The sequence below is a fragment of the Harmonia axyridis genome, chromosome 1 (genome assembly GCF_914767665.1).
Source record: "Harmonia axyridis chromosome 1, icHarAxyr1.1, whole genome shotgun sequence".
Taxonomy (NCBI): Eukaryota; Metazoa; Arthropoda; class Insecta; order Coleoptera; family Coccinellidae; genus Harmonia; species Harmonia axyridis.
This window is the reverse complement of record NC_059501.1, coordinates 37,116,554-37,177,501: the sequence shown is the minus strand read 5'-3', so window position 1 is coordinate 37,177,501 and position 60,948 is coordinate 37,116,554. Positions and strand designations below refer to the sequence as shown.

Sequence of the window (60,948 nt, the reverse complement as noted above, 5' to 3'; positions counted from 1 at the left end):
AAGTGAACCATATTATCAACTGAAAATACTCTGATATCTGACTAAATTTATAATCTTGGAGCGAATATTTCAGAAATAAATTTAGAACAAGTAATAAGTGATCCCTATCAATTGTTGAGCAGTGTATATCCTTTGTTCAGTTTGTCGAGAAGTACCTGAGTCTTTATGATCACACTTTAAAGGCATACAGCAACAGAAGTGAACAAAATAAGGTTTGGAACCAAATAGCTGTGATATATTTGTCTACAGGTAAGTTTGTTAATAACATTTTATTAAATATACTGGAAATTGTTGTATCTGATATCTAGGTAAAACTACTATTTTCATTTATTGTTTACCAAAGTGGAGATATAATGATAAATGAAGTCGCACTATGCGACTTTGGTATGAAAATAAACTAGAGAGTCGCAGTTTGTGACGTGTTTCCTGCTTCCTGGCATCAGCAGGTCGCACGTCGCATGCTACTTTGGTGTGAAAGCCTACTAAGTAGATCATTCATCATATTATGCAAGATCCTGTCGGGGATTAACTTGGAAGCTATCTTAAGAGTTTTCACGGTGAGACCGTTTGGTTCCGGGACTTTTTTATTTTCGAAATCCTTTTTTGTGAATTGCTCCGGTTCCGAGATCGGCTGGGTTGATTTTTTGTGCTTTGTTCCACAGCTTGGAAAAAGGTCTTCAAGAATTTGTTTCTTTTTTTTCACTGGTATTGTATGCGCAATTCCTCCCCTCATGATCTGCCTTGTAACGATCCTATATCCTTCTCCCCAGATATCCTCATCGAGTTCCCTCTTAGGATTTCTTATAATTTTCTTCAATTTCTCCTCCTCCTTCATTTTTTCCTGCCCCTATTTAATTCCTTTTTCTCTTTGTATCTCCTGGTTTTTTCTTGTGTATTGTCTTCTTAGGTGAATACATCTTTTTTTACTCTCCTTCACCTCCTCATATCACCAGTATGCGCTCATTCGTGGATTCTGATTATTACTCATAGGACTTTTTGATTTCAGTCCCTCATAGACGCGCACCTCCTCTTCATCCTTCATGACCTCTAATTGCTTAGCAAATTCTTCTGATTTCAAGTAGGGTTTCATTGGTTCCAATTTTTTAGTCCTTTAACTATCTTGATTTCAGAATATATTTCTCCGTGATTGGTATAGGAATTTTAAAATTTTATACGTCAGTTTTTTAAGCATTTCGCTATTTTTTTCTGAGCTAAGCGTCACGTTTATGGCAAGAGTTTTTGAAGCTGAGAGTCGGCTCCCAATGAGATGCTTTTTTATGTATAAGAAGCCTGGAGCGAGCTTGCATGAAATTTCTGATGATCTAATCTAGTAATTTTCGTTGTCAAAGGAAGCTTTGGGCGATTCGTTGGTGGATGAAAAACCTATACACTCCCAGGAAGATTTATCTCCACGAGCCGACTATGTTTCTGTCGATGGATTCGTGATATACGGATGGGGTTTTTAGATAGAGGAGAAATAAGTGATAAGAATGCGGACACGGAAACAGAACAGTTGGCATATCCGCAGAAAAGAATGGTTCAACGTGTTCAATTGAGGAAATTATTAGTGGGAAAGTCCCTAATGATATTTTCAGACAAAAAGATTGTTGTAGCATATCTGAATAACCAAAGGGCAATAAATTCCCCCAAAAGCATTTCCCGATCAGCCTCGTACCTGAGGAAACCACGTCGCTTGACCCATTAGGATGAAATAGCTGAAAAAATGTGTGTGACTCTTTTATTTCCCTTATTTGTCTTTCGCTGTGCACAAATTTTACACAAACGAATTTGAGGTTTTGGGGCAAAGGAAAAGGGCGAAACAACCATAAGAAGAGTAGAGGAATTAAGGAAACTATGATGACCAGACCACAGGCTGACGTGTGACAGAAACAAACAAGGAGGTATTGTTTTGGTAGAGACAACCGTTGTTACGAAAATAGTTCATTCACCGACATTTACTAACCTCAATGAAACTATGATTGTTTCATTATTTTTCTCAAAGAGAAAAAACTTTGATTTATCTTTTATTAACACATGTTGATTGAAGACTTCATGAGAATTGAAGTTTTCAAATTGATATTTTTTTTGTTTTTATCTACAGTTGTGGAATGATTATATAATTGGAAAACAAATTTAGCTTCAGAATGGATGAATTTCTTTTTAGGAGCTCTCAAAAATTAGATTCATTGCAAGTGAGTCATTGATACATAACGATTGTAATTCACCATCAACAATTAATTCCGTAATTATGTAGATTCAACTAGGGCTAGTAGCCTCTCATAGTAAAGATGTATTCCACCATTATTCTGAACAAAGTAAATTAATAATATCTGAATGTTGGAATAGTTCAAAAACTTTGGAATTCAAAGAGGCGTTTCGAGAGATCTGGTTTTACTTAATTGACGTTGGAGAACATATTCGATATAAAGTTCAATTCTATGGCGATCCTAGAAGAATATATTTCAGTGTATTGGGAATTTTTGGAAGAAATTGTAAGCTCCTAAGTTCTGCTCTTATTCAGACATTCAAAGGAATCAATTTTAGGGACAAGAAGGGAAATTTCTTTTGGCTTGGCTGGTTTTGTTGTAGGGGGTATTTTAGGTATAGTAATTGGACAAGCCTTTAACAGGAAAGAATCTATTATTCGATATATGCAAGCTGTGCAATGCCGGTGCTATGCAGGAGTAGAGGTATTTCTTATGATAAATCTTGAGAAAAGTCTTTACATTTAAATTTTTACTGTTAGTCTATTTTAGTAGCTGAAGATGCTGTAGCTCCCTATGAATGTGGTGAAAATGATGTGCTTATTGATGTTAAAGCATCTTCAGTACAGGTTCTTGATAAATTTATTTGTGATGGTTATGGAAGAACACTAAGAAAAATTCTAAGGAAATATTATGAGGTGATGAATATTTGATATAGGATGTACAATTGAGGATTAAGAATTTTCTCTTATTTTCATTGGCCTTTTTAGGTCAATCACATTTTGATAAGATTAATACTTGAATCTTTCAGAGCAAGTTTTAAATTTAAAAAACAGTGAAACCCTAATAATTAGGCCATGATTCATTCATTAACATTTATTTCTAAAGAAAGTGTTGTTAAGAGTTTACATTATATGCAGATCCTCAAAGAAAATTAGCAAAAATTAAGAGAAATTATATTTGTTGAGCGTTCCTTAGCTTTCTTATGAAGCTATAAGACCTTTTTATAAAATCTGTTGTTATTTGAATTGAAATTATATTCAGTAGATCTAATATAATTTGATTTGAATTGTTAACAGAATTCATCAGATCTACCTGTTACACTTGGTAGAGATTGTACTGGAATAGTTACAGATATTGGAAAAAATGTAAAGAGAATAGATATAGGTGATGAAGTATGGTTAACAGTACCATTTTGGGCTCAAGGTACTATGTCTCAAACCATTGTCGTTCCAGAAATAAGGGTTAGCAAAAAACCTAGTAATGTTGGCTTTGAAGGGGCCTGTAGTGTACCATACTCTGGCTGTATTGCCCTAGATGCATTGGAAAAATGTGATATTAGTTTTGAGAATGCCCAAGAAAAGAGGTGAGTTATGTAATGCCTATTTCTGAGTTCTCGTTTCGCGAACAGAGCGCATTATCATTTCATTATTATTTTTTTGTATTTGTATTTTTAAAACTATGAGATAGGAATTATCTCAAATGTTAAGGTTTAACTTATTGATGACAATAAGATGATCTTTTATTCTGATACCTTACTCAATCGGTCCTACTATCACATCATGACACACCTGCTAGGTGTGTGGTACTTATACCAACCAGTTCTGGACATGGCTGATTTCTGACAGGCCCATTCGGCACAAATGACTGTTCCGACAGTGCTCTGTCAATAGCCCCACAATGACCTGAAACTCAGCTCATGGAAGCTGCAGAAGCTTTTTAATGTAGGAAATTTAACTAATCTTTTTGGTTGCACAAGTCTGGGTGTGTTCGTCCAGAGGCTGTGTAGTGTTTCTTCTTTATTGATGACAAATCCGGAGTGAAATTTAATTTGAAGTCATATAAACGCTTTGTTTTCGACATATAGGGTGTTTCTTAGTCCCACTTTTTCGTGATTATTCTACAAGTTTATCAAATCTACTTTTGTTCCATTGTCTATTATCTTGCATACGAATTTAAAAATTGAATAGGGGAGAAAACATCATGTCTCTAATGGATCTTCGTTTATTATTCACAACTTAGCATCATTTATTGCTTCAATCGTCAACTTCAACAGATATAGAAAGAATTCTTGGGGGTTGCTTCTCAAAGATAACCATAAATTTTTATTGCCATAAGGTAGTAGTTCAGTAGTTTAACACCATCATACAAAGAAAAACTATTATTTCTTGAATAATATACTTCCTAAAGTGGACAAACTTGCTGGGATTGCTCGATCAAAAAATAGAATAGCAATAGAAACATCTGGCTTCAAAATTTCCGTTTGAGTAATGAATCTCTCAAACATAAAGCCGTGTTATCATCATTCACGTGTTTGATTGAGCAGAGAATGACTGATTTCAAACAATTTACAAAATTATATGAAATATTGTACCCTCAAGAGACTGATGAAAAGGTATTTGAGAAGCACAATGGGAAGTTAGAGATTGATTGGCTCACTCTGTTGAATATTTATTATGATTTTGAATTCGATAATGAGAATGTATTAGATAATACATAATAAATAATTTCTAATGCATATTAACAGTTTTTCACTATTTTATATTATTAGTTAATATTATAATAGAAATAAACAACTATCTTTTCTATAGCTAATGTTAAAAGGTTGTTATAGCAACTCTTTTGAGTACATAAAGTATCACTTTAACCGTAAGGGTAGATAACGTATCACTTCAGCACTTCAACTTTTTTTATTCGATTAAATTTACAAATTAAAACACATCAATTCGAAGTATTAACAATAACTGTTATTTAACAATTATCATCATTAGAAAAATTTTCATAGAAATTCTATTTTTCACCTGAATTTGAATTTTTGTTAAAGAAAAAAAATTTTGTATTGCACACGACGATAAAATCGCATTATCTTCTCGAGTATAATTAGCTAAAAGACACTCTGAAAGATTAAGTACAAATTTATCATCTTGTACAATGAATAAATATTATTCCAAATGTTTGAAGGATTTTACCTTCAATTTATTTTCATTTACAATAATTTTATAAGTTTCATATGGTCATGTATATGTTCTAGAGTATTGATTCATAAAGGCTGTACACCTGTTGGTTGTATTTTAATTCAAATTCTAAAATACTGGGGTGCTGAAGTTTCTTCAACCTGCAATAAACGAGCCATACCTGTTGTTAGAGCTTTGGGGGCCGACGATATCATAATTCTAAGTGAGGAACTCGAGAAAAATGAAAGAAATGATTATAAAGAATTACTTCAGGAAATTGAAATGAGAAAAAAATTTGATGCAATAATTATAACTTCGGATTATTGTTCTACTGATGAAAAATTATTCAAATCAAGCAACTGTATTGTTACAACACCGAAAAAACTACCCTCAGATTCCTATGGATTCTTAAGGAAATTCTTATTTCAGTGGTACATTTGGCTCCAGTGGCGTTTTGAAGTGAGTTTTTTATTTATTTATTCACAAAATATATGAGTGAATAATTTTAACCCATCAACATTTTCCATGAGGTGTCGATACATCAGTTAATGATGTCTACATTTCTGTACTGTATTTTTTAATAAGCATTTTTCCATGCAGATTTTTACTGGATCTTCTTCAAACCAATTCGATGAAGTTCATATGTGCCACTCAACTTTAGACCAATTGGCAGCATTGGTCAAAAACGGACATTTACAAACTGTTGTAGACAAAGTTTACCTACCTCAAGATATTGATTTAGCCTTTTCTCATCTAGAATCATCAAGATCCATTGGAAGTACAATAATTACCTTTAGATAACATTTGTTTGCTAAATGACTAATATCTTAATAGTACGAATCACTATTTATATAATTGCCTCTAATATTCATAATACAGAACAGTGCCAAATTTTTCACAATGTTTCTGAAAATATTCCTAATATAAAGGTGAATCAAACTCAAAAAATATTTTTTTCTAAAATAAAAATATATACCTAGAAGCAAAGAATTTTCCCCAAAACATTGATCCAGTTGTTAGGGTGGTATCCATAAAATTTTGTTGGCTAATTGATAACTGAGTGCCTTTCAACTGCCATAAATTATGAACAATGAAATAAAGTGTTAATTATTTATCAACCGAAACTCAACCATTTTATACTCTTATGATTTTCAAAAAATTTGTAGCTCAGTACAAAGTTTTGGTAGAATTATAATACAAATATATTTGCTTGTATTGTGAGGTAAAACTGTATTTTGATGTTATTTCATGTTTTCTGTTTTTATTCAAAAAGCATGGTTGTATTTTATTATGAGTATGAAAAAATATATTTATTAAAATGCATTTTTTTTTGTATAACACAAATTACGAAAAAAGTCATTGATATGTATGATTATTTGTAAAGATTGTAATAATTGATTTTTTTTAAATGCCACAAAAACTGACTATACCGTAGCATTTTATAAACAATAATATTCTTCATACAATGATTATGAGTATGACTACAGGGAGGTGTTTCATTAGGAGACGCAAAAAAAGTCAAAAAAAGGTGTTTCCAAATATACCATAATTTATTGGCTTTCGCTTTATTGTTGACATACAAGGAGTTTTATATATTTTATACTAATTTCTTCCTGGGGGTCTTAGCAAGCAAGCTACCTTTTATATTCTCTTCATCTTTAGCACAAAAGTTTTTTATTCAACTTGAGTCCGGGTTAACAAAAAGTTATGAACGATTATATACTTGAAACGACACCTTATATCGTTGTTGCCGTAAAAAATACTACTATGTGCATTCATACTAATTTCACAGGAGACGCCAAAAGCCTTTTAAAACTATCTATATTGTATTACTTCGGAGTTTATATATAAAAATAAAATTATACAAAGGTATAATTCTATTTTATATTTAAAAAGTTTTTGGTGTCTCCTGCAAAATTAGCATAAAGGTATATAGGAGTATTTTTTACGGAAACGACGGTATGTTGAAATTTAGAAAATCCATTTGCATTTTTAAAAATGAAACTAAGTTTTTAGTTTATTCGTTTACAGATGGCGCAACCAATCCTTGAATCGCTGATATGAAAAATATTTTATTTGTAACGTCTACTTCTATGCCAGAGATATCTCTGTTCTATGCTCTCATTCACGATTTTCCGATGACGTGTATATTTTTTAGGTTATGAAAACAACTTGTCTGAAAACTTAATTTCTAAATTAAATTTTTGCAAACTGTATTGTAAATTCTAGATGAAATTTTTCATAATTCATTAGGACTTTATTGAATTTTTGAAATGGGGATTGCTATTAGTAAAGATTTGGATTTTCATCAAAATGATTACCTCCAAAAATTTGTTAGTAAAGAAATTTTGAATTTGAATGACCCATTTTGGAATAGACTTCTAACATTTAATTTATCAATACCTACTAACAGGTATAAAGAATTCTCAAATCATTATCATTTTATTTCATGTAACTGAATTTTAGAAATGACCAGCTTGCTTTCGAATCGAGAATAGAGCCTTGTTGTCAAGAATTGCTGAAATATAATGCAATTTCTGGAAACTTCGGTACGCTTATTGATCTATTTCTTTTAAGATCTTCAGAGTTATTGGCAGCTAGTAATTCTGATGCGTAAGTGTTCTGGAGTTCAGCAAAGTAGACAATTTGAATTAAATCCTATTCATTGCAGTGATCTTTTTAATTGGCAATTATTCAATGCACTTTTCATTTTGAGATGTGTTCTTAAATTCTTCATGGAAATTCTGTCAGAAGAAGAAATTATCAAACAAATAGAAATAAATGGAGATAATACTAGACTGGAATCATTAATAGGAGCCCTAGTTGGAATTTTGGTAGATGTACCTATCAAAGATTCTACATATGCTATACACTTGGAAGCTACTACAACACTTCTTATACTTTTATCAGTTCCTATTCATTCTGGCAAGAGACCAGATGATTGTTTTGTCTATCGATTAATCATGAAAGGGAAACATATTATTCATGCTCCTTTATTAGTTAAAAAATTACTAACAAATTTTATGAAGCAAGAGAGAAATTCATATAGGTTTGGATCTGGACAAGGAAATAGTTTAGTTTTAGGTAAGATAATTTAAATGGACTGTTTAGCAATAGGTTTGCTTCAGCAAAGGTACTGACTAGTTTGGAACCATACAAAAAATTATCAATAAGTCAATTGTATGCTGTTAGTGCAGGATTCTATGCCAGTCAGAATGCGCATACAATTATTGTCTTTCAAGCTCAAATGAAACCAAGCCTGATAGTTCACTCCTTAAGCATCTTTTTATGCCAGTCAGAATCCTGCTTTTTGATGGTCAAATTCATAATCTGACATCGATATTTGAGGTTGATGTTTGAATTTTAGTCTTAATAGTATATTCTAAAACAAGTTGCAGAATGAGCTCCTATTCCAACACGAATGCGAAATTCGAAAACGAGCGACGAAGGAGCGAGTTTTCGAACGCAAGAGTGTTGGAATTGCCTTCTGCAACGAGTATTAGACGATATTTTCTCTATTTCAGTCAAGCTTTGTGAAATATTGTCGAAATTCAATGAAAAATTCTAAATATACATCCTAGTGACTTTTGTATTGTATCTTGGCAGTTGGTGTGACTGTTACTAAAATTGACAGATTACGGAATTCCAATTTGAATCTTACGTTTCGAATTTTCAAATAATTTGAAATTACGAATTAAATTCATGAATTATGTCTGACAAAATCGATTTAACACAATTAGAATAAAGCTAAATTGCGAATAATGTTGCAAATCATTTCACTATATCCAAATTATACATTATATTGACAATTATTGACATTTGTTGAAATTTGATAGGATTGGAAGTTGGAAGGCAGTAGAGACAACCACAAAACGAAAAATATAACTGAAAACGATGCTGTAATGAGTTCATTACAGCATCGTTTTTAGAACTGTAATGAACTCATTACGATACTGAAATAGAGAAAATTATTTTTTGTATTTCATGTTCATAACTGATTTTCAGTTGACTGAAAAAGAATATTTCAATTCATAATAGGTGTAACATTAATTTGTGATCTAGCTGCTTGTTTTTCAGATAATATCCCACATCTGTTACAGGTTTTTCATTTCTAAACTGCCAATTCACTGAAATTAACTTCATGAACAATAAAAACCTTTTTAAATTTGAATGAATTGAAACCAGATTTTTTAAAGAGATGTTGAACTTGCTGACAAAGAAAGAATATGTTCAAGCAAATCAAATTACTTTACGACCACATTTTAAAACTAATCTTCCACATTTAGTAGTCTAAAAGTTGGTTTCAGATTGTCTAAAAAAAAAACAACGCTGAAACAACCCTATTATATATTCTATAAAATAATTTATATAATATCTCAATAAAATAATTTGTTTTTTAAATGACCATGAAAATTTAATAAGATATTTATGTATCCATAACCCAATTTTCATATTAAGACTCTGCAAACATAATACGATATGTTATATATGAATTTTGTATTTTTCAATTTAATTTCAGGTATTGCTTCTGGATTATGGTCCATACTTACCTTCAATAGCAAAACTTCTGTTGAAAGTGATAATTTGGAAAAAGCTGATTTTTATGAAGTTCCTCTTGCGTCACAGAGTTTACTTTTAGTTTTGGTGTTGGTTCATCACTGGACAACTCGAACAAATCCATACCGTAACAGTTTATTTTCTTGCGCTAATTATGAAGGTGAGATAATTTAATTTACTAACATTTATTATTTTTGAGCGCTCGATGGGAATGGTCCCGAATGACTCAATGATGGAGAATCTGTGATCAAATTCAATACTGTCCGAACGGAAAAACTTATACAGGGTGTTTCTAAATTCGACGTGAACTTTGGAGGAGGTGTTAGTATCACTCATTTGCTATCGTTTGAGCCATATTTATTGATATCCGAAAATCAACAGATTCCGAGATATTTGAGTTCTTGTGTTTTTTAAAAGATTTTCCACCTTACTTCGTTTTTCGTCAATTTTTTCTACGTTGGCCAAATTTGATTTGAATTTTCGATTATTTTCATCAGAAAAGGTTATGATATGTATGAAAAAAGCAAAACTATGCTTTATTTCCTGTTGAATAAGAATTTGTATGGTTTGAAAGTTGGCAAATGAAGAGAAGAAAAATCAATTTCTAAGATTAATTTACCTACTACTTTCGAAATACACTATTTATGTATGGAAAAATTATTTAAAAAACCTGCCAAATTCCTTCTTTATTACCTAAAAAAGTATTCGTTAAAATGCAGTCACTAGTTTCGTTTCAGCAGAATTTTTTTTGAATAACCTTCTGAATGTTTGGTATAAAAATAGTGAATATGTGTAATCAAAAGGAATCAAGATCCCAATATCCTATTACTTAGAAAGTATTCTATTATTTTGTACAAGATTATCCTTTTCTGATGAAAATAATCCAGAATTATAATCAAACTTGGTCATCGTAGAATAAAATTGACGAAAAACGAAGTAAGGTGGGAAAGTACTAGTAGTAGTAACTGTTATTTATTGTTAAACAAATGGCCACCGACCTAGGGTCTTTCAGCATTTTAATTTACATTTTTTTTTATACTTAAATATATACTTTATAACATAAAATAATTATTCAATTGGTATTCAAAAGAGTTTGTGTTGGGTGTTTTCTTGTTGACTTATTTATTCCATCGTCATAGTATTGTTCAATTATATTCTGATGTTCAATGAGTTTAGAATGAAACTTCTTGTTGGGTCTCTTGATTTTTTCATTTATTTGTTCAATTCCTGTCTTTTCATATAAAAGTTGATTAGGGGGATTATGTAAAACATTATTTGGATGTCGCATTCTCGTTATTTTTTTCAGAGCTACTGTTTCTGCTACTTGTAGATTTTTCATTGCTCTGGATTTGCAGTTGGCATACATATTCAATCAAGGGCCTGCAAATTGTTTTATATATTTTTGCTGTGGTATGGATGTTGATTCCTTGTGTCTTATATGTTAATTTGGCAATTTTGCCAAATTAACATTAATTAATTTGCCAGAGCCACATATTTATGTGGCTCTGGAAATAGTCTTTTTCTTTATCATCTATTTGTCTATTTGAACTCCTAAATATTTTATAGTTGGTGAAGGTTTTATATTTATTCCAATGATAATTATAGATGGTGAATTTGGGCTGATTAAGTGATCAAAGATGATAAACTGAGACTTATTTGGACTTGGTTTCAACCTCCATTTGTGGAACCATGTTGTGATCGTATTTACTTGTTCTTGTAGGTTTAAGGTGGGAAATTTTTCAAAAATCACAAGAACTCAAATATCACGGAAACTGTTGATTTTCGGATATCAATAAATGTACTCAAACGACAGCAAATGAGTCATACTAACCCGTCCTCAAAGGTTCATTTCGAATTTGGAAATACCCTGCATATGGCCGTTATTTTCAAAACAACGAATTCGATGGAGTTGAAATTTGGCATTTAGATGTAAAATCACAATTTGAAGCCTTATGCGGAACTTTTTATTTATCACATCACCAGAACCAAAAGTGTTGACACCAAGTCAGTGTTTCTCTCGAATTTTTCAATATTCAAAATGGTCAAATAATTTGATTATTTCGAAATTTCAGATAACACACCTATTCTTCCTACGAGCAATGGCACATTATTCAAATTGGATTTCAGTTCCCTTTATCAAACATTATGTAAGCGAGCATCTGGGGAAGCAGAAACGTTATTGCTCTATTTACTGTTACATCGAAATCCCAATTTCAAAAAATTTCTTATGTTCAGGATTGATATAGAACAATTGGTATGTAAAAATAATAATAATAAAGTTCCTGTATTTTCTGCTGTTATATACTACACAACAAAGTATCAAGGGGAAGTCTAACTTACACAACTACACTTAACCTTGGAAACAAAAAAATGATCATTCTAAAAAAACAAAAGAAAATGATAAATATGTAAATCTGATTTCATTGTATTTCAGGTGATCCCCATTCTAAGAACTTTGTACAATGCCCCCACTAGTAATTCCCATCATATTTATATGTCTTTAATAATATTGCTGATTCTAAGTGAAGATGACAATTTCAATAAGACTATTCATGAAACGGTAAGAATTAGCTTTCATTTTGCTTGGACTATTCATTGTTCTTTTTTTTTACAGAAATTGAAAAGTATTTTATGGTATACAGAAAGAGCCTTAAATGAAATATCTTTAGGTGGTCTTCTAATCTTAGTTGTGATCCGAACTATACAGTACAACATGCTTAAAATGAGAGATAAATATCTTCACACAAATTGTTTAGCTGCGTTAGCAAACATGTCTGCAGAATTTCGCAATTTACATCCATATGTCAGCCAGCGTTTGGTTTCGTTATTTGAAACTTTAGCAAAAAAGTACCAAAGATTAGTACAAACTTTAGATAAAATTAAGAAAGGAGAAGAAACCAGTATTGCAGTGAATGATGATACAGATTTGGAACAAGACATTTCTGTTCTTGAAGAAGTCTTAAGGATGCTCTTGGAGATTTTGAATTCTGGACTTTCAAATCAGTTGATTCAAAATCCGAATTTAGTCTACACCTTATTATACAAAAAACAAGTATTTGAAATGTTCAAGAATAATATTGTGTTCCAAGATATCATCCATAATATTGAGATAATAATGCAATATTTTTCACAATTACTCACTGATAAATCTCAACAGTATGAAGTTGATGCAACCCAAGTTCTACTGACCATTCAGCAGGGTGCAAAAAGTTGGCCAAAGGATAAATTAACTGTAAGTATTTGAAAAACAAAACTATTATGTGGTGGGCTGAATTTATTTATTAATTATAAAAAGGCTAATACTAATTTGATTATAACTGGAAACACAAATGAATAATTGACTCCCTTGGCTTGATAATTAGATTAATTTTTAAGGTTAAATATTAAGGAATCAAACCATTTCATTGGAGACCATTCAGGCCCAAAATTGAAAAATTACAGACATTGTGGAGAAATGATGTAGCGCTTTGTATGGGGAACGAGCCAACGAGCGCTAAAAAAAATCATTACATTTCAGTACTTTTCGAGGTTGATATAATGAGTAAAGCGGTCATGCAATTTTTCGATATCATTTTTATAATACCATTTATCTTAAGCTTCAAAATAGGCCTCCGTTTTGGCGATTACCTTTTCATCGGTGCTAAATTTCTTTCCAGTGAGTATTCTCTTGAGAACTGAGAACAGGAAAAAGTTCTGGAGAATATTGAGGTTACGGAAACAATACACTTTATGTATATAGGGTGATTCACAGCAATGGCCAATTAGACGTTTATAGAAAACTAATCATAATTTTTTTCACACTAGGGTTTGAGACAAGTATCTTCCTAAAATGTTTTCAGACCTCTACAGTTTTCGATAATACGGGAAACAGACTACTACTTTCTCATTTCAAAAGGCACACCCAGTATATTATTGCATCATTAGCCATACAACATTGAAGAATTTTATTGTTCAAGTAAGGAAAATGTAGTCAATATTTGAAATATTTTTTTTCTTTTTTGGATGACCTGTTTTCCTTTCTACTTTGGGGAAATCAATAAAATATTGTTATTGATAGCTTACTTCATGAAAATTTCAGCAATGTGCCATATCTTGGGTATAAACTCCAAGTTTCATGAGTTAGTGAGACTCTAATGATAAAAATGGTTGCGAAGAGGTCTCACATTTTGTTCAATATTTCTGCAGAAAATGTTTTTTTCGAAAAACCCTCTTCCATTTTCGATTGTGCCAATATGTAGTATTATATTAGTTTTCGGTTTGGACCAAAAATGTACAGGGTGTTTATGAGAAGATCATAAACTTGGACAACTCAAATTCATCAAAACTTAAGATTTTCAAGTCAGAACCAATATTTTTATGCTTTTAGTCAATTCTACATATAAAAAGAGGTGTTTCTTAACCAAACCCTATAGCTAAAATGAAAACTTTAAGGGTAAGAGTAAGCGTTCTGACTAAGAGTAGTCTAAGACTTCCGGAAAATATAGAAAGGAACTGAAAGTCGATGTCTAAACTTCCGGAAAATATGGAAAGGAACTAAAAGTCGATGTTTCGATAACTAAATTTGACATTTCATGAATTAAACGATTTGTCAAATTTAGTTATCGCAGCCATTTTTTCCATTAGAATCCCATTAACTAATGAACTGTTGAGTGTATACCCAAGGTATGGCATATTGCTGAAATTGTCATCAAGTAAGCTATCTATTGATGCAATAATATACTGGGTGTGCCATTCGAAATAAGAAACTAGTAGTCTGCTTCCGGTATAATAGAAAGTTGTAGAGTTCTGAAAATATTATAGGGATAAAGATCATTGTCTCAAACCCCAAGATGCAAATTTTCAGTACAAAATTATAATTAGTCTAATAGGCCATCGTGGTGAGATCTGTATTCTTTGTGTTACATTTTATTGACTCATCCTATAAAGTTTTGAAGAGAATAAAGAAGTAGAATATGAACTCAAAGCCTAATTCATGCAATTTGGCCATTTTTATTATTTAGTAATACGTTGCATGATGAAAAAACACTTTCTTCTTCAAATTTTCTTTTTTTTTTGAGGTACTGTATGTACTCTCTCTAGTCAACTTTGTTAGGCCAAGAATAACAATCCTTATTATTACACTATGTTTTGAGTGTTCCAATTTGTTGTCTAGTTAGGGAATGTTAGAAACCCTTTGAGCTAAAAAAAAGTGAATGGCTCATTTTCAAGCTCGATTTTTGAGACAATTAATTTGGTGAAAACTGCAAACTTATAAATTCAACTGTTTTCAAGCTATAAGAGAATATTGGAAAATGGCGTGAAATGAAAAGTTCTCATAACTTCTTTACTACTGGTGCTATAAACATGAAACAAAAACATCCTACTGGCACTTTTTTCAGTAGAATTCAATTCCTTTGTCGGAATTCTGATATTTCTATGGCTTTGAAATTATTTTATCAAAAACATATGTAGAAATAGGAAAATATTTTATTAAAGTGAACAAAAATCTGATTGAAGTATCAGTATATTTTTTATATCATTTATTATCTAATATTTGTAGTTATTCTCTCTATTCATAATATAAATTAATATTTTTTCCAGAGATTTCCAGAATTGAAGTTCAAGTATGTAGAAGAGGAATCACCTGAGGAATTTTTCATACCATATGTTTGGGAATTGGTGAATCAACAATCATTTTTGCACATAAATAATGAAAATAATACAATAACTGCAACTTGCTAGCATTAAAATACATAGTATAAAACCAAAAAAATGGAGATCATTTCCTTGTGCATATAAGTATTACCTGAAATGATTTTCGACATTGTAAATAATTAGTTTACATAATTTGTATTTATGTTCATATGTAAAGAACTAATAAATCTTAATATATTTGTAAATAAATTATTTATCATATATCCATTTTTTCCAACGGGACCAACGAAAGTTTTATCAGATTAAACAAAACTTTCAATATAATGAAAGTACACCCAGTAAATTTCATTAAAGTAGTTGAAGATATTTTTTTCGCTCATGTGAAGAGCAAAATTTAACTTTGAAATTGCTATAACAATATTTTATATGCAAAAATAATTAAAATCATTTTTTTCACCTTTCTGTTGCTTTGGTTTCTTATTACTTCTCGGTTTATTTTGAAGCATTGCGAACACTTTTGTGATGAAAAAACTTTTTGGTCTCCAATTTCCAAATTTTTACTGAATAAATGCATTTCATCATGCTATCTGCTTTTTGGATCTTCATAGTTAACTTGAATTCCCGACACCAGTCTGCGACCTTACACAAAATGAGCCTGGCAAACCTCATCAACTCATCCACATCCGCAGATCCAACCACAAAATTTTTATCATCAACATATGTAACTGGTTTACACGGTATTCCAAGTTCCAATATCATGCAATATAAGTTGTTAAGATAGACTATAAAAAGGGGAGGGGACCCAGAATGCTGCCCTGAGGTATCCCAAGCACCGTATTAATCTCATCTGAAGTGTAAGAGACTCCATCAATATTAATTGTGACCTTTTGTTTTCTGCTCTGCAGATAGCTTCTAATCAGTTGGAGTTGATTGTCTCTTATTCCACAGCACTCCAACATGTCCAGCAATATCCTGTGATCCACAGAGTCAAAAGCTTTAGATAGATCGACAAATAGAGCTAATGGAACATTATCCATTCTCTAAATTGTGCTTAAGAGTGCAGAATAAACCGTTTGGGACACTATTTGCTGGTCTCAAGAAGATGCTAGATGTATGGGTACCATACGAGTTAACGCAAAAAACCGCATGGACCGAATTTCCACTGTGAATCACTGCTGAATAGTGTTTAGTGGGATTGGCAGGGGATTATCTACGAAGAGCTGCTCCCCTAAGACACAACTGTTAATTCGGAACTGTAGTTAGAAAAAAAAAACAGCAAATATTTGACCTGAATTGGATCATTCTAACTATCGTAATTGAAGCTTTGTTCTTTATGCAAATATGATGGATTTCTTTTTACTATGCCTGAGTTTTCATATCAAATAAATCTACACATATTTATGAAATATGTTGAATTTTTTGAACTTGTTTTTGTCCTAAAAAATTTTGTGAGCTCAATATGATATGATTTACTGAAACCCATCTTTCTATAAAAAAAAACACTTGACCCAGTAGGTACCAATAAAAAATTCCGCTATTTTGCTAACCTACATGAGCCGTGAATTTTTATAACCCCCCACTCCCCTCAAACATCGCCTGGATCAACCCCTGGCAGAAGATAGCCGAGAGCACTTTCCTGATTCTCAACCTAGACGCTTGTCCCAACTCACTACCTGAGAAGTGGTTGAGTGAGAAGACTGTCCAAACAACAAAAAGATAGAACCAATGTTAAAAACTGTCAACTATTTTCACTCACTTACATATTGCCACAAATGGATGATCACAAAGGTCCAGGCATCGTAAGAGTTTTTGGAACTCTGACGTTGTGTTGTCCTGAAATTATCCTTATATAGTTCAAGTAAGCTACCCCGCATTTGACCATTTCAGATTCTATTGTTGACAAATCACTACTCAGCAACGGTTGCTAGGTAGTGAAGCAAGGTCCAACCCAGAATATTGACGGACGATATTGAGTGGGCAGCAGTATAGATATAATTTTGTGTATACTACTGCAGACTATACATTGATTTGGCTAATAAGAACAGTATTTTTCATGAGCTTTTCAAATAGTTCATCAAGTTTTGATGTAATTTTTACTCATTGGTCTTTTATTTCCTTCTATCTAAAACAATATTTCAAATCCAAAAATTATCCATATTAAATAAAATGAAAAAAAAAAAAACACGAATTCACTTTTTTGGAACCAAATCTATGACTACAAGACTACTCATTGAAAATAATAAACCAAAATTGAATATTATCAGGGATATAAATCCAAGAAGCTTGAAATCCTCTAGTTTTGATACTTCACTAGTTGGAATCTTGAAAATTTCAATAGAGTTAACATTTGATCATTTCTATTTCCCATGTAATCCCACAAAAATATTTGGAAATAAGGGGTTACAAGGGTTTTGACGCCTTTACACTCCAATAACTTTGATCTAGAGGTTTAATATATTTTTGATCAATAAACACAATTATATAAAGAATAGACATCATACATAAATTTTAGTGAATAATCGGTTTATTTATCCGTAATGAACTGAGCCATTCACACAAGCTTTGAGTTTCTGAGAAGTCTCACAGGAGACGAGGGGAGTCTAAAGAAAAAACTTTGATTTGACAAAAAATAACAAATATTTCATTAAAAATGTAACTACAAACATAACTGAAAACTCATAACGCTATTGTTCTCTTACAACATGTTTAATTTCTGCCATGGCTTCACTCGCAGTATCTGTAGATTCATCCATTTGACCATCATCGATATACATTGGACTTTCAATACTATCAGAAATCCTGTCAGAGTCTAATTTGTGGCTATTGTCATAAAAAACATCATTTAAATCATTCTGAGATTGTTGGGTATCCCTGTTCATTTCTATTTGAGGTTGTTCTTCTACTTTAACATTTTCTATTTTATCAATTTCATCAAGATTTTGCTTTGAATCTAATGTATTGTATACTTCAGTAATGGTATCCTTCTCTATATCTTTAGTGTCTTCATCATTGTAATCCATTTCTTCCTCATTGGTGTCATTAGCTGAATCTTCAAATAATATCGAAGGTACTGAATCCATTTTAGGTACCTCTGTTGTAAATTCAGGAAATTCTGATTTCATATTGCTCATAGTAGATAGATCTATTTGACTTTGTTCCAGAAGACTTGGCAAGGTATTGTTTTCAATAGGTTCTTCAAAATCAGATTCTGAATCTTTCTAAAAAAAAAAACTTTTATTGATTATATTTATTTCAGTCAGTACATACACATTCCATCTTAGACAAAAGAAACAAACCACCAACAAACAGTCCATCAAGGATGTATGAAACTTTTTCATGAATAATAGACGTTACAAATAGTTCCTTCATTATGCAAAGTAGCTTATGATCAATAGCATATTCGACTGGCTGCACCAGTGCAAAATGACTAATTATGTCATTTAGCTCTACAAAAATTCGAATTAAATCGAACTGGTGCAGCCAGTCGAACACGCCATAATAATAATAATAATAATAATTTTATTTAATCCTTTAAGACACTACATGGTGTATAGGACAGGTCACAATAAGAAAACTAAACAACTAAGGAGTCACATAAATACTCATTTACAGAATAGAAACCTTTTTTCAAGAGGAGGTTCTTGATTTCTTTTTTGAACAATTTTAAATTCAAAGACTTCACAGATGGTGGCAAATGATTGTATAACTTAATACTTCGGTACAATGGAGAGCATTCAAATTTATGGGTCCTATGTTTAGGTAATAGAAAAATTTGCGTATTTCTGGTTACATAATTATGATGACTTGATAATTTCATCCATTTGTCTTCATTTTCCTTTGCGTATAGTAAGCATTTGAAAATGTATATCGAGGGTAGGGTTAAGATTTCATTCCCAATAAAGACTGGCTTACAAGACGCTAACATATTGAGGTTGAATATTGTACATAATACTCGTTTCTGAGCTACAAAAACTCTGGAGAAGTCAGGGCTACTTCCCCAGAGCAAAATGTTATAAGACAGATGGCTATATACCAGGCTGTAGTATACACTCATTACAGAGGACCTAGGTAAAACATTCCTAATTCTAGCGATTGCAAACACTGAACTGTTTAATTTTTTACATAACACGTCAATATGAGTAGTCCATCTTAAATTTCTGTCCACATGGATTCCAAGAAATTTAGTTGTTTCTGATGTTGTGATAGTGTTATCTCCACATTTCAAACTAAAGGTACTAACTTCATTATTTTTTATAGAGAAGTAAACGCATACAGTTTTATCAACGTTCACCATCAAATTGTTTGAGCGGCACCAGTTTACAAATTCCCACATAATAAATTCACAGGTACTCCGAAGTTCCTCAGGATTCCCGCCAGAAACCGCCACAGATGCATCATCAGCAAATAGCGTTATTAAGAAAGAAGCTAATTTTATAGGCAAATCATTTATAAATAATATAAATAAAAGGGGTCCTAGCACGGATCCCTGAGGAACTCCAAGACCAATATCGTGATTTTCAGAATAAGTAGATCCTACTTTAACAGACATAGTTCTTTCATTTAGGTAACTATGCAACCAGTCCAGGAATACGCCCCTAAAGCCCAAATTATAGCACTTTTCGAGTATGAACTCGAAAGAAAGTGTATCAAAAGCCGAAGATAAGTCAAAAAATAGACCTGCCACGGACAGGTTCCTATCCAAACACTCGTAAACGGATTCGAAGAAATTTACAGCAGCTGATTGGGTTGAATGACCGCTCCTGAAACCGTGCTGAGCAGGATGGATTATGTTAAATCTATTCAGAAAACACATCACTTCTTCTTTTTGCATTGCAACTGGCAACGCATTGAAAAATTTAATACACCTATATTCCACTTGGTCTTGAATGCTAGTTAAACTTATCTTGGGGTATGTATAATTGCAGTTTCTTATGCTGTATTTTGTCTTATTTTTATTGATGTGCTCTCTGAACAGTTCCTTATTTTGTGTAGAAATATGAGGCATTCCTGTATACAGCATATACTGTTAAAATTTTATTTTTTCTGAAGATCCCACGACATGATGTAATTTTTTCCAAATTGAAAACTATTCTTATTGCCTTCTTTTGAAGTATGAAAAGAGAAGACATATTTCCTGATCCAAAGAATATTATTCCAAATCTTAATCTAGATTCTATTGTAGCATGATATTTTCAATGTGTTAGCTTTCAAATATCTGGCAACGACCTTCAATCCATAAACTGCCGATGAAATCTTCTTTGCCACATACTCAATTTGATATTTCCAATTCAAATCACAGTCAATGTAAACTCCAAGAAACTTTACACATTTATCAACATTATATGTTTGGTCATTCAATTTTTTGCTACTAGGGTTCTCTATGCCTGATCTGATGAGGTGAAATATTAAAACATTGGTCTTTTCCTTATTTAGTATCAGATTATTATTGCTGAACCAGGAATTGGCAAGTGCCAGTACTTCTGAAGTTGTTTCCTTTAATTCTGGCCATTGGTTTTCAATAATCAAAATGCTGGTATTATCAGCATAATTGACCATTGTCCCCTTGTAGTTAACTCCTTCTATTTCTTCTCCAAACTCACTGATATATATGATGAAGAAAGTTGCGCCTGATACACTTTCTTGTCCAATTCCTAATTTGATGATCATCTGTGTTGATCTAAATGTTTTTCCATTCTCTTGTACCTCAACCATTTGTGTCCTATTCTCAAAATATGATTTTACCCATTCTAGAGCTTCTCCTCTAAGCCCGCTTCGTTCCAGTTTTTCAAGAAGTTTGTCAGCATGAATGCAGTCAAAAGCTATGGATAAGTCTAGAAATGAACCCATAGACAACTCATCACCCTCAAAAGCATCTAATATTTTTTTGATGAACTGATATACTGCTGTTTGTATTGATCATCCCTTTAGATAACCATGCTGATTTTTGGATATTACATTGTTATCCAGCATAAAGTTCACTAGCTGTCTACAGAAAGCCATCTCAAATATTTTGGAAAAAGATGGCAGTATGCTTATAGGAAGGTAATTTTCATAATTAATTGGGTCTCCTTTTTTTGTAAATGGGTTTTATTATTGCTGTTTTTAATTTATCAGGGAAAATTCCAAGTTTCAATGATTTATTGACTATGTATTCTAATGGAACTTCAATTTCATCTATGGTTTGTTTTATTAGCTCATTTGAGATAGCATCTACACCTACACCCTGTGTTTGCTTATTTTTCATGCATTTCACAATATCCCTTAGTTGCTCCCTAGTTATTTGTTTAAGATACATAGATTTATCCAGTTTTCTTTGACTGGAATAAGCGTTGTTCATTTTTATGTTGGCAGTTAAATTTGAAGCCATTTCGATGAAGTATTCATTCAATTCATTAGCAGTTTGCATAGGATCTTTCTTTATGAGTAATTCTCTATCGGGCTCATTTGCTTTTATGGAATTCACGACTGACCATAATGCTTCATTTTTATTGTCGGATACTGCTATTTTTTGCTCATATATTTGATTTTTTTGTTCAACTAATTCCCTATCATATTGTGACTTTATTTCTTTGTATACATTTTTCAATGATGGATTATACTGAGTAAGAACCAACAGCAGATCTAAGTTTTAGTATGGCTGGATTTTGCTTAAACTTGTCATTAGTTTTATTAATTTTTATTTTCCTCAGGGGAAAAGCTGATATCAAATGTCTAAGATATATTTCATGAAAATTATCGAACCTTTTACCTACATTATCTTCCTTATTGTATATCAGAGTCCAATCTTCTTGTTTTAACAATAAAAATAATAATAATGTAGTTTATTGTATCATAAACATTAATCGCAGAGGATTTAGAGTCTGTACGCAATGTTTTAAGAATGCTTTGAATTTCTCGATATTTCCTCTGGAGTATACTCTTTTCCAAGCATATTGATTTTTGTTTTCTCTTGTTTGAAAAGTTAGTTGTTGAGCCAGATGATCAGATAAATGTGTATCCCAATCAGTTGTTTCATATGGGATATCTAGGTTTGTGTATATTCCATCTATACATGAGGCACTCGTTTCAGTTAATCTTGTAGTGTTAAAAATTGATTGTTTTATGTTGTAACACTTTAGTAAGTTTTGGAGCTGCTGTTTTTTTGTTGAATTTTCCAACATGTTGATGTTGAAATCTCCTGTAATAATAATGGTGCGATTATCAAGTTTGTACAGGATTTTATCTAATTCATTTATCATAATCTCTGTGGTTCTATTATTGTACACAACCATGCAAATGTGTTTTCTTCCATTCAACTTAAACTCAATACCTGCTATTTCAAAAATTCTTTTTTTCGGCAACCGTCCGGGAAGTGCTCACTTCCCAGACGCTTTTTCTCTGAGAAAGTAGCATTTCCCGGCCTAGTCCGGAAAGTACGTACTTCCCGGACTAGTCCGGAAAAGAATCATAGAATCCATAGCAACCGAGATAACGGCTGACAGTTCATATGAAATTAGTTGTCAAAAATTTGCAAGTTTTTTTTATCGCAATCGCAATAAAATATGGAAAGCAGCAGCGATAGTGTTATTTTACATGGTTGCCGAAATAATATTGTACGCAACACGCCCGAAAATGGTTTTTTTGGACTCACAGACTTCCAGGACTCGCTTACGCTCGTCCTGGAATTTTGTCTATTCGTCCAAAAAAAACCTATTTTCCGGACTTGTTACGTAATAGTAATTTACGAATTTTGTTTCTAGAATCTTCACATTAATGTCTTTGATGTCCACTGATGCTTTGCTTGCTATATACGTTTGAATATCAGATTCTTCTACTGTTTCTTTTACTCTAGATATAAAAAGCCATAGTTTTTTATTTTCGTTTTCTGGTTTGATAGATTGAAATTTGTTGTCTATATTATTTTTCTCCAATTGGGCTGTTCCTACATTAGCTTTTTTATGTTTTGATCGTCTTCTATTTTTCAAACAATCTGTATTCTTCATCTTCTTCAACTTCAAAAAATGGTTTCCGTTGGTTTGTTTGTATTCGAAAAAATTTTGATTTCGTGAATTTCCTTATCTAGGTTATGTTGTGATGTCAAAGTTGATGATGAGAAATTAGATTTCAGATTTGTCATGTCATTTTTCTGGACTGTCACAGTCTGTCTTTCATTCGTGGGTAGTTCACTTGCCCGTAGCTTGTTGGTATACAGAGTAGAGGCTTTCTCTAGTTAGTTGTTTGCTATCTTTGTTGTTTATATTCGGTTTATTCTGAATCGCCTGCGAATAACTTTTTATATTTTGATTTTTTTCCGACTCCATTAACCTAATTCTTTCCAATAATAGTTGGTTGTTCATTTTAAGTATCTGATTTTTCTCCTCCGCTGCTTTAAGTAACTCTTTTAGGTACAGTCGCCGCCAAATAAGTTGGCAAGAACTTGGTTGCGCACAAAACTGAAGGAGTACCTAATGAACCGAAGCGTTCCATTCAGTAGCGTACATATAAAGCATAAAATTTAATGTCATACTATCGCACTACCTGTATATCTTATTTTCTCAAATAAAGGTACCTGTTATAAATGTAAACTTTTTCTATCTTTTCTTATAATAAATGGTTCTACTCTCAATGTCAAATATTATCCTCTGATATTTTTTTTCGTTATCTCGAATAATTCATTGCCGATTCAATTTATTTATCACGTCACTGAGTTGAGCAGTCTCGAAATCGGCAACATCCCAGAACCAATGCCGTAATAGTGTGAAGGAGATAACATTATCTCTCTCTGCGCCTTAGATTTGCCATCTTATTTGGCGGCGACTGTATGCATTCTCGACGCTTAGTATTCCATTTTGATATTTCTCTTCATTTTTGTGTTCACTCTGCACTACATGTTTGCAAATGGCTTGCTTCTGATTTGCTGACTGTGTCAGACAACTATTATGGAATATTTCTTCACATTTAGCGCACTTGGCACCTTCCAAAACTTTTCTTTTGCAATAAGCACACTTGTTCCCATAAATTTTCTCAGATTTGCCGGAGCAACTTTCCTTATCCTCTTCACTTTCCGCCATCTTGACTCTCATAATATGATGATATACAAAATTAAATTCATTTGTCAGCATGGTAATTAAATTATTTTATAATCTTCTGTTCATAGTCAATGTTCTGTGAAATAAAAGTCAATCATAATTTTCTTACCCTAGTTTGACTATAAGATTTTATAGTAGGAATATCAACATGCAATCGGCATGTTGCATCATCGAAAATAGCTTCCACAGGTGTTTTACATTCAACATCAGCTCTAACTCGCCCGCAGGACCTAAACAAAATTTGATTAGGATCTTCCAAAATGTGTTTGCGACAATGTCTTGCAAGGGGCAAACTTTTTTCACCACATTTCACTCCCCCTTCAGTATAAAGACATTTTATATAGTTTTGAGTTCGTGGTAGCGATCCTTCAGAGACCTAAAAATTGATATAAATAATTAATATAAGATTTGTCAAAAAAGGCAAAAATTACCTTTGAACGCAATTCTTTAAGCCTTTTGCTGAGAATAGCTTCTATTCCATGTACCTTATGGTAACTATTATAAGCCTTCAGTTTTTTGAACAAACGTTGTTCTTTGGGATTATCCCGAATTTGATTGGAAATATTACCTGAAAACTCAATAAGTAAATTTCATCAGCAAAAATAATCATTGAAACTTACAACATGTCTCCTTTTCCCTTTTTAATGCATGCAGATATTTCCTTCTTTTTTCTTTCAACATGTACTGCAGATGCCTGTATTCCTCAATGTAAAGGGATTGTAATCTTATCAATTTGTCTCGAGTTATAGCTGTTATCTCTTCTGCGGTATAAACATTAGCATGCCTGAAAGGAAATAAAAAATGTACAATGTTTTCAGAATATTGTTACAACTTTTTGCTGAAATTCACTGCATAAACTCAAATTTTTCATCAATTTCATAGCTGTTCATTCAAAATAAACTGAACATTTTATTCCCTCATTATTTTTGTCTGTAGACCTTTCAAAATTTGATTTTGCAATGAAGAAAATTACTGGATATTTGAGTTGCTATAAAAAAATATTGTATTTAACAGATTGATACATAATGAAAGTTTTATTTATTTCATTATTGGAATATTTTTTAGAATTTCATATACATATCAGCATTATCAATATACTGAGCAAATATACAGTGTTGGGACACCAGTTTTATTGTTGTAATAGTTGATTTTAATTTCTGTATTTTAACCAGAAAATGATAACGAAGAGTTCAACTCAATGGTTTTCCTATCAACACCCAAAATTTCAATTCTGTAGGTTTTGTGGTGACGGAAATATTGGATGATATTTTTTAATATTCTTCTTGAATTGGTTCTGGTTATGCGATCCACATAAAATTTTGCATGAAGCATAGAATTGTCATTTTTCATTAAAATGCAAATTTTCATGAAATGTGCAGTTTGGAAATCAACACAAAACAAAATTTTGAATGGCCATATTTCCGAAACTCATAGTTGAATTTTACCCGAACTTGACAATTTGAGGTCCAAACCTAATTTCAAGTTCCTAGGTATCTCCGTTCGAGAGATATTGTGTATACGGACGATCAGTTGGACAGAATCGAATTTGAGGATGGAGTCGTCATCAGTGAGGCAATTTCTACTATTTGAGACCATTTACAGATCAAAATTTAAAAATTTCAGACATTACAATAATATCATAGAACGATCTAGCAGAGGAGACTAAACCAAAATATTTTTAATACAAAGATTAAATTATTGAACTCTGTGATGGCTTTAAATTTTTATATATCTTTTGATATACAGCTACGTTGGTCCAGAAATAAAATCTTTTCAACAATGAAAAGAAAATTGGTATATCAACTGAAAAAAATAATTTGTTCTAAAAAACCTCTCATATTTTTTCATTAATTTGTGTCAATAGCATATTTGAAAATTCATATTGTTAAGTTAAAGTTTATTTGTAAAGTATGTTTTAGAACAGTTAACAATTGGGAATTTTTCTCCAAATGACTTTTTGCATTCTAAATATTCTAATAATTTGCTCATAATTTTAACAATAATTTCAAAATCCTCCATTCTGAAAAAAAAATTTTCCTTACAGATCACTTTATCACTTCGTCACAATGTAATCAATTTTCAAATTTGATTCTGTCCATCTTCTTATTATATATTCTAACTTTCTATATGATAACTTTCGAACAGAACCTAGACATTTGAAATTTGCAAGGTGGGTGCAGATCTTGAAAAATTGTAAGAAGCTTTAAATTTAGTGCCATAAAACTATTCGAGTATAGAAACGTAATATTTCATATGAAATGAACAAATAATCGTTTCAAATACGATATACTTACATTTGATATATGTATAATAAATGGAATAATATAAAAATTAATTTCATAGCTTTTTACAGTTCCATGTTTTTCATAAAATTTAATATTTTTCCCCTTGAGATAATTTTCTTCAGCAAAATATAATAATAATAATCTTTATTGCTGTTACAAAAACTGGCACCAAGGCCAATTATAACTAGATTTATTATTGACTTTAATTAATTACTTTATTCGCATACAATCAATTACCAACATATCACATATAAGAAAAAAAACTAAATCACATGAGGTAATTTTAGATTATGGCTCATTTGATTCATCGAGACCCAAACACCGAAAGATATCATTGGGATTTTGATTATATATGTATTCATCGAGGTGGCATTCAGTAGATGTATCGCTCTTAGGTTATGAGGTAATGCTACTAAAAAGAAATTGTATGGATATATTAGAGAGGGAGTATCTATCAATATAACAAATTGTTTTCATTCTATTGAAGTTGTAATATTTTAAGTTTTTTTTAAGATTCAATTGAGAATATTTCTTTCTTAACTGCTGAACTTTTCAGTCTAGTAAAACATGCACATTGTGCTACCACCACCATCCTATCAAATTATTATACAATCTTATAGGAAAAGTTATAAAATTATTATTATGAAACAAATTTAATTTTCTTACTTCAAATAATCTTCTTGTTCTGAATCATCTGATTCATTATCTGAACTGTCAGCTTGTGCATCATGCCAAATAGTATTTAAGGTAGAAGGCTCTATATCACTTTCTGATTCACTACAGAAACCCAATACTTCATTGCATTGATGATTAAAAAGGCCAGCAGCATCTATTTCACCTGTAATTCAATAAAATAATTTCAGTATTTATTGATGCTGTCGAGTAGTACTCACTGAAAGGATCCAAGCTTTTAGTTACTTTTAATTCAACATTTTCTTCTGTAGATGAGCTAATTCCCCCTTCATCAGACTGTTGTGAATGTGTGCGAACACGAGGCTTTTTTATATAATGGGATAAAGAGCTCAAAATAACCTCAGCAGTATGGGGTCGCTGGTATTTGCAATTTTGTCTGTTCTTTGCAAGAGTAGATTTCAGAGCATGATCATTGCAGTAGCTGAAATATCAAATGATTAGAACAAAAAATAGTAGATGAAGTATGATCATTCATACCCAATTTCCTTCTTATCATTTCGAAGTGCTGGCATATGACACTTCTTACCATTGGTAGGAAACGCATAACTGCACTGTTTAAAAGGTGCATTTTTATCATTCAAAATATGCCTTGCACAATATTTATAACCATTCAAACTTAATTGAGAGCATTCATATGGTTTATAACTACATTGTTTTTTATTATAAAGTTCTAATTGAACAGATTTTTTCAAAGCTGCAGTAGAAGCATCTGCATTTTTTTCATTGGCATTACTAACTTGACAATCCATTTTATCCATTTATAGCTTAAACTATCGCGAAAACAGGACGTATTAGATGCATGTACTCCGATTCTTGTTTTTAAAAACAATGAAATTCACAAAATACAAAAGCAAAAGCATTTCAGAAGTCATCACTCTGTCACCATAGAATATTGAAAAATTAAGTAGTAAATATAGTATGTTCTGTGAATATAAAATCAAAGACAAATTAGTAATCTGTGATAAAATGATGAAAAAATTCATTGATTTCGATTGGATACCAATTTCAATTCCTAGCACTTTTTTTCTTTAGTTTCGTTATCATATGAGTTAAACGGAGTGGATTAGTATGAAAGTACTTCGCGACCGGTGATATTTTTTTTTTATAATTCTGAGATAATTCCAAATAAAAAATAATTTAGATGAATAAGTTTGAATTATTTATAATTTTGAGATAGCAGTAGAAATTATTGAGTCTGAAATCGAAGTCCCATTATAGAAATAGATGACTTTGGTACGATTTATACAGGTTGCGCCATCTGTAACGAAACAAACTTGTAAATGGGTAAAATAAGCTGATCTTCACATAAGTATAAAAATTAAATTGAAAAAAAAAAGTTTTTGAAAAAAACATTTTGTTACTTTGAACTAGTATTTTAGATAATTCAATTCTCATCCAGTAAAAATATATCGGGAGGCGAGTTAATATAATTTCCTCAATATTTCCATCAACCCTTTAAATTTTAGCAGTCTTGAATGTTGGCTTCATAAATATTAGTCGACATGTGTAGAAAAACTGCAGTCGGGTTGTTGAGATATTCGGTTTATATCTCCAATAATGAATCGACTTTAATATCAAAATTTAACTATTGTAGTGAGTCTAGTTCAAGAGGGAAAATCAGACATATTTCAGCCCTTCTATTATATTGTACCAGATTGTAAAATACAATTCAATGTTCGAATTAGGACTTGGCAATTAGACAAATGATAAATATACAATATAATTATTAGTCTTTTATGTTCCTTGTTTTTTTTGAATGAGCTCTTCAAACTGAAAAGTATATCTAGTAAACACTAGGGTTACTTTCCCCGAGTATAATGATTTTTTCTTTGAAACAATTTTTGAGGTAAGGCAAATAATCCAAAAAAAGAATTATAGTTTTGAAGCATTTTAACAAGCTGTAACTAATGTTATATCTTCAATTCATGTATATAAGAAATTTGTGTTTCGTTAAATAAAATTGTTGTGATATATGATATAATAACGAACATAATAATACGATTACGAAAAAATTTCACAAATTTGTTTTTATTAGTTATAATTTTAGCATGTTGAAATTCAAAAAAGAAAAAAGAAAATGTTCTATGATTTATCGATGGTTCGATCCTGTCACGTGTAAATAAATGTCATTCAAGATTGTCAAGAATCTAAGATCAAATACATTGTTGGTGTATTTTCAATTTATGTTAAAATAAGGTTATAAATAAACATGAGTGAGTGTTAAAGTGCCTGAAATATTGAACAAACATTTTCGGGTGCGTTTTTAAAATATTCAATAATTTTTGAAATCGTTGCAACATTGTTTTGCTTGTTGTGGTTTGTCGGCCATCGAACTGTGAACATCAATCTCGACGACTTTCTTGTATGTATTTAATTTTACCTAAGAAAACTATCGTACATTTGCGAAATGCTACTCTGAAACAATCTATGAAGCTGTGAGAATATACGAAAATAAAAGTCAAGAAGAAAAACAAACTTACTGTGATGAAACTAGCTTGTAGGTGCTGTTATATTGTGACTCTTGGAATTCCCAATTTCTAGTGACTCATAAAAACATCAAAAAGTTATTGTTTTGTTCCACACTTGCAATAGTGAATTTTTGAAGTGTAGATATATATTCATCACCTATGGGATATTTGATAAATTTTGAGTATTTAATTCAACTATCATAATCAAATGTACCGGAATATATTAAAGTTGAGTGGCGCCACCTGTAAAGCTTTTCTCGGGTCCTGTTCCCGTGTCGTCGAGTGTCAATGGCTACCAGAGATAAATGGTATTTTTCAAAGGAGGAACTGGAGAACACACCATCTAGGAGATGCGGATATGATTCCCAAAAAGAGCTGTCCTATAGACAGCAAGCAGCCAATTTCATTCAGGACATGGGCCAACGACTCAAAGTGTATCCTTTTTTCTTTTTTGGATTATAAGCCATGTAACGTATGAAGACATGTTTTCTAATTACAGATGATTTTTGAAAACACGATGTAGGGACAGGTGATATCGAAATTAAGTCAACCTGTCTGTATTTTTACGTTTAAGATAAGGTTGAAGTCTATTCAATTTATTACGCGTCATATTTGTTCGCGCTGATTCAACTTTCTAGGAATTGCAATCAATATCTTGATACGGCGCAATTTCCTTGACTACAATATGATTTCGTCACATGACATTGAAATTATAGTCAATGCGATTTATTATTATTAATATTATTATCAATAATTATTAGGTAATTAACAAGTTCACGTGTTTCTGTCAAATTCTTGTCAAGTTTTTTGTTCTTTATAATATATTGGCCTCATAAAAGTAGTATTACTTTGGAAATGTTCTGAAAATGAAAACGTAAAATAAGGAAATACGAAATTATTGGAGTACATAAGTACCTACATACATATATTCATGAATCAGTCTGAAATGATGATGATGAATTGATATTTTAAAGATGCTTGAACAAATTTTCAATTTTTTTAAATTTATATGTTTCTCGTTTTTATAATCTGATTACTATATAGTCAGTTTTCTTTGTTGAGATCAGAATGCACTTCATTCAGAATAGATTGAAAGTACCACTTCAAAAAATGTTCTGGAGGAACAAGTTTGAGTTAATAGGAAATATATTTTTTGGAGTGTTCACTTCATTGTTGACAGAAATCTGTTAGACTATTTACTCGTCCAGGACATCTACAACAAATTATCTCAATTACTTGCCATATTTGAACAGATATAACGAAAGTTTAACACGGATAATTACAAATCAAACATTTTTGGCTCATGTGAACAGAAAAAACTTTGGGTATAGTCGAACTTGAAATATGTATTACCTATATGGAAACCTTTCTCATTGTTGCATGGCTCTTTGTAGAGATTTGTTAAGATTTGTTTGTTAAGATTTCCTTAACTTTTAGCTTAGTACTCAATTATGTATAAACACTGCAATTGTGTATATGCATAGATTCTATGTGTTCCACTCATTCTCTAACTTCTTGTGGCATCACATGGCTGCTGCAGCATTGTTTCTTGCTGCAAAAGTGGAAGAACAACCAAGGAAACTGGAATACGTAATTAGGATAGCAAATGCTTGTAGGAACTCCAAAGACACAGTTTTGGATGTTACATCAGAAAAGTGAGTGGTTAGAGAATATTATCATTGGGCTACAAATTAATTATTAAAATTTCAAATTGTGATAGATACTTCAGAGTTTTTTTATTTCGTATTTACAATCTACTGTGTGATAGGTTATAAGGTATCAGCTAGAGATAATTTCATCATGAAAGATGCCATCAAATTACAAATGAGAATTATTTACCCAAGTTTTCTGCCATCCTTCGGTAATTTTGCAATTAAATAGATTATAAATTTCCTATATTCTTTAAATGGATGATTCGAGAATCATTAGATTAATAATGTTGAGAGGATTTTTATAGTTTTATGACTTATCTGGAATGGGAGCATTGTTCACAAAAAAAAAAAGTGGGATTTCAAGTCTACCATTATTTTGATTGAAATTAATTTCTATCATAGAGTAATAAACATAGATAGAGGGAGTATACGCAATTTTTACATGTCCCTAACATGGTTAGATTACGTTGTCGGATTGTGATATAATTTCAAATCCACAATTTTACTATATCGTTATGATTGTATATTATATTGAATGAAATATATTTATTTGAGTGATTCCAGATTGAATATGCAAATTTTAATATTTGTAATCCGATATTTTTCCTAATTGTCTAATTTATAATAAGCAGAATATTTTCTGTGTATACCTGCTGAAATCCAAGGTTTGGCAACTTTTGTTCTCCTTGTGTCATCGGTTGTTTCACGTCATTTGGCGCGCTTGAAGTTTGTTCAGTAAAGAAAAATGTGGAATACCTGGTTGTACATATCAAAATTTTGTATGGAATTGAATTATTGTTCTTTAAAAAACTATTGTGTGAACTTAGTTTCTGACACAAGCATATTTTGCTGCTTGGGAGACGGGAATGAGCGAAATAAATAAAAAATTAATTAAATAGAGATTGAACATTATACAGAAAATTCAATTAAAAACAGTAAGATAAAATAAACGCTTTCTGGTATTTATTGAAAAAAAAAAACGACGATCTATTAACTTTGCAGAGAGATTAATTTCATTGATTTCAAAAATCCTGACATAAAGATTTATCACAATAGAACCAATGTATTATTAGTTTGAAGCTGCTAGAGATTTAGGTGGACATGAAGTAGATGTCAGAATAAGTTTGAATAGAAATATTTAATAAAAAATTTTCAGTAGTTGGAAATTGATTTGTAGCATGTGACCATCTTCTATTCTATTCATCTATTCAACAGAAACGATTTATTCATGTTAATTGCTTCAGTAATGAATTTTTCCATACATTTTTTTTATTTACTTGTTATTGGATCAATTTATCTCATTTTGAAATAATTTCAGGTACCTGGCCCAATCACAAGATTTAGTTTTTAATGAAAATGTACTCCTCCAAACATTAGGTTTCGATGTAGCTATTGATCACCCCCACACCCATGTTGTAAGATGCTGTCAGCTTGTTAGAGCAAGCAAAGATTTGGCGCAAACGTCGTATTTTATGGCAAGTAACAGGTATGTTGTCTCATTACTATTTATTCAATGGATATAAACTTTTTTTCATTATAAATATTTACGAACAGCTCATTTGTTGAATCGGAGATAGATATTCTCATGCGGCTAAGACTTCTCAACTCTGATATACTAGATTTTACTAATAGATGCAGCTGCTAGTATTACCATAGAAACTTGAGATTGAATAATGCTCTCTTTTTATTTCTGCCTTTTATGCAGTACAAAATCTACTGATATCAAAGTCTCAAAATATAAACTGAAACTTAGTGACCTTAGTTCCCCTTTGAAACCTTTAAAACTGAGTTAACATACATTCGTGTAATAAAGTTCGATGAAAATATATAAATATTGATTGAGTTTGAGGCATCTTCTTAGGTTACGTCCCATAATATTATCATCAATGGTTATATCATCAGGGCGAGTATTGTTGATTCGATCGAGATGAAAATTTGCTTTTGGATGTAGAATGGTAATTTGAAACTTCAACCAAAATGTCCTGTTGGTCGCGTAACCATAATCATAGAAAATTCAAGAAGAATATCCAAACAAAATTATGATTTGCTTAATATTTTCGTGAAAACAAAACCGACAGATTTTAGATTTTGGATGTTTATATGAAAAACAATGTCGAGTTCCGTGCAAAATTTCAAGCCGATCAATTACTTCATAGAAAATTCTGGATGAATAATAATAACTCTTCTTTATTGGCCATCGACCGAAGTCCTTCAGTCTCTAGAGGAATATTTCAAAAGTAGATCCAATCCATAGAGTAATAAACATAGATGGAGGGAGTATACGCAATTTTTACATGTCCCCAACATGGTTAGATTAAGTTGTCGGATTGTGATATATTTTCAAATCCACAATTTTACTATATAGTTATGAATGTATATTATATTGAATGAAATATATTTATTTGAGTGATTCCTGTTTAAATGTATAAATTTGAATATTAGGCATTCGATATATTTCCCAATTGCCGAATTTATAATAAGCAGAATATTTATTATTTTCTGAATCTACCTGCTGAGATATAAAGTTTGGCAACTTTTGCTTCAGGTGTTTTCTGATTTCTGATATATTTAGGTATTTGTTTCAATATATTTTGCGTTAATATGAAACGTTGATTCGCTATGGGACATAAGAAGTGCGTTCTTTGTGGAAAAACTCGCGAATTAAGTGAAATATCATATCTCTGATATGTTTTCATTTCCGCGCGCTTCATGTCAAATTTGATAGTTCATGTTGGGGACAAAATTTGCTTACTGAAAATGACATATTCTCCCTCTAGCTATGTTTATCACTCTGAGATTGAGATTTTACTTATATTAGCGATACAAGTTCATTACCAAGTCACATGCCGGCGGAAACGACATTTTCATGCGTAGGGTTTAAAGCTTTGATGACATGCATTTCTGCATTATTAACGGTTTAGTATTCGGTGAGGTATAAGAGTTCTGTTCCAAAGTTCCAGCTTTTGTTTTATATATATTTGAACATTGTGATTAGTGATTACTGGCCTAAAATGTCGAAATCATGTGTTTTGTCCAATTGCATGTCCCAATCAAGACATCAAATAAATACCATTTTACGAACTGGTGTAAATAGTAGAGCTGAGATATGTTTACATCTTCCTTTTAAACCAGGCTTACAAGAACAGCTAAAAAGCTGATATTGTTCAGAACTTTTATAAATTATTATTTTTCCTCTAATTTCATGAGCATCTTCTAGAGGCGCTTCTGGCATTCAAGACCACTTCTCCTAAAATGTTTGTTTTTGGATTTTAGATGATTATTCATAAATTACAATGAACTCGCCTTCTATTACATTCCTATTATTTGTAGTTGCTTCTAAATATCGGAAGTATTCTGTTAATCTGTGAAAAATACTATTTTCATTATAGTTCATTCTGGAATAAATATCACAGATAAACCTGAAATACTTCTCTTTACAATTATCTTCCCTACATGAGAAAAGGAATGTTGTAGAGGGCGCACCTACCATTAAATCGGAATTATCTCTACCCTCCATATATTTTAAGCTTCGTGGAAAACTTCGTGTTGATAACTTAATCAGAACCATAGAAAAAACGTCCAAAAAAATTACAGATATTTACTATGTGACCAATAGTATTGTGATTTTGGGTGTTCATATTGAATAACAATTTCGAGCTGATCACATCAACAGGACCATAGAAAATTCAAGCAGAATATTGAAAAAAATTACTCAATAATTACATTATAACAGATTCGACCTAGTTAGAATTTTGCAAATAGATATAAAATAACAATTTTAAGCTTAATGCGATATTTCGTGTTGACTGCAGAACTATAAAAAAAGCTTTTGAGCGGTCGTTCATTCAAACGTCAATTTCATCCTTGTAGACCACTTAACTGTATGGACTTATATGTGGTCCCCAAGGGCTCAAATGAAGTAATAATGAAGTGCTTTCTTCATTTTTATTTGTATTATAATAATTTACTCTTCTGAATATATTTTTCGATTAAATACTCGGTAAACACATTATTCCAATTATCTACAGAAGAAGTATTAATTCAGCAATCCAATCATAAAATAATTCTCCCTTCATAGATTTATATAATCCTCATGATCATCACTGTCAAAAGAAAACATCCAGGTAAAAATCTATCAATCCGGCATTCAAAATAGTGCTCCTACTTTTACCCTTGAATACTTGATAAACTTTTTGTTTTATTTTTAGAGTGCACTGTTGAATAAGACTGCCATTTTCAAATAACCAAGTTTCCTCCAGATGAATTAATTTCACATTTTGTTGCAAATTTTCTCTGTATTCACCATAAAATCGTACCCAACTTATTATATTTTTCTGTTCATCAATAAGAATTTTCCTTTTATTAACTGTTTCGAACTTGTAACCAATTAATTTTGTGTAATGTTGTCTTTGATTGATTCAAATCCAGATGCTTTTTGGTCACACTTTATCCAGATTGATATATTGGTTGCTTTTGGTAACAATCAAATCATTCAATGATTCTTTGAAGGTGAAGTCGTATTGCACAGGTTTTCTTTCACTAATAATCCAGGCTGTAATGACTTGCCTTCTTTTTTTTCAAACAGTACTGTGAGAAATACTCAAATAAACTAATCAAAGTGTGTTTGGAATTAATACTTTTTATAGCGTATTCGACTGGCTGCACCAGTGCGAATTAATTCGAATTTTTTTCGTGCTAATTTATGTTCGACTCGTAGTGAACGTAAAAAATACAGTCTAAATCTATGTTCGGCAGGTCATGTACAATTTCAGGGCAGAGCAAATGTCTATTCGACTGGTAATGGCGCTCGCTGTCAATTCGAATTTTTTAGCACTGTACATTTCGACAGTACGGGGTCCTGTCATAATTCATTGGTTGTGTCTAAGATGCATAGAATACCTGGTGTGTTTACTGATTCGATATTGTTTCAGACTTTTTGAGAGACCCACCTGTTGCTTTGGTGGTCTGCTTCACCAGAGTGCTGTAAGGTGGCGCTCTTTAAAATTTTTCGAATTCCCGCATCTGCCCTGGTGCCGTTTAAAAAGGAAATACTGATTTTAGACACTGCAAACATTCACAATAAATTACAATTCAGTTCATATCGAATTTTTACTGAAATGAATGGAATATAATGACAGACCATAGAATATAAAATATTATTGTTCTATACTCAAAGTTCATGACAAGAGCGTAGAAATAGGGGGATTCTGGGGGTAATTACACGGTGCTCCTAAATTGGAGATATAAATGAAAATGACAGATTTCCGGATCATTTCAAGAAAAAAAGTCCTATAAGATGAGTCCCCAAACATTTAGTTTTGAGATACATGTGTTGAAGTTCAAGTTATTTTCTCGTATAACCTTCCCTTCACAAGATATTTAATATGAATTGGCCAAAGATATTCCAGTTTAAAGTTTTCACTATGTGATATGCTAATTTTGAATGCAAATCTACAGGGTGATATATTTTCTGGAAGGATGCCTGCTTCCTTCCACCAAAAATATATTTTGGTGAATGGCTGTTAGTTTAGAAAAATGTAGAAAAAAACTCTGGTCCAGTACTACACTTTTTGGTTTGTTATAGTTTTGTCGTATCTGCTATCGATTTCGAGAAAGAATCTCTAGTAATCCTCAGGATAATCCAAATTATTATAAAGATCCAGCTAGTAAGCTCTAATGAATGCATTAACTTTAAGTTTTGGTAGTTATTTACCTAATCTGTAGCGAAGATTAATAAATATTTGATAAACTGTACGACACACTAGAAACAACCTGTATATTGAAAGCAAAGCGTTTGTGGGCTCATATTCATGAAACTTTTTTTTCTCAAAATTATACAAGTAATTTCTCATTTTCCTTCGTAACTCTTATTTGAGAACAAGGTAAGAACAACCGAATTAGTAACAACAAAAATTATTTCGAGTAATTTGGTTCAAACTTCATTATCAAACTTCTTTTTCTAACATTACAGATATGAATAAAAGTTGTCAAAAATTTTTTTTTCGATTATCCCTCCCCAAGAAAAAAAAGATCTACGCCCTTGGTTCACAAGTATCGAGAATTGAGAGAAATGTCAAATTCAAACGATGTATGCGCCATCTGAAAAGCCCGCGATCCCTCGAAATCAAGTAGGTATAAATCTCCCGTTTTGTCTGAAAGTTTTACAGGTATAAGTAGACACACCAGGTATTCTATGCATCTTAGTTGTGTCTAAGATGTCTAAAATTCAGGTGTATGAACTGATTAGCTTTTGTTTTGCCAATTTTGAGAATATTAGATAAGCTTCGTTATGTCAACTGTAGGTAGCGCTATCAACAAATTAAGATTCTTGTTATTTATTATTTACGATGTTTGTGCCATTATGTACCTACACACATTTTTTTTTTTCATTTTCTCGCAATTTATTATTCTGATCGTAAATGAATTCTTTGAATATAACATTCATAATTAAATAATATTCGTGTTACTTTGAAAAGCAATTCGAATTTCAAATTCAAATCTAGTCGAATGACAGCAAATGACCAGAGAAACAGAACACTTTGCATAAGCATTGTGCCAGTGCAGTGCCACAGAAGTTCGCCATAACCTGCTTGCTCCTAGGTCGAATCAGAGGAGTGCTAAAACGCCCCAGCACCGAGCGAGTGCTGTTCAGTCGAATGCGCTATTAGTTTCAAAATTTCTTGGATCAAAACCAATAACAAACAAACTGAAATCTAACCTCCTGTCAATGACAATTCCAATGCCAACCCGAAATCTGCAATTCAAAATGTTACTGAATGAGCCAGTACCAACTTAATTTCGATTTTTCACAGCCACCAGGAATGTCAATAATTCCTGAATGGACTATAGTTTATTGTAGCATAAACATTACAATCAATTACAAAATAAATTCTTCAACCTTATAGTAACAACTTTCTTATAGAAATTGTTTCAATTTATTCTTGAAAAACTTTATAGTACATAGATCCTTTAAAACCTCGTTTAGATTGTTGAAAATTTTTACTATACTTCAAGTTTTTATTCTTTTAAATAATTTATTTCAGACCTCAAATCAGTTGAACATAACTGGCATAGAGGTCTTTAACTAAACTATAACAAGTATAAAAATATCAAAAAATACACAAATCAATAAATTAGAAAATTAACTTATTTTCTGTTCTTAAAATATACTCTTAAATAACAAAACACAGCCCTTTCATTCCCAATCAACAACGTTGTTAAATGCTTCTTCACTTCGATAGTTTGCAGAGTTTTGTGACTTAAATGTTCTGGAATAGTCATTTCATTTTATCTCTTGTTCTCAGGTTATAATCATAATAGCCATATTGTGCTAACTTGGTGTTGACTTTAATAAATTAATTTTGCATCTAATAGATATATTATTATTATAGATATATTAAAGGTAAGCTTGGACTTTTCAAGCATTTTTAGGCTATTTATCTCCAACATTGGATACTCCCTCACTATACAATGCTTCACTAGCTGTATAATAATAATAATTCATTGATCCTTTTAGACAAAACAAGGTACAGGACAAGTCATATGCAAAAATAACAAAAATTCAGACATTTTCCAAACTATCATTATAGTACTCATTAACACTATAAAAACACTTCTTTAGAAGTAAAGACTTAACAACTTTCTTAAATTTAATTAAATTGAGCGACTTAATGTTACTAGGTAGATGGTTAAATATCTTAATACACTGATACTTAGGTTACATTTCAAATTTTGATGTCCTATGTTTGGGAATTGACAATATTTTCTTATTCCTAGTGTTATGGGAATGAAAGCTTGACAATTTTACAAGACTATCCTCTCATTTTCCTCAACAAAAACCAAACATCTTAATATCAAAATGGAAGCCAGTGTCAATATCCTATTTTCTAAGAAAACAAGAGGATCGTGGAGATACGTTGAATATCATACGCAAAATTCTTTTTTGAATTATAAAGACTCTAACAGTTTCTGTCGAATTACCCCATAACATGATATTGTACGATAGGTGACTAAATACTAAACTATAGTATACATTCATAAGTGAACACAAGGGAAGCAGTTACCTGACTCGACTTCAAGCATAATAAGAACTGTAGTAATCAATTGAAAAAATAGTTTTTATTCCCTTGATCTGCCTGCAGTCTTTGTAATTTAGTCATCACATTTGTCGGAGCATTTCCAAAACATGGCATTGGGTATCTTAAGTGCGGCTCAAATACAGTTATACAGGAGATATTTACTACTGTCATTCAACGTGTGTTTGCACCTCCTTATAGTTCCCAAAATGGAACCACTTTATCCATAATGTCATTCACATGTGCATTCCACGTTAACTTATCAGTGATTGTCAGCCCTAAGTATTTATTCTGTTGCACCCCTTTGATTTCAATATTATTTATGTTTATATATACTTATTGATGGTTTTCCTGTTTGCTGCAACACCATCTCGACAGTTTTTTTATATTAATGCTAAGTCTATTATAGCACAGCCATTCAAAGTATCGTTTTAGGTCACTATTAGCCATCTTCTCAATTTCAACGTTGCCTCAGTGCCAGAGAACACAATTACAGTATCATCACAGAATTTAAAATTCCTAGCTCAGAGTTCAGCATATTTCAGACTATACAGGGTGGCCATTTGAAAACGAAACAGACGAGATTACAGACGAAATAAAGTTTTTCGATAGAAATGCTCGGACAGGTCGATTTCTGTTTCGAGGGGGACAACTTAAGATGTAGGTTACGGACGCATAGCGCTTCAACCCTTGCTGCTACAACCCCCACCCCCAATTTTTGAATAGGGAAGATGGGGTGCGTGATACCTCAATTTAAAGGTATTTTTATACTGATTTCAGCACAGTAATTGTTTTTTCATTTTATGCATTAGTTCTCGAAATATTCATGCGTTAGTTAGTTAGGAAGGAAGCCACAGTCATGGTTGTTTTGAAGCTCAAAATGTCGATTTTTCACAAAACACTACAAGTGCCATGAAAACACCACTTCATTTTCAAATACTCAGTTGAGAATATTTCGAGAACTAATGCATAAAATGAAAAAACAAACTGTGCTGAAATCAGTATAAAAATACCTTTCAAATGAGGTATCACTCACCCCATCTTCCCTATTCAAAATTTGGGGGTGAGGGTTGTAGTAGCAAGGGTTGAAGCGCTATGCGTCCGTAACCTACATCTTAAGTTGTCCCCCTCGAAACAGAAATCGACCTGTCCGAGCATTTCTATCGAAAAACTTCATTTCGTCTGTAATCTCGTCTGTTTCGTTTTCAAATGGCCACCCTGTATATATACATATATAATAAGTATTCCCATTACTGAGCCCTGAGCTACACTTGCACTAACTTCAGTGTCTTCACTGATTTTCTCATTTTCTTCTGTGCGTTGTTTTCTTCCTTTTGTATGATAATAGAAGTTCATGGCATTTTCCGCCAAAACCCATTTTTTTTTTGAGCTTTTTCAGTAATAGGTTGGTATTCACTGTATCGAAAGCCTTCTGTAGATCAATGAACACAGCACAAACATATTTATTTTTGTCTAGCTCAGTTGAAATATGCTCCAAAAGATCCACAGTGGCCCCCAAGCTACTGCTCCTCCTCTGGAATCCCTACTGACTGAAAAAAAAACTTGAAATTTATTAGTCTTGACTTTATAACTTTTTCTAAGATTTTACTGAATGTACTCGGCAGTGAAATTGGGCGGTAATTGTTAACATCATCATGCGCTCATTTTTTATAAACTGGTATGATTTTTTCAGTTCTTCTGGTTATTTGCCACTGTCCAATATGTTATTTATTATCTGCACAAATCTTGATCCAATTTGGTCAAAATGAGTAACGATGCCTTTTTTTTATATATTATCCATATCTAGGGTACAGTTATTTTTCAAATCACTCATTATTTCCTTTATTTCCATTTCATTTGTGTGGTGTAGAATTATGTTATTTTGTTCTTCATTAAATGTTAACTCATTATCCGTTTTTATTCTTTGCGCCAGTACTTACAGAAATAAATTTTTTTTTATAGTTAAGTTGAAGTTGATACAGATGAACAAAATGAAACATTTAAATTGATACATTCAAAATGGCACCTTTGAAAGACTATCAATAAAATAAAACTCGATAAAAAAATGCTTTTAAGTGAAGTTGAACTAGATGTACATATTTTATTTGAATATGTCCTTTCCAAATAATTGATTACATTTCTTTCTTCCAGCTTGCATCTAACCACAATGTGCCTACAGTATAAGCCAACAGTTGTTGCCTGTTTTTGCATACACTTGGCTAGTAAGTGGTCCAGTTGGGAGATACCACTTTCTTCTGAACAAAAGGAGTGGTTCTCGTATGTAGACCCTACTGTCACAGCTGAATTGCTCCAACAGTTAACAGAGGAATTTCTTGTTATATTTGAGTCAAGCCCATCAAGACTCAAAGAAAAAATTATAGCTAGTGAAAATCAATCGAACAACCCGGATCAGGGAAATTTCACAATGGTATGTTACATTTTTTAGCAATTGATTGCTCATTCAAATATACAGGGTGTTCTGATTTGTTTCCGACAAACTGAAATGGGTGAAAGATCACATCATTTTAAGCAAAAAAGTTCCTATGAACATGAGTCCGGAAATGCTTCGTTTCCGAGATACAGGGTGTTGAAGTTGAAAAACTAATTCGCGTTTTCTTTTATGTTTTGACTGCTTCGAAATCCTTTCATGAAATTATTCCTATTCAAATATTTAATTTTAATTCCTTTTGAAAATTTCTAAGACGAAATGCATGCGGATTTTCTATTGCCCACTAATAAGTAGAAGTGGTATGCTATGTAATTGTTGTTTTTAAGTGTTTTGAATATTCTGTTTCCTGAAATATTGAGTTGTTGGGATGCTTTACGAATACTGAGTTTTTTATTTTCTTCGAAGGTCTGTAAAATCCTATTTCTCTTTAGATGATTTCTTATTTGTATGCTTCGTTCGGGCCTTTGGTAACCAATACCATTTTTCTGTATTTGTTGATAAGCTATTAACTTAGTTAACTATAATTATAATTAATGACATCTAAACCTAACACACTTTACATCTGTCATTGTGTATAGCCATTTTAAATCTATTGTGGTTGCCATGGAAAACCAGAATAATCATGTCAGATTTAGATGTCATTAATTATAATTATAGAAGAAAATAAAAAACTCAGTATTCGTAAAGCATCCCAACAACTCAATATTTCAGAAAACAGAATATTCAGAACATATTAAAACAATTACATAGCATACCACTTCTACTTATTAGTGGGCAATAGAAAATCCGCATGCATTTCGTCTTAGAAATTTTCAAAATGAATTTAAGTTAAATATTTGAATAGGAATAATTTCATGAAAGGATTTCGAAGCAGTCAAAATATTTCAAAGAAAACGCGAATTATTTTTTCAACTTTAACACCCTGTATCTCGGAAACGAAGCATTTCCGGACCCATGTTCATAGGAACTTTTTTGCTTAAAATGATGTAATCTATCACCCATTTCAGTTTGTCGGAAACAAATCAGAACACCCTGTATGTATTTGAATATTTGCTTATAAGCAAAAGACCATTGATCTAGATTATATCAACTTGACCCTATTGTGATTATCATAGTTTCTAAATCACAAGATTACCTACGAATTTCTATTAGTAGTAAGTAGGTGATTTTGTAGGGATTTTCAAGATATTCACACAGTGCTTGCCAAGAGGTCTTTGATGCCTCTTGAATAAGAGACGGGTGTTCTGTGGTATCAGAAATGATAGACTGATGGTGTAACCATCAAAAAGCTGGAAATCAATACTATATAAGTTAATTTTAGTTTATATCAGTTATTTCTGAAAAAACTTCAATGCCTGCTGATTCGAAGGACTGAAAGCTATTTATCGCCCATTCAATTCTTTCTGGTGTGAATAGTCTACCAGCTTTCTGAAAATCCCGCCTGGTGGGTTTGTATACCTCCCCAGCGGGGGCTTCATCTTCGGTGGTAAACTGCTTCGAGCCAGGAAAGTGAGTCTCTAGCAGATCTCTTAGGCTCTCTTCAGGATCATTTGCCACATGGCTTCTTTATTTGGCCAATTGGGTTGGAGTGATCCTTACATAGTTCCTTTTGAAATCTGACTGCTGGGGCTGTTTTATCTATTCCCTCGCAGAAACTTCTCCAGGACTGCCTCTTGGCTTTCCTGACCTCTTTGTTGTAATTGGTCAAGACCAGTCGATAAGCATTCCAACTGCCTACCTTGCTTAGCCTTGTTGAAGGCTTTCCTAGCCGTTCTCTTGAGGTTGTTCCTGAATGGACAACTGTTTTTAAATGCTCTCTTCAGACATGATGTGAAGTGAGCATAGGCGTTTTCCAGATCCTCATTGGAGCTGATGTTGTATTTCAGGCCTTCCAGTTCAGACCTTAGATGGGCTCTATAGAGTTCCCAGTCAGTCTTTCTGGGTATCCTGGACTCAACATCAGCTGAAGCAGTTGCTTCAACGTCAAGTTCAATTGCCATATGGTCTGACATGGATGGTTCTTTTGAGACCCTCCAGTTCTTAACCATTTCCACAATAAGTGGTGCCGCCAGCGTAAGGTCGATTACTTCCCTTTTGATCGCATTTATAAAGGTTGGACTATTAACCACGTTCTCTATCTCTATTTTATTAGAAAATCAAGCAAATTCTCACCTCTATGATTTGTGTCTGTGCTACCCAATACTGTGTGGTGTGCGTTCGCATCGCAGCTCAGAATCAGTTGTTTCTTTTCCTTGCTGCACCATTCGATGAGGCGTTGTTCTTCCTCCGGTGGTGGGCTACTGGCGTCTCCTGGAAAATAGCCTGAGGCAATAACCAGCTGCCTCTTGCTGTTCCCAGTTCGCACCTCAACCAGCGCCGCAGTAAGATCTCTCGTCAAGAACTCTGTAAGTGGAAGGCAGGTTAGTACTTTTCTGAGTATTATCATAGCTCTTGGACCTACTGACCTATCGCAGTATTTCATCTGACATGATTTGTTTGGTAGGCCTCTAACTTGGCCTCCATTAATCCAGACCTCTTGTATCAGCCCTTCTAGACCTTCTCCAGCATAATGCACTAGGGGCTGGCTTCGAGTGTTGGAAGTTTATCTGAAGGCATGTCAGACACCTGAGGTTGGATGTCCGTTAGGCTTTTTGGAGGGGGCCGCAGATTTTACCACACTGGGTCCCCCCTTCCCACGCCTTTGCAGAACAGCCCTCCTCCCCAGAGCTAGCGATGGACTTTGAGGCCTTTTTATTGCCCGGAGGCTTCTCCACCATCTCCATTCCTTTCCCTTTGGGCTTTTCCGACACCGGACCAGAAGTTGAGGTTTGGTGTGGCTCTTCCCTTTCCGCCGTTGTCTTAGAACCCTTAAGGCGAATACTTGATTGGCCGACTTTGTAATTAATTCGCCAGTTTAGTGTTCGTAGTGTCGCGACCGACATTCTGTCATCCGAGATGACGATTTCGAGCATGGGTCCTGCTGATCCCTCTTCGAAGGCCCCTTCAGCTGGAGGTTTTAAGTCCTTCATTTTGGTTCTCAACCAGCTTGGAATTTTCTCGCTGGATAGATTCTGTCTTGCTGGGAGGCAGGTGAGGCAGTTCTGCCTCTTCAGGGATCCTCAGATCAGCTCCCTCCCAGGGTTTCAGTTTTGGCTGGTAGCTCCTGAGCCACTCGACTGTGGCTTTATCGCAGAATGTCAGACCAAGCCAGCCTGGCCTCATAAGGGATTGCTGGAACTCAGGCTTTATAGAGTCCTCTTTTCCCAGCACCATAATTTCCTCCAGAATTGCTTCCTTGATGATGATGATGATGGCCTTCAGTTGGTACATTTTTAGGATCAAATCTGGATACTTCTTGTCCATTATGTCCACCTTCAGATCAGCAGCAACCTGACTATAGATGGGCACAATTTGTGCAGGAGCCTTGGAAGCTCCTGAGGACTGTGAGGCTTTCAAAGTTTTATGCTTTGCACGCTTAGGCTCTTTGCTTTTGGGCGTGTTGTCCTCCAACCCGTTTCTCTTTGACGGCTGGCCTATTATCGGCCAGGACTGTGGGGCTTTCGAAGTCTCATCGTTTGCACGCTTAGTCTCTTTGATTTTAGGCGTGCTGTCCTCCAACCTGTTTCTCTTGGTCCCTATTCCAGGCCCTTTACGACCTCTTCATCGCTGCTCCTCAGCAGCATTTCCTCAGTCGTGGGGCCAGGACTTGCACCCTGTTCCCCAGGCTGAATAAGGCTTTGTTATTCCTCACTGATTGGCACAATAGGGCTAGTGCCTGGCCCTTTTTTTTTTATTCACCTAGTTCATATTAGTCCCACGAGTAGCTAGGGAATTTCAGTCACCAGAGGCAGATCCCCGCATGCCCCTGGAAGGCTAATCAAGCCGAAGGTCGCCTGGTATCCGGAGTTCGCATATTCAGGACTAGATATTCCCACTAGCCATGCAGACTTCGGCATATTATGTTCCACCTTATCTTGAGGAAAGTCTTTATTGTGTCTTTCATACACTTGGTTCAGGCGGTTAAGCCAAATCCTCGGGCATGTGTTCTCTGACCACAGACAACAGATTCCACATGTCGGTATCTCAGACATGAGGGTGTTGGCCCCTTACATGCCTGGCATACATGGTTCTGGCCCATTGTTTTTGCAGACAATGACCTAGAAACATGAAATTTTTGGGGTAGCTTCGGATCTAGAATGCTGCGGTTAAATTCCTTAATGGGAAAAACCGACTAAGGGTTCCGTGAACATGGCCGTTCGAAATTTGTTTTCCTATTAATTTTTACAATGCATATTCGATCAAAGAGAGAATTTGTACTTGGATGTAGAAAAGCAATTTCAAGCCTCATGCAAAATGACCCTGGAGGGATTGGATCACTTGAGACAAGCTACCCTATCCAACGGTTATAGTAGACACAAAGTCAACCATAAGAGAATTAGTTTCTAGAATTAATTTCCAACGAGAAAGCATATTTGCTATTCTGTACCATCAGTGACTGACAAAATATGGAAACCTCTCAAAAGGGGCACATACAACACATTTTTACAAACATACACAAAAATTAGGACGATTCTTGAGAAATATACAAACATTCAAATAACATCAATAGAAGATAAGAAACATCAATAGTTCATACTTCACATCGGCTGGTTACCAATTTTAAGAATAATGAATCACCTAAGAACAAACATTAATTTTGATAAAGTACACATTGGAATTCACATAAAGAAATGTGAAATTTTAGAGGGAGGTTTAGAAAAAAAATTCTTTACCGATTCCAAAGGTTTATTATTGAAGATAATTCATAATGTTTATTATTGGAGATAATGACCCAAGAAAACATATAAAGTTCCCCTCAAAAACATAGATCTATGATATCTTAAATAAATTGGCTAAGCCAAATCCTATATCAGATTGTTGTTGATGGATTCAGGCTCTGGAACAATGTAAGAAAAAAAGGCATTTAGAAACCTGGATAACCAGCCTATTTCATTCCAGTTTAGAGCTACATTTATTTAAGTTTATATTTACATAAATTAAATGGGTGGTTGCTAAAGTAGAATCCTCCATTACACCTGATCAGGATAAACAGAATATTGATAAGTGCATTTCAGATTTAGCTGCTATGGCTAAAGCCTAGAATATGCATTAATTATAAGCAAGGGCGGTAAGAAAACTCCTGAAGCTGTCACGAGCGGAGCTTCGGGTGATGGTGGGACTGCTGACGGGGCACTGTCGGTACAAACATCATTTGTACCGTATGGGTAAGTCAGCAGACGAGATTTGCAGGCTCTGTGGATCGGAAGTAGAAACTTCTGAACACTTGATATGCAAGTGTCCAGAGCTGGCTGGCCTAAGAACCATTCACATGGGCAAGCCGGTCCTGGATACCAGAGAGGTAATGGCCAAGGCCCTTAGGGAGGTTGTCAATTTTATTAACGTCGTTGACGACCTCCCTGGGTTTCTATGAATGAGTAGGGTAGTGAACAAAAGATCTGCATGGTCGCAGTTCCCGGAAGGCTCACCGAAGCAAAACGACCCCAGTTCAAATAATAATAATAATAATACATAAATTAAATGGGTGGTTGCTAAAGTAGAATCCTCCATTACACCTGATCAGGATAAACAGAATATTGATAAGTGCATTTCAGATTTAGCTGCTATGGCTAAAGCCTAGAATATGCATTAATTATAAGCAAGGGCGGATTTACGGGGGGGGGTAATGGGGGTAATTACCCCCCCATGAATCTCGAAACCCTAAACAAAATTACTCAACGTGGTGCACATAAAACATTTCATGCAATAATTTCAAATTGGTGGTAATTTTCCAAATTTTGCAAATTATTGGTTTTGAATCGTTACTACCCCCCCATGAAAAAGAGCTATATCTGCCCTTGATTATAAGTGTACAGTACTGTCATATTGAAAATTTGGAAGAATTCCATTTAATTATTATTCTGCTAGCGAACACTGGATAATAACTGTACAAAATAATATTATTCTAGGACGATCTAAGGAAGGGTGAAGCTAAAGATCCACATGGACATAGATCACATGATTCTAAAAATGGTAAGTGTTTTCTCAGTTATTCTGGATGTTGAAATAATTAAAGTAATGTTCAAAAATGATGATCTTGTTGTCGATTTTAGAATGGAACAGGAATATTTTTTGAAATCGAAATTTTAGCAAAACCCCTTTTGATTTTTTGGTTAATATTTAACCTGAACCGCAAAAAAGTATTTGATACAGATAATTTACATAATTGTGAACCAGCTTTTTTATATTTTTTTTTATTAATTTCAGATGATTCTCATAAAGGCAGATCATCTAGGCCACATGATCCTAATAGTTTAAGAGAGAGAGAATATAGGGAGAGAAAAGAAAGAGAAAGACTGGCAGCACAGCAACATGGATCGAAGTTATCATCGTCCAGTAGTGGTCAAAAACTACCACCTCATGGGCATCATAGACACCCAGTCGATCCTAATAAATATAAATCAGCATCGCAATCACACTCAAGGCCACCAAGTTCCAGTACAGCATCAGTTCCTCCGTACCCCGGGCATAGAGTTGAATCTCGCGATGCACATCGAGAAGTTGCTCGTGATTCATCATTTGGTGGTGTACCCCATAGTAGAGACTCCCATCACGGGAAAGAATTAGTGAGAGATCCGCAGCAAGTGCGTGGTGAAAAAGACAAACGGGACTATTTATTGAAACATAATTCTAACGATACAAACAGTTTAGCTAATAAATATATGGCCGGATACGTGCCGGAAAAACATCGATCTTCTAGTGTCGATCCTAATGTGACAGATAAGCATCGGTCATCATCTTCACATGTTGACCCGAATGTTATGGATAAACATCGATCATCATTATCACATATTGAACTGAACATGCCGGATAAGCATAGGTCATTACCCTCGCATGTTGATCTGAATATCTCAGATAAAAATCGCTCGTCGTTATCCCATGTAGATTCCAATGTCACAGATAAAAATCGATCATCAAGTGTTGATCTTAATAGACCGCCTCGTTCAATGGACACTAGTAAAGTTCCTTCAGGTAAACATGATCAAGTGCGCAGAACACGTGAGGAGGTAAAACCTTTACCTAAAAACGAATCAGACCATATAAAGAAACACTTAAATTCCAGTGCTTATTATGTGAAACCCACTCATTCTACCTCGCAGAAAGTTAATTCAGATCCAGTTAAATCTTCCGTCCTTAAACAGTCTTCGAATTCAAGTTCCCATCTTAAATCTGAGAAGCCACATCATCACAATGGAAACAACAGCAATTCTTTTGATTCAATTTATTCAAATTCTAATTTTGTAATGGAGTCTGAAAAAGTAAAAACAGAGGCAAAAGTGGATATTAATGAAAAAATTCCAACACCTCAAGTTGTCAAACGACCAAGTTTGTTTTCACCTACAGACACTCCACCTAAAGAAAATTCTACTTCTTTGAAAACAAATTCCACTAATAAAAAAGAAGATTTGCAGTCTCCTTCAACTGCTCCTATTACCTTTATGCCTTTGGGAGAAAGTTCTATGGGTAGTATACAAAGAAATGCTGAACCAGAACTCAGACCTGTTATGAAAAAAATCGATGAAATAGAAGGTTATGAAAATATATTGACTTCATCATCCATTGGAGTAGGTGGTAATGTGCATCTGGATACCCCTGGCTTGATATCACCTATTAGAGATAAATCATTACCTCCAGGAATTAAAGAAGAGAAAAATGTTGCTACCACACAATTGGTTAATGGCGCAGATACTAATCCTGAAGTAATTAGTAATTTATTGAAAGAAACACCATCAATATTACAATTATCTCAACCTTTGGAACCTCAAGTAGTTCAAGAAACTGTAATTCAAAATGTAGAGCAAGAAAAGAAAGAAAAAGAACATCATCATAAAAGTAAAAAAAAAAATAAAGAGAAACATAAGCATAAAGATAAGGATAAAGAAAAGGAAAAAGACAAAGAGAAAAAGAAGAAGCATAAAGATAAAGATCGTGATAGACATAAACACAAGGATAAGCAAAATGAGACTAATCTGAATGAATCAAATGTTCCCTCAGAACCCAAAGTTGTCCTCAAACTACCCAAATCAAAAATTCAAAACACATTGCCCTCTTCAGAGACAACAGCAACCAGCCCCCCGAGTTTGAAAATACGAATCCCCAAAGATGTGATCAAGACTGAGAATTCAGGAGAACTGTCACAACCAGTTGTGCAGCCAAATTCTGTTGGTGGATTCAAGATCAAGATTCCTAAAGACATCATAAATAATTGCAGTAGCGGTGATTCTTCTAGTAGAAAACGTGAGAGGGAAAGAAATTCAACTGATGGCCCACCTGCTAAAGCACCTAAAACTGGAGTCAAAGAGAAGCAAAATGGTCGACACTCATACAATAAGGTGAGTCAATTTCAAAACCCGATTTTCAACTCAAGACTCGAAGGGAACCAAAACAGCAGTTCAATACAAAGTTCAAATATGCATCCCCAAATGAACTATCCAATGCATCATTTTTCCTCACATCAGGGCATGCATCCGATGTATTCGAACCACTCTAATTTTCCTTTCATGAATCCCAATGATTTGATCCAACATTCTAACTATTCTCAAATGATGCAAATACCTATGCCTAATTTGAATGTTCCACCTCCCAGCATGTATGGGTATCCTCCGCCTTATTTTCAAACATACATGTGTCCTCCTGAAATATATTCACAAGAATATAGTAATCCCCCACTTCCTCCTGGAGCCCCCCCTCCTTCAGAAAGACCCCCTCCCCCACCACCTGAATAGCGTGCCATTTGAGTCTACAGTCTGATGAGGTAGTTTTCTATTTGAACCATTTTTTTAATGGTATGTTGAAAAATATCATTGTTATTTTTATTCATTTTATGAATTAATTTATTTATTGTTAATATTTTTAAATATATATTTACATATATTTATGTACAAATGAAATATATTTTTATAAGATAATTCAAAATGAACAAAACATAATTAAAAGTAAATTGCTATTTATTATTCATAATAATTTTTAAAAATAATAAGTCTTAACCAGTCGTACTGAATGTGATAAATTGCTACCAAAAATTTTCGATATGTTGACCTAGGTTATGCTTAAAATAGCATTAGAATGCATTATCTGATGCAGAAATAATTGAACACACCACAAAATATGATGTTTTGAACATCATAAAACATAAGATTTTAACTATATATGTATATCTATTCCACAAAATCAATTTATAAAAGAAAAGTGTGATGATTATATTATTATTTTATTTTATGTAGATTTGACAAAAGATTGCTTTATCAAAGCAGTCTCCTGCAGATACTGGTTATCTTTAAATTTGACTTTTTAACATTGAAATATATTCATTATTGTTCTCGATAGGTTTTCATAATGTAATTCCACAATAGGTCGTATCTTTGTAAGAGTAGTTTTTTCACATTCCAGATAACATTTGAAGAATACATTTTGAAACGCAAAAAAAGTCTCATGCTCAATTTTATTCTCGTCATATCAACTTCCTTTTAAGAAATGGAATTTTAAATATTAGTTCATTGAATAACCCTGTTTCAGTTATCAGAATATTGTTGACACTTTCATCGAATTGAACAAATATTAAAGTACTTCAACAAGGAAACATCTTTGAAGAAGGAATTTTCTCCAGAACAATGTATTTTAATAAGAATTTTTACGAGTTGAAAAGTATAATTGACTAAAGACATCGTGTTTTAATATTGCGGTTTTCTGATTTCCCTTTTTACCTTGAAATAATCTTTGCTTTGAGCTAACCCAATTTTGATATTTTAGATTTGCTTTATTGCCTAAATTATTTTTTCTTCACAATCACTCCATTTTATAAAGTAGGAAATTATGTAAAATTTATTATTGAAATCGCGTTAATAATCAATTCTTGAACTTTGTTCATAAAAGTAAAAATACCTTATACATTACTACATTATCCTGCAATAAAAATTAGCAATAGTCAATGAGAGATTTACTTTTGCTTATTCAATTAACATAAAATAAAAATGATATCAAATGAGTACTATAAGCGATAGCACACTAGTAGATGTAGAATTTTGTTTGCATGATTAGAATATTCAATTTTTGTGGAGATTACTGAGCAAAGCACACAATTGATTTGAATTATTGCATGTTTCCATGTTTTTCCCTATTTATTGCTTAGAAATAAATGTAGATGTAAAAAATTTAATTAGTTGGTGAATTATTTATGGATCTGTTTGATGTAGAAATTTTTTCAAACAGCTATTATTTTGAAACTGATTTCAGAAGTGTTATTTTCGATAATTTTATAAGGAAACTAATAATTTAAATTTGATTTTCAATTCAGTGGTGGATATTCCTTCCACCTATAAATTGAAAATTTCTTTGGTCATTCATTTGGTGCTTATATGATAGTAAATAGATATATTTTAAAAGTGCCAATAATTGTAATTCATTAGGGTATTCCCTTTTGGGTACTTTTTTCCTACATTATTTCTATATCCAATTTTTCGTCATAACCTAGTTCAAATATTGTTAAAATGGTACTATTCTTCACCTGAGACTTTGTTTGAGTGATGATATTTGTTCACCTGTCAAAAACTATATTTTTAATAAAATATAACCTTTCTCGATAATTGACTGCCTTAACATTCTGTTTGCTCACTCACACTTTCCCTTCATGTTTCAAAAATTAGACGTTTTTGCATGTAAATCTTTTTTTGCTTTTTTTTTAATTACTCTTCTGAGCATGTTCTTATCTTTATGTTTTGTTCGAAAAATTTTTTTGGTTCAAGTTCTGATACTATAGTTTTGAAAATATTGTTCAAAATTTGAAAATGTAATAAAAACTTGATCTTGATAAAATATCTCAATTAATTGAAATCCTGTCCTTACCTCTCTTTGAGTTCCTCAGATTAGTTTATTCAATGCCTTCAGGAAAGTGGAATTTTATGAATAATTTTGAAAGTATTAATTTGTGCAAAATACTTTTATCTGTTCAGTCGAACCTTGGTATTCGGTGATTTTTTCTTCCTATTTTATTCACATTATACATACTGCAACTTATATAATTTGTTACATGTTTCACCTTTGTTTTGTTCCTACGGTATATTTATTTTTTTGTCAAGGTATTGAATATGAGGTGTTTGTCCTGAATAATTGAGGTTCTTCTGCAAAAGTTACGTTTATTAAATGCATATATACTTGTTTATGTAGAGAATGAACTGTTTTCCTAATGAAATACTTCCAACTGTTCCATTGAGAATAAACTGTATTTGGCTTTTTTAGGTTGTGGTAGGTTAGAATTTTGAAAACTAATAGCTTCGAACAATTATTTGTTCGTATTATAATGGAAACTTTGAATAAGAAATCATTTCATTCTTACAATTAAATTATTGGTATATTCGAGCATTTGAATGTTTTCTACTGCTGTCAGTAAATGCAAATTAAAATCTGCCATCTTGAAATTGAAAAAGAGGATATTAGTGAAATTATTTCTATAATTCCTGAAATGTATGCATATGTAGAAAAGGGAACAGTTGACATCAGTTTTTACTTGTCACTAAAACCTAAATCATGATCTATTGTCAATCATTTTCAGTACAAATATGTACGTTATCATTAATCTTTATAGATCTAGTTTTAGTGACATGTAAATACCAATTTTTCTTGCATGCAAGAACTGCTTGTTTTGCTAGAGAGTAGAACCATGTGAATATGAATGGTGAAGTTTCATAAAAATAATACTCAATATTATTATATTCTTTTATTTTTGGATCTGAAAAATTTGGTGAAATCCCACCCTCATCCAAGAGAAATGATGATTTGTTTCCGTGTGATAATATTTTCTCTCTGAAAGGAAACTTTACCATCTCACTAATGTTGATGTGATAATTGGCAATTCTGAATTATAAAATGCTTTTTTTTATTCATCTTCATATTTGAGTATTATAAGGTGTTTGGTGGTTTGCAGGTTCATCTAGGTGACAACGATTTATTGCAGAACAGGTTGGCCGAATCTAAGTATACCAAGACCTCGTCCTCCTAGTTTTCAACAAATTTTAATAATAATTACTGAAGCATTTATCAATTTTGAATGAAGTAACTGGACCTTTTTGGAGGCTTACAAGTGTTAATAATAGTAATATATAACTAGACATTATTCCTTCTGATAAGATATTTGTATTTTGCACAAACACTATCACAGAAAAATATAAAAAAATATTATCAATTCTGAAGTTTTGATCAGTGTAGAGGTTTAACTGACTCAAAAAACTCTGCAGAAATAATGATTGAAAAAGTCAGCTGAAATCTTTGTTAACCATGCTAATAAGCTCATATATTGGTGTTATAAAAAGTGAGATGTTAGATTGGTATCTCTCTAGGAGATAATTTATCGAAAATTTGAATATGTCTATCACCAATTCTCTTGGAGAATTATTTCATCTCAAAACATACCTCTCAAGACTATGAATTATTCAACTAGGAACTAATAATAATCCTTGATGCCTATTGAAGTAATACTGAATGATTGATTTTGAATGATGATGCTCATCACTAAACGTTGATTTCTCAATCCCTTATCTAAAGGAAAAATGACTAGTTGGTTTGATCAAAATATTGAAATTTCATTTTATCAATGAAGGCTGTTTTTAGATATTGATAAGTTGTATTATTTTGTAGTTGAAACTAGGGAATTGTTTAATGGCAGGAATATTGAAATAAGTACTACAGAGAACTTGTCATTATTAATTCATGAAGCAATATTTTGTCAATAGTTTTTCCGTGACAAGTTGAATCTTCTAAAGTACTCTCATTAACCATGAAGCAAAAATTGATTGAGAGGAATTTTTGTGGAAATTATTAAAAAGCTTGGAAAACTAATAGTTGCATTGAAAAATAAAATCTCATTTGAAGACTGGTATGCAAAGAGGGAAAACCTGAGCAATTTACATTAATTGTGGTCCTTTTACAGTAGTTTCCATTATGTTGTTAGAGAAAACATTTTATTGAGGACATTTTTCTAGGTATTTTAGATTATGCCAATTTGATTTAATCTTAAAGCTTTCTTCTATATAATCTTACATTTCTACAAGCATATCTATTTGTTCTGTAACAAATATTTTGAAATAATTGTCCTTGTAAGTAATGCGGTATTCATTGTTTACCATAGCATGTAAACAATGGGATTCTACTGTTCAATTGTGGTAACCCCTTCTGCATACTTCGCCGAATTGATGATATGAATATGTAACTACGAATTTATACAGTAAAACACTCCTATTTTTTCCACTTGGGAAACTATAAAAAAATGTATATATACATATATACGAATTATCTAAAAAATTTGATTATTGTAATTATGTCTTACTTTTTTTTAGGTAGGTAGTTTAGATATGAAATTCTTAAATAATACCAAAATATCCAAATATAGCAGCAAAATTGACTACAATCTCGAAATCTTATAAACTGATTGCATATTTTTACCAAATGACTGGGTTTTATGTACTTGAAAAGGAGTTATTTTGATAATTCCAATTAACAATCTTTATTTTGGTGAAAACATTTAAACTCATTATATTTAAAAAAAAAATAAATATATTTTTCTTTATAATAAATCGTTTGAAGATGGAAATAATTTTATTTTGTGATGATTCATCTTTTGAAAATGTGCATAATATATTGATTTTTTTAATTGCAAAGGGCTCCAATTAGGCCCGAATTATTTGGCAGAGAAAAAGAGTGGTTTAAAATTCGAAGGAAAGTTACACACAATGTGGGTTAGAAATTGAGAATTAGTTTGATTTCCTGTAAAGAGTAAATGTTCATTTGAAATGATTAATTTTTGCAAATTTCATTTCTCACGTTTACTGCCAATAGATTTAAATACTACATATGATGTTGAAATCTAGTTTGTAAATATGAATATTTTTTACTTGTTATCTATTTTGTTGTAATATCAAATATATTTATAAGAAAACATTGATTTAGTTTACCTGTTTATTCTACCTCTCTAATACTTATGAGATAGGTGGTGAATTGAGTTTCAAGTAACTTAATTTAAGATTTAATTTATATTGCTGTCAATAAATATCCTCAAATCAGACTAATTTCACTGAATCATCCTGATGCCATTTCGAAAGATAGTCTTGTAGTATTCTTATAGAGTCCTCTTCAAAACATGGTAATGTCAATTAAATTATCAACAATAACAGGGTGTTTCTTCTATTCTCTTCTCTCAGGATAAAAAATATTATTATGTTTTAATCTTGATACAAATCTAGGAGCATATTGCCTCATCAAAATAAGATGAAAAATTCTCATAAACATATGGCTGCAAGTTGTTAATTTCTGAGATACAGAATGTCAAAGTTGAATTCATATTTTTGTGTTGTGAATAGATTTCGATTTAATTGGATTGGTCAAGGCGTTGAAATCAATTCTGGTATTGCGAGGTCATCGGTTTTCGAAAATATAACCAAATACACCAGATATAATGGAATGTGTACGTGGATCTACAAGACGATGAGCTGACGCATCTTGAATGGTGACCATTTTCCACTATAGGGTAGTATCAGCTGATTTCACATAACAGTTCATAGGGGGGGCGTTCGCCGCTTCACATTTCTGGAATAAGCTTCTGTTTGGTCTTGACTTCTGACAACTATTTCAAATCAGTTTAACCTGTCTGATGAACTATGCGTATGCATTATTATTGATAAAAATATTCCCAACCTCTAATTTTACTCTACTACTTCAATTATAACTCTCATCAACTGACTCTTTTAGTTTTGAATTGGTCAAGTAATCTGTTATTATTATGAGTACCTATTAAATAGTAATAACACCCAATTCCTATTTTAAAATTAAATTAAAAAACAATTTCCTCAACTAATTAAATTGATATTGAATTCAAAAATTTTTTATTCGAATCCTAATAACTTGGAAACAGTTGCTCGCAGTGACCTCCAACATAACAACATTTTTCACATGAGAAATGTTAAAAAATGCGACTTTTCCACTAGACAACGTCATACAGGTCTGTACAATAAAGTCATTATCTTTCAAATTACTAAAAAGGCATACCTATATAGGTGACGGCATCACCACAAAAGCGATCATCTAACTAACATCAAAATTGATTTTGTCATTGAAAAATATTCTCAGATACCAAATTGCTCGAAAATTACAATATTTTTGAAAGGATCTGCCACCTGAATGTATGAAAAATAGTTACCAGTTAATTTCAAATGTAAGTATAGTTTTTTGTTATGCCCTTAAGGGGAGGTTGTTTCACATGCGAATAAATTAATTTATTCTTACAGCGCAGCTCTTATCTTTTAATAAAACCTGCACAAGAGGAATAAATTTATTTTTATTCGCATGTGGAAAAATCGGCCCTAATAAGAAAACTGATCAGGGGACTCTGCTCAACACTGGTTCCCAAGTTACAGGGTGTTCGAAGTAGTAGGATAAAAGATACAAAATGTATTTATTATAACTTTTGAACCAGAGTGAATAGTTTTTTCGCTACTTTCTTCATTGGTAGAATTTCCCAGGGCCGTCGCTAGGGGGTAGGCGGTTGCCTAGGGCTGCATTTCAAGTTTGATCAACAAAAATCACATGTGTAGAAATTCAAAGTACCAAATGAGATTTAATTCAGTCATCAACAACATGAAAGCATACCGATAAATTCAATTAACATCAAAAACCATCAAAGGTGCCGCATTATACATTATACTCATAAATATCCAGATGTGGCGTGATCCCTTCATACTGCTGTTTACGAGTTATTTACACTAAAAAAACACATGCACTCATCAGGCTTGTCGGCGTTTGCTTTATGTTGCCGAATTTTATTGCCACTTGGGGTTCTGGATTCTTTTCTTTTCAATTCTCTAATCAGAATGTTGATTTCTCAGAATAGAATGCAAAATATAAGAAAATAATTCCATCTCATCACTTCCTACTGATTCTTCATAATTCTTCATATTTCATTGCATTATTTTATAATATAATATTCTTCATTTTTTATATCAAATTATCTAGTGTTGGGCGTGGGCGCATCATCCGATCATGATTCATACGCATCATCCGATTATTCTACTCGATAATCTTAAACAAAAAAAAAACAAATTTTCAAGCTTTTTCTAAAAACGAAACAGACCTATAGGAACCTGAAACTGCTGGGTCCACTCTAGAGGGGCGGTAACTAATGAAGGGCGGCATTATCTACTTTTTCTGGGTAATCTGGATTACTGGAAGAACGAATTAAATAATTTTTTTTATTTTAACGAATTTCACTCATGATTTCTTTTATCATATTCACTAATCTTAAACATCTTTGCATCGTGAATATCTGTAACACCTATTCGAATTTGAAATGATTGTTCATTGTTCATTCGCATCATCTGGTTGTTCAATTTAATCATATCAAAGAAAAAAAAACGAAATGTTCAAGCGTTATATGTGGTCAAAACTCAGACGCAGACGGATCTGAAACCTGGATTCAATACATATATTTTATCATTTATTCATTAGAATTCAGTTGAGCATGTTTATTGTTTATTGCATTCCACTTATCCTAAATCATCTATTGGATTAAAATTTGAATCCATAAAAAAATTTCGAGAATGGACCGGAATAAGAAATGCAGTTCAACTTTTGCATATGGCACATGATCGAGAAGCAATCTCAATGGTGATCGCCAACGACGCCAACGTCGGACAAAACTGACAGGGCACATGAAGAAGAAGAAAAAAATCACACTTGAAATACATTTTTTCTTCCCTAAAATACTTTTTATGAAAAGTGTTGAGTTTTTCACACTTTCACACTGAATTTTTGAAAACGAATTCACCAAACCAACAAGTACAAAATCCCAAACCTGAAAGGGTTTCTATTTGTATTTTTTCCGGGGCGGTAGAAACGCTTGAGCAGGCGCTGGACCCTGATTATCCAATATTAATTTTTAGCATCCTGTACTCCTGTAGAGTAAGCTTCTGTTAGGGCGGCAAAATGGGTTTCTGCCTAGGGCGGCAAAATGGGTCTCTGCCTAGGTCGGCAGTTTGGCTAGCGACGGTCCTGGCAATATCGCTAAGGTTCTTTAATTTTTTAAGGGTAGGCTAAAAACATGACTGCTTAGGTATTTTGCACATACAACCCATATTGCACCCGACGTCCCGGAGATGTTCATTACAGGTATAATTTAAGTCTGAACGTCCTGGACCTTTTCGGGATAATTTGAAAACGTCCATGTCTGGACGTACTGGGTAAGTACTAATTTGTATGTACTGATTAAGTTCGATTCTGGTCCATGATTAGATGAATCATTTTTTCCTGGAGTCTATGATTTTTCATTTAGTGATTCGGGAAGTGTTCCTAAATTAGCTGAATTCTGTTCAATCACGCCATTTTCATTCGAAATAGGTAATACCATAGTATAAGGAATGGTATCCTTTCCTTATACTATGGTAATACAGTGGATGACTCTCGTTAAGTCGAAGAACCACGCGACATAGGCGTAGTTCGAGTTATACAGGTCATTCTTGATTATTTTCAACTTACAGAGGTAATGAGATATATAGAGGTAAACTGAATGAAAATTCGAGTCATAGGGGTGAAGAATAGTGATATTTGTTCCCTATAGTAGGAGTAGATCGTACATATTTGATGAATTTACTGAAAAATTAATTGACAATAGAAAATTTCATAATGACTTCAAAACGTCAAAAAAGTTAATTAATCCAAAGTGTTATTGTTCGTTTTTTTCAGGCAACATTTTCTTCAACCTGACAAATTATTGCAATTATATGCACAGGAGCATTTTATTCGAATTTTTCAAGCTTGTTTCAGCAATTGAGAGTGAAACTCTAAATAATTTTTTCATAAAACTTCAATCTTCTGAGAGGCCTCTAAGATAGGGCTGCCATAAATGTTGGAACATCGACCGGGACAAGTGGCACAAAAATAGGTTAAAATACCACTCAAAAATTAAAACCTCATCTGAGAGATATTCATTTATTGATAATCCAGGGTTTCTATAGGATTATTGAGTTTTTGCACTATGTAGTTGAATTATAACACAATCCCCAAAAAATGAGATTTATTCAGACATATCCACTGAAATAATTTATAAAGAACAAAAATAATATCAACTCGCAATAAAAACAACTTAAAGTCGCAACAATAAACGAATAGGTATGGTACCCTTTTTTTGAGGCTTGATCCTCGGTGCCATTTTTTTAGCCCATTTATATATTTCAAGGTTTTGGCCTTTCCAATTAATTTTTTTCTCATATGAATATAAAATTCTACGTTTGCCATTTCATACTGTAAGTTGTTTCTGCGTACTCATGAAAACCTTTCATCATTCGACCCTTTCAGAAAATATTGAAAAATATTTGAAAATTTTAGACCAATAGACTGCACAGAAATTGACATCATATCGGCGGAAGTGGAAGCAGTATTGTGAAGTATGTGCGCTGGACAACCGATAATTATGATGTCTTTGGAAAAAATTACTTCTAATGAAAAAAAATTCGCCTTTATTTTACTTCGAAGTAAGTACCTATTTGAGTTATCCGCACTGACAGCGAAAATATTTCATATAGAAATATTAAGGCGCTCTAAAGATTCAATACAAAATAAAGTGATTGTATAAGACAATTTATTTGGCCATGTGTCCAATTTTAATAATTTAATTGTCAATCCTTCAGTTTCAGAAAAATAATGTTTGAGCAACGGAAACAGTATTTCAGCTTTATGATTACTGGAATCCGTTGAGATTCCATGAAAACAAATTTTGTCTCACCTACCCTATATAAGGAAATATGAATCTCAAAACGGTCAAATTTCTGACCGGGA

General features: G+C 32.6%; 4 protein-coding genes across 6 annotated transcripts; 3 read left to right on the top strand and 1 right to left on the bottom strand.

The window, feature by feature from the left end:
• Positions 1-1,916: 1,916 nt before the first annotated feature.
• On the top strand, positions 1,917-6,481 carry LOC123680406 (reticulon-4-interacting protein 1, mitochondrial-like). Its single transcript, XM_045618296.1, has 7 exons — positions 1,917-2,192; positions 2,255-2,492; positions 2,545-2,690; positions 2,747-2,902; positions 3,284-3,570; positions 5,236-5,617; positions 5,759-6,481. Exons 1-7 carry the CDS (start codon positions 2,145-2,147, stop codon positions 5,957-5,959), a joined length of 1,458 nt encoding a protein of 485 aa, XP_045474252.1. The 5' UTR covers positions 1,917-2,144; the 3' UTR covers positions 5,960-6,481.
• Positions 6,482-7,131: 650 nt separating this feature from the next.
• LOC123680397 (dymeclin) lies at positions 7,132-16,047 on the top strand. Its single transcript, XM_045618284.1, has 8 exons — positions 7,132-7,571; positions 7,625-7,771; positions 7,830-8,242; positions 9,678-9,875; positions 11,788-11,969; positions 12,150-12,275; positions 12,330-12,947; positions 15,296-16,047. Exons 1-8 carry the CDS (start codon positions 7,432-7,434, stop codon positions 15,434-15,436), a joined length of 1,965 nt encoding a protein of 654 aa, XP_045474240.1. The 5' UTR covers positions 7,132-7,431; the 3' UTR covers positions 15,437-16,047.
• A 1,920-nt stretch (positions 16,048-17,967) lies between these two features.
• LOC123670694 (KAT8 regulatory NSL complex subunit 2) lies at positions 17,968-30,014 on the bottom strand. 2 transcript variants are annotated; one of them, XM_045604224.1, is made up of 8 exons: positions 29,876-30,014; positions 27,873-28,653; positions 27,596-27,816; positions 27,369-27,540; positions 25,038-25,201; positions 24,849-24,985; positions 24,527-24,793; positions 17,968-18,567 (listed from the first exon to the last, which is right to left on the bottom strand). In XM_045604224.1, exons 2-8 carry the CDS (start codon positions 28,151-28,153, stop codon positions 18,034-18,036), a joined length of 1,776 nt encoding a protein of 591 aa, XP_045460180.1. In that variant the 5' UTR covers positions 28,154-28,653; positions 29,876-30,014; the 3' UTR covers positions 17,968-18,033. The 2 variants fall into 2 exon arrangements, with proteins under 2 accessions (XP_045460180.1, XP_045460179.1); XM_045604223.1 differs by having other exon boundaries at positions 27,873-28,165; positions 29,876-30,010.
• Positions 30,015-30,151: 137 nt separating this feature from the next.
• On the top strand, positions 30,152-56,064 carry LOC123670693 (cyclin-T2-like). 2 transcript variants are annotated; one of them, XM_045604222.1, is made up of 7 exons: positions 30,152-30,297; positions 31,306-31,518; positions 32,834-33,001; positions 41,742-42,018; positions 48,045-48,108; positions 48,343-50,468; positions 54,056-56,064. In XM_045604222.1, exons 1-7 carry the CDS (start codon positions 30,152-30,154, stop codon positions 54,128-54,130), a joined length of 3,069 nt encoding a protein of 1,022 aa, XP_045460178.1. In that variant the 3' UTR covers positions 54,131-56,064. The 2 variants fall into 2 exon arrangements, with proteins under 2 accessions (XP_045460178.1, XP_045460177.1); XM_045604221.1 differs by lacking the exon at positions 54,056-56,064 and having other exon boundaries at positions 48,343-52,947.
• The last annotated feature ends 4,884 nt before the right edge of the window (positions 56,065-60,948 follow it).

Coding starts and splice junctions, on each gene's coding strand:
- LOC123670694 (XM_045604224.1), bottom strand. CDS start 28,153: ATGGATAAAATGGATTGTCAAGTTAGTAATGCCAATGAAAAAAATGCA. Junction 27,817..27,872: donor AATGATAAGAAGGAAATTGG/GTATGAATGATC, acceptor TTGATATTTCAG/CTACTGCAATGATCATGCTC. Junction 24,986..25,037: donor AAGGGAAAAGGAGACATGTT/GTAAGTTTCAAT, acceptor TTGAGTTTTCAG/GTAATATTTCCAATCAAATT.
- LOC123680397 (XM_045618284.1), top strand. CDS start 7,432: ATGGGGATTGCTATTAGTAAAGATTTGGATTTTCATCAAAATGATTAC. Junction 9,876..11,787: donor TTCTTGCGCTAATTATGAAG/GTGAGATAATTT, acceptor TCGAAATTTCAG/ATAACACACCTATTCTTCCT. Junction 12,276..12,329: donor ATAAGACTATTCATGAAACG/GTAAGAATTAGC, acceptor TTTTTTTTACAG/AAATTGAAAAGTATTTTATG.
- LOC123680406 (XM_045618296.1), top strand. CDS start 2,145: ATGGATGAATTTCTTTTTAGGAGCTCTCAAAAATTAGATTCATTGCAA. Junction 2,691..2,746: donor GGTGCTATGCAGGAGTAGAG/GTATTTCTTATG, acceptor TTTTACTGTTAG/TCTATTTTAGTAGCTGAAGA. Junction 5,618..5,758: donor GGCTCCAGTGGCGTTTTGAA/GTGAGTTTTTTA, acceptor TTTTCCATGCAG/ATTTTTACTGGATCTTCTTC.
- LOC123670693 (XM_045604221.1), top strand. CDS start 30,152: ATGGCTACCAGAGATAAATGGTATTTTTCAAAGGAGGAACTGGAGAAC. Junction 42,019..48,044: donor ATCAGGGAAATTTCACAATG/GTATGTTACATT, acceptor ATATTATTCTAG/GACGATCTAAGGAAGGGTGA. Junction 48,109..48,342: donor ATCACATGATTCTAAAAATG/GTAAGTGTTTTC, acceptor TATTAATTTCAG/ATGATTCTCATAAAGGCAGA.